Genomic DNA, 72,089 nt, shown 5'->3' on the forward strand with positions numbered 1-72,089 from the left:
ATTCAAGGAGAAAATGAATAACAGATATAGGATTCCAAGAAAACTAGTTGAGGATTATAAAGATGATATTTGTTTCTGCATGGTAGATAGTGATAAAGTGTACATTTAGGTGGTTAGGTCAAGAATTGCATGGGTAAAACCTCTAGGATATGAAGTCAATATAGATGAAACAAAGAATATAATTGAGGCATTAACAAATGAGCTAGTTGATCCTAAATTAGCCTATTTTTGCACATATGATGAGGCTAAGGTTAGGATACAACTAGAGATTAAGCTCCCTTAGGAAGTTAACAAAGGCAAGAAGAGGATTGCCAAGATGAAAACCAGTTCCACTTTCTTGTTAATTGAGGGCAAAGGTGAATGAAGAACCAGAGGATGAAGAAAAGTCAAAGGAAGAAGAGCCATTAAAAAAGAAGGGTAAGGTTATCATTACCAAACCTGCCAAGCCATCCATTGCAATATTCACTAGAAGGGATTCAAGGAAGAAAATAGACAAAGAAGGAGGAGACATAATTTTTAGAAAACCTCCACCCACCTTCCAAGACAAATTGAAAGATTTGGAGTTAGAGGTCGACATAACAAATTTAAAAGCACTAAAATATGATACTAGTACTGAAGAAGAGAAAAAGAAAATTGAAGACTTGGTGATAGACAAGATGGGTAAGTGGAAATACTCGACTGATTAGCTTGCACTTCATATTTGAGTGTTTTGATGGATAAGATTAAGCCAAGATGAGAATTTTCTAAGAAAAATAAAAAAGATATCTATGAGAAAACCCTAAGGCAACTTTTTCCAAGCTTAATTGAGAAAGAGGTTAAGCAATCTTTAAAGAAGAATAAAGAGAAATTAACCTTGAGATCTAGCACTTGTCTGGTGTTGTTGAAGGAAATAGAGTGTATTGTGAAGAATGCTGCAAACACATGGAAGAATGTATATCTTCTTCACAAACTAAGTAAATTTTCTATTGATGTAAATGATGATGATGATGATGATGATCAGGAAGAGAAAGATGAAGAAAAATATGGTGAAGAGGTAACTCATTTTGATAACATAGATTATGAGGAGGAACATAGGCATGAGGCTACTGAGGAAGATACTCAAGATATAGAGGAGGTTGACCTAGTAAAGATTACTGTAGTGGTCATAGCTTCACTTCCTTATTCTCCTAGAAAAATTTTGATTACATCAAGCTTGGAGATAGCCTTAGTAGGATTGATTATGACCACCACTAAAAACACAAGCACTCAATAAATCTTTACACTAGTCTAGCTTAGCACTACATTGATTGAAGTGTCAACCATTTCATCTACTAAGTTGCAGGCTCTTCCCTCTACATCAATTTTGAATACATTAGTTTTGGATAGATCAAGTATTCATACTATTAGTATTTCAATGAGTACAATATCTATTTTTGTGGAAAGTCCTCCAAATTCAATAATTGTTTCCATTCCTAGTATGCAAATAGTAAGTGCAAAGACAGTTGAGACCAAGCCCCAACTAAGCACAAAATTTTTGGGAAAATGTAAAGAAAAGGAGGAGGATGTAGATCTTGATGAGGAAATTGTGATTTCCAATTGGGATATTTCAAAACTCAATCCTAATCAAATGCAAACCTTTAGAGAGTTACTCCAAAAGAAATCCAAGTAGCAAAGGCTAAGAGAGGAAAGAGACGATGAATTTAAGATCATTGAGGATGCCAAGAATATTATAGTACAGGCTTTAGGCATAGAGGTTGATACTTCTCAACCAATTTTGTATCAATTGGAAGAGGCAGTCCAGAAGTATAATGAAGATTTAGATAGAAAAGAAAAAATATTGCAGAAAGCTGAGAAAAAGTTTCAAAATAAAGTGTTAGAGCTCATTACTCAAGAAACTATAATTACCAAGTAGAATTATCTACTATTTTGGGCTCTCTAGAAACCTCTTGCATAAGTGTATCATTAATTTTTGGTAAGTTATGTGATATTTCAAATTTTACAAAGGAAATAAAAGACAAATTATCTAAGATTGATGAGGATTTGAAGGCAAGTGCATAGCAATTACAGCTTTTCCCTAGTTCAAGCTCTATCCATTTCAATAAGATCAAATTTTTGGTAGATATGTAGGTAGAATTGCTCAGAGAGAAGACAAGAATCAGATCTACATTAATAGACATTCAAAACATGATTCTTCCAAACATGGATGCACTATAGAAGCATTTTTTACATTAAAAAATGCTCATCCATGATAATAACTTCTCCATTACAGACCATATGATTGAATTGTCAGCAGAAGTGCAGGTTGCATTGCATACATGCAAGGTCTTGCAAGAGGAATGGGACAAGACATCGGTGATTATCCTTAAGGTACATTTAGATTTCCTATCTCATTTTGACATTACTATGTAAATATATAGAATAAATCTTTGGCATTAATGTCAAAAAGGGGGAGAAGATGTAAAATGTTGTAAAGAAAATGGGGGAGAAAGAAGTAAAAGGATAGGAGGTGAAGAATCAATAAGGAGAAGATTGAACAAGGAGAAGAGTGTACAAAAAATGTATATTGTATATGAAGAGAAGATGTATTTAGATGTACATATCAGATGTAAAGTATACTATATATTATACTATGGAGGAGCATTACCATGTATAGAAATATATCTCTTACAAAACCAATTTTGAAAAATCTCAAAAATAGTATACTCTACCGAGTTGAAATCACAAGGTGATGGATAAAGGTATTGAGGAACTTTTTGAATTCAGTTTTGACTAATAAGTGTTTTTGTCACTAATGCCAAAGGGGGATATTGTTGACATTATAGTCAAGTTTTTTATTAGTGACATAAACTTATTCAAATTTTAAGTATCTATCGATCATATTGTACAATTAACAATGTTAACCAAGCATTTCACTTGTTACCAAGTTCTACAATTGCTACTAAGTCCTTTGGACAAATTTCCATTGGAGCTGAGAAATTACTACTATGATAAAGATCAGTAGTGTAAACTGAGCATCTCAGTGTATGCTGAGTTTATCAATGTAAACCAAGTTGTGTAGTGCTTACCGAGTTCATAGTTGATGTGATGTGAATATAGTGTTAATCAAGCCACTCAGTGTTAACCAAGTGATTCAATTTATACCAAGCTCATAGTGAAAGCATTGACTATGCTATGTAATATGAATCAAGTGATTCAATTTATATGTCCAGTTTTACAATATTCACTAAGTCACCAGTGTAGACCAAGTTCAAGACTACTTGGAAGTGATTAGTATGGACCAAAATTCTACGTCTATTGAGTGCATGATGATGCCAAGCATTGATAGTGAATTCCAAGTATCAAAACCTCACTGAGTCAGTCCTCAAAACTAAGTTCCTGCAGTTTGAGTTGACTTTTTAATATCTATGTAAGCTTGCATTGTGGCCAACTTTGTAATTTTTTAATTGGATTGGTATATATGTAATGTATTGTATCACATCCAAAGTGTGAATATATGTGAATAATGTGAAATGCAATCAAAGAAAATTAGACAAGAAAATTAGAAAGGCTACAATAGTATAAGGAGTAGAAAATATTCATCTACCATAGTAAGGTGATTTGTACACTTAGAGGAATCTCATTCAAAAAACATAGTTTTAGATCAGAGATTAGCTACTACTTCATCCTAATAGGTGGATCAATTAAATCTTTTAACAAGGTAGACCTAATAGTCTTGTGTAAATCTCTTTATCGAGTGCATACTTCATTGTATGTTTGTAAATCCTTTAACAAGGTAGACCTAGCAGTACTTATTGGTCCTAATAGGGAAAATCATCAGAAGTGATCAATGTAAGCCTTAACCATCCAACTTTATACTGCAGTACTAAAGCTTGTGGGTATCATCCCCACCCTAGTTTTACTTTCTATTTGGAAGGTTTCTGGGTCACCAAATCATGTGTGTTAAAGTGTTATATTTGCTTTTATATTTTCAATTTCTCATGTGTGTAATTAGATCAAAATATATATGAAGGATTAATTGGTAATTGAAGTTCAAAGTTTTATCAGTTACTGATTCACCCCTCCCCTCTTAGTAACTTATCCTTTCATAATATTTCCAACACCAACACCTTCCCTAGGTACTTCTAAGCTCTACAACTATTAGGTGAGTGTAGATATAATGATTTTTCATTATGAATCTTGCATTCATTTCCTAAGTATGATGTATCTTCCCTACACTAGTGATAGCCATGCCCAGACTGTGATCATCCATTGAAATTTTTCAAGCTTTAATCAATTAGTATTATGATCCCTAATTTTTGTCACCTCCAAGATCATCAACAGGTCAACCTCCATGTTGAATGTGACTTCTATAAATGAAACATCAAGTGTGTTTACTAGTTTTCAAATCTTTCAAATGCACACAAGAAGTGCATCCACAAGGGGTGGATATTCTTCCTATGCTCATACAGATGCATCTCACCTTTGAATCTATGCCTAAAGCCATCTGCATTTGGAGATAGTGGATCGATGTACAAATTTGGTGTCTAACCTAACGTTTGTTGCTGTCAACTAATTATAATTCCAAAACCTATTAAGACTCTTCATGGCCTTATTCACATTGTTTTTCTTTTTGAAATGATAATAGCTTGAATAAGAATATTGCAATGTCTATGATTGTGAGGTTTCTAGTCTTTGACACTATTACATGATGCATAGTGAATAGTGTTCTCATTTAAGTTATGTTTTGTTTGGAGCTTCTTTTTTATTATTTCTCAAATAAATGCTTATTAAAAGAGCTAGACCATGCCCATATTTTTGAAATTTAAATATTTGACTTTGAATCTAGATTTTATTTGGTCTAATTATTTTAACAATTTTATTCATTTTTGTTACTATTTTCATTGAGCAATTAATTTCTATGCAATATTTTGCATGATGCATTTGCAATTTTGCACTTGTGTATTTCATATTATTCATTGAAGATATTTTGGTTTGCATTTTATTATGATTATATATGATTTCAGGAGTATGGGCATCACCTTTCATCAATTGGAATAATTGCAATAGAGATCTCTGCTTATACCTAACTATGGTAGTGTGTGGCTCCTCTAGATAGACAATCATTGATACAGCTTTGATATGGTTTTCTATCCCAATCCATGTTTTTCTAGAAAAGTGTTTGAAATTTATTCATGTTGTAATGGAACTACAGGATTCAAGCTATCTAAGGTGAGAACAAACTGCATATGAGAATTCAACATAAAAGCCAAACAGATCTGACACCATGCCAACAATATAATGTGATAACCATGTAATAAAAATATGATTTAATATATATTTGGGATGGAGACATTTTGACTTAGTTAACATAAATTAGTGATAATAGGAATAATGAACTTGTTCAATCACTACAAAACTAATCAATTTTTAGTATCCTTTCAAATTTGAAAGGAGATATTAGGGTGGGAGAAGGTCAAGTTCTATTACATCAAAATGCTACTACGGGTAAATTATTTATAAGTAAAGGTAATGAATCTATCTCATATTTTATTATTTAAAATTTCAACATGTAGAAATTGGATTGCAAATTTTGGGACTTTATTAGGATGATAGATATATTTCATTGAGCAAAATCTTTCAAAAAAATGTGTAAGGAACCAAGGATCTAAATCATTGCCTACTATTTTAAGAGACATAAATTTGGTGCATATTTTAATAAACTATAAATTAAATTTTCTATTAATATAAGATTAAAAAATAAGTATATTTCCTTTTTCTTATGCAACCTTATTAAAAGAATATTCCAAAGACTATCTCATCTATGGTATACCGAAAGATCAAGAAGAGTCATCATCAATCTTGCACTTTGATATTTTCCAATATTTTGTACCAAGAGAATTGAACATATTTATAAATATATTTATATATTTCAAAAATTATGCAGATCTTAAGAAAATCCACATGCCCCTCATAAGGTAAATATTGAGATGCTTTTGGAATTACCAATTTAAGATGCAAGCAAGAATATACATATCATATGTATTGTCATAATATGTATTGTTATCATACGCTTTGTTACTGAAGTTTGTTCTTTGATGCAAACATGTCATATGTATTGTTTTCCCTTATTGGAATCGTTGTTTTAAATCTTAAGACTTTAATATTTTTTATCCTTGGCATCTCAAAAACTAATCAAGTGTTATCTTGGCAATTAAAACCTTTAGTGGGTTCTTGCTGCATTATCTTGTGACTTAAAGTAGTTTTGTTGCATTCATGATAGTCCTACCTTATATTGATCAAATGAAATTATGTACATTAATATCAAATTTAATTACATTAAAATTAGAAAAGCTCCTAGATTCAAACAAGAGCCTAATGAACTAGTTGACATTTTTTTACATTATTTTTTAAAGGGTACTAGCTCAATGGAAGAGCACCTACTATACAAGTAGGAGGATGGTGGTTCGATTCCATTGTACCCTAATATGATTAAATTCATGATTAAATAAACTACTAAATCAAACACCAAATATACTACCAAATCAACTACCAGATCTATGACCAAATATACTATCAAATCAACTACCAATTATACCACCAAATATACCACCAAATAAACTACTATTTAATAACAATCAACTACCAAATAAATTACCAAATACACCACCAAATAAACCATCAAATAAACTAGTATTTAATAACAATCAATGACCAAATCAATGATCACATCAATGACCAAATTAATGATTAAAATAGTTTAGTCACAAATTTGGTTGTGATATTAATGACTGGCAATAAACTACCAATGGTAACATGATCAAAATTGGTCATATATCTACAATTTTTAGTAGTTTATTTAATCATATATTGTTGTTTTTGTACTAGTGATTATAGCAAACTATATGAAACATTACATGAGGAAAAGAGATACCACTAAAAGATGTTTCATTTGTATAAAACTTGGGAATCTTGCCAAGAACTATATAAACATGGGAAGGATTGGAGATGAAAATAAAGCCAAGATTGACAATATTAGAAAGCAGATGAAGCAGCAATGGATACCAAAATCTCCTAAGAATGAAAGCTTAAGTCATGAAGTAAATGTCACTCAAGAGTTGGGTGACTCAAGCATTTCAACTTGAATCCCTATGGGAATAACTAGAATTGAGATTCTAAAGTAGAAATCCCTCATTAGTTCTAGCCATCAACAAGAAGAGATTCATATCAGCATTCAAGATGCACATGGATCACTAAGTGGTTGTAAAAATTCAAATCCTTACCAAGCTAGAGGTCTTGCTGAGCAAGGTCATGATACACTAAAGTATTTTAGGTGGACACTAAGTTGTTGAAGACTCTACTAAGTGATAATGATTCTTCTAAGCTATGAATGTCTATCAAGCATTAAAGGTTGAACCCAGTGGAAGACATCCTATCACTGAGTGAGTAAATGTACCAAGCATTAATGGTGATTATAAAGAGGAAATTCATTAAAAAGGAAGAAATTGAATGCATTATTTCACCATGAATCTCAAGAGTTATTTTACGAAGAGCAATTTTAGAGATTAAGAATGATTTGAGTTTTTGTTGTTGAAGAAATTTTGAGTTTTCAAAAACCCCACATAGCATGGCATCTTCTAGCAACAAAATCAAGAAAGGGTCTAAAATGTTGGTTTGAGGAGTCAATTGCAAGGCACCAAACTTCAAGTTGAGTCCATCAATTATAGAAGTGCTTGACCTAATTGATGCACAATCAAAAATTCCACCCAACGTATTGCTCATCCATGATATCCATTCATATTATCATTGTTCTATTCAAGAGCTAGGAACTCATGAGATGAATGAAACATTGAACGAGTTATGTTTGAATGGCATTCTAAAACCTGAGCATCAACATTTGGAAGCCAAGGACTTGACACACATATCACAAATGCCAAGAGAATTCCAGTTCAAATGGATGAGACATGTTCTGAGTCATTTGCATAATGGACAACTATGGTTGGGGTAACCTATTCAGATATTGAAGAAAATGATTCATGTAGACACCTAAAAACCTTTAGAAAATAAAGTATTTTTATTTTCTGAAAAATTTCTGATGACATCATCATTAATTAATTAATTTATTTATTTATTTATTTTATGCCATTAAATCCCTTTATCTTAATTAAAAATATTTAATTAAGGAATCCCTCCCAAAAATGTTTAAATCTTATTTAAACATTATTTCCTTATTTATTAATTATTTAATTAATAAATTGACCAAAAAACCCAAAATAAATAAAAAAATTATTTTTTGCCCAAAACTTGGCCAATTTCCTTAAGACCACTAACCTCTTCCAAAATCTTCTAATCCTTCTTTAATTTTGATTAAAAGTTAATCCCATCATTTCTTACCCCTAATCCCAACTCAAAATATTTAATTAAGATTAAATATTAATCCTCATGTTTATTAAAAAAAGTTTTAATAAATATCTCCTCAACCCAAACCCTTGAAATAAATAAAACTTTATTTATTTCCTAAAAATCTAATTTATCCTCATCCTAAGAAGTTCTAGACCCTTCTAGAAAGTCTTCATCCTCATCCTAGGAAATTCTAGACTATTCTAGAAAGTCTTTATCCTCATCCAAAGTCTAGACTCTTCTAGAAGATGTCTTTAAACCTAATCCTAATCCCCTCCTAACCTTGTCACATTCTCTAAACATGGGTTAAGACTTACTAACCCAAGCCAAAGTTAACAAATATCTCCTCCTTCACCCACCCTCATTAAATGCCATCCACTTGCCTATCCCTAAGCTAATCCTAAACCATCCTAATCCATCCTCTAATCATTTGTATAAGCCTAAGCAAGATTAAAACCTTCCTAATCAAGTCCAAGTCGAAATTTCTCTCATCTCCCTCAAAATATCTCAACCATAAAACTTTATGAAGCCCACTAGGTCATAAATGACTCTTCCAAGCCCTTTTATTGCTCTTACAAGTCATTATGAGGGTCTTTATGAGGATTTTATCCCTTGAGCCTCCTTTGTTGACTCATCCTTCCCCTTTCCTCCATCCTCTCACCCTGTGACATGTGTCACTCTCTGATTGACTGTAAGGAAGCACAATCCATGTGCTCTCCTCTCATGCAATCTGAGCCCTCATGAGCTTTTCCCCATCCTTGCATCTTAGCCCTCAATCCCTCAAGCCTCTTGCCTATAAATTGGATCCTTCCCATTTGCAAAATAACACAATCCATGAAGTAAAGTCATAATGCCATTTTAACAAGCCATTTTACATCAAAACCATACACTCACACCCAAATTCCAACTCCATTTGAAGCCCTTTTTGAAGCATAAGCTTGAGCATACATCCTATCTATTTAGACAAAGCCACTCAACAAGAGAGCTTCTTATTGAGAGAGTCCATTAATGGCTCATATTCTCAATTGAGAGCTCATCTTAGTCTATCTTGAAGTTATGAATTTTGTTTAGTTTGTAGAAGCTTTATTTAAATTTGGTTTCTATTAGCATACTAACATTGCTCATATACAATTCATAGAATCGCTAGTCTTCTAATGTTGAACAAAGACAAAGCAACCAAAACCATAGGTTGGATTGAACTAGAAAAGTGAACTCTTATCGAGTGGGATGGCAAAGGAATGAAGATATGTGGAATCACAGACATGGAACTAAAGTTTGAAATTCATATGATCACTCATAAGATCTATAGCTCCAATCATCTCAACAGTGTGTTATGTGAGGCAGTTGATCTGGCTCTCAAAGTAGTGAAGAATAACATTGCATTTGACTTTGTTGAGTTGTTATTGAATTAGTTCAATAAGAACATGGAGAGCATCAAAGATTCCAAGAATAATCTATATATGCTTGGTTCACTCTTGACTTGTTTATTCTTCTTTGTACAAAACAATCTTCTCTTCTAAAGGTTCAATAGTATGGTGAAAACACGTCCCCATTTTATATCAAATAAATGAGTATATAGTAGAAATGGGTGAAAACTTTGATAGCATCATGGACAACTACTTTTAATCCTTCAAAGAGAAGATTCAAAATAGATATAGGATACCTAAGAAGCTTGTAGAAGACTACAAGGATGGTATATATTTCATGGTGGACTATGACAAAGTTTACATTCAATAGTCAGGCATAGAGTGGCATGGATTAAGGCTCTCAAGTATGAGGTTAACACTGATGACACCAAAGATACCATTGAGGCAATGTTGAATGAGCCTGTGGATCCTAAAGCACCTTATTTTGGGACTTATGGAGAAGCCAAGGAAAGAATAGAACTTTAAATTAAGCTTCCTCAAGAAGTTGACAAAGGAAGAAAGGGGATAGAAAAACTAAGACAAAAAAGTTCTACTCTCCTACTGATAGAAGGAAAAGGTGATGAAGTGGATGAAGATAATATAAAGGATAAAGATGAGGAAACCAAATCTGAGGAAGAAGATCATATAAGGAAGGAAGATAAGATTATCATAACTAGACCTACTAAGTCATCCACTATTGTATTCAAAAGAAGGGCTCAAAAGTCTAGGAAGAAATTGAAGTTAGGTGAAGAGGATGCCGAGTAGATTATCTTCAAAAATCCTGCACCTACACTTCAAGAAAAGTTAAAGGAATTGGAAAAGGAAATAGTATGGAATGTTTAAATTTCCTCAAATATTAATCAAGGAATGCAAATGAGAAATTACATATTAAAGATGTTAGTATGACCAATCTAGGCAAATGGAAGTATTCTCTTGATGAGCTTACTCAAAAAATTCTTAATGAGCTTATGCAAGCAATCAAGCCTAGATAGGAGCATGCAAAGAAGACTAAAAAAGACATATTTGAATAGACTCTGAGGCAACTCATGTTGAGTCTTATTGAAAAGGAGGTGAAAGAATCATTGAAGAAAAATGAGAAAAAGTTCACTCACAAGATGAACAATGCATGATATTGTTAAAAGGCATTGAATATGTGGTGAAGGTAGCTAAAAACACATGGAAGAACATCTAAAAACATCAACCTAGTGATTTTATTGTTCATCTTAATGACAAAGATGATGATGATAATGAGGAAGAGGATGTGGAAACAAAAGATGACAGTTAAGAACAAATCTCAGCTGAGTACTAAAGTTTCAGATAAGGGTAAGGGTAAAGAAGAAGAAATTGATCTATATGAGGATATAATTATTCCAAATTGGGATATCTCCACCCTCACTCCTGATCAAATGAATACCCTAGGAGACTTATTGCAAAAGAGAGCTAAGAAATAGAAGCTTAGAGAAGAGAAGAGAAAGAAAACCCAAGTGCTTGAAGATATAAAGGACATATTTGTAAATGCACTAAGTATAGAGATTGATAGTACTTAGCCTATTCTGGACTAGTAAGCAGAAGTTATTCATAAATTCAATCAAGACTTGAATGGATAGGATAAGTTGCTACAAAGAGTAGAAAGAAAATTTGAGAACAAGGTATTGGAACAAGTGGCACAAAAAATTGCAATAAACCAAGTAGAATTGTCTACTATTCTTGTTTCATAGGAGGCATCTATAAATAATGTGACTTCTTTATTTGTTAATTTTTGTGATACATCAATCTTCACACAAGGAATTAAAGATGAACTATCAAAGATAGATGAATACATGAAGGAAAGTGCACACCAGTTGTCACTTGACCCAAACTACAACTCTACTCATTATTCAAAGATTAGATTTCTAACAAATTTGCAGGCAGAATTATTAAAGGAAGAAGCCATGATCAGGGCCACACTTGCAAAAATCCAAGACATGATTCTTCCAAACATGGATGTATTGCAAAAACATATTTCACATCCTAAGACACTCATCCATGACAATAACTTTTCCATAGCTGATCACATGATGGAGTTATTAGCAGAATTTTAGATTGTATTACATGCAAGTAAGGTGTTATAGGAAAATTGGGACAAGACAATGACATTAATCTTGAAGGTACACTCTAAATTCTTGTCACATTTTGGTATTAACATATAGTATACACCTTTGGCATTTATGTCAAAAAGTCTGAGAAGTATAGATGAATGTATATATGTATAAAGAGGGAGAAGTATATGTAAAGACATACAAAATATATGTATGGGTGAGCAGTACTCCAGATATATAAGGTTTATGTATCAGGGAGTAGTATAGTATTATAGAGATACATGAACAGATAAGAAGAAAATATCTTTTCCAAAAGAAATTTTGAAAAATCTGAAAAACAAAGTATATTACCAAGTTGTAGACATGAAATGGTGATAAAAAAAATGTTTTGACTTGTAATTTTGAGTATTCAATTTTTTGGGATAATAAGTGTTTTTGTCACTAATGCCAAAGGGGGAGATTGTTGACATTTAGGTAAATTTTTCTATTAGTGACTCACAATTAGTCAATATAAAATTGCTACCAAGTTTCTTAGTTACTACCAAGCATCAGAACCTATATACAATTCATGTCAAGTGTAGCAGTGTATACTGATTTGTTCAATGCAAATGATGGAAACTCTAGTGTTAACTGAGATTCACAATGTCAACTGAGTTACATAGTGTTAACCAAGTTATTTAGTGTTAACCATGTTCTCCAATTTCTACCAAGCTCATAGTGTTAGCGATGTGAATCTAGTGTTGACCAAGCTATGAAGTGTCAACTAAATGATTCAATATATGTCGAGTTTCACAGTGTTCACCAAGTCACACAATGATGAATGAGTCCAAGCTACTTCTAAGTGATCAATATGATTCAAGCCCCTTCATCACTCAAGTGCCAATGTCATGTCCCCTTTTCAAATAATTAAAAAATAATAATCTTTGCTAAGGTAGGCAGGCCCAAGAAAGTGAAGTTTCGGAAAAAGGGGGTTAATCTTTGGAAACCGTTGGACTAATAAATGAAAATTATTATTAAAATATGTTTCATTAAACTCTCTTGGACGTGAGTTATGGTTATGCCCTCTTATAAGGGGTTTGGAGGCATTTTGGGGATTCCAAAACTTGATTTTTGCTCATTCTTTGTTATTCTTCAGAGGCTACCAAACCTATGGAGAAGGAGACCCAAGAATGGGAGTTTGTAGGTTTCTAGGGAGACCCAAGAATGAGATTTTGAAGGTTTCTAGGAAGGCTAAGGATGGGAGTTTTAATCCATTCCATTTGCATGCTCATACAGAGTTTGCCTTTGTGCTGAACAGTGCAGATTTGTGGGTTTTCGGGTGTGTTTTTTGTATGAGTTTGGTGTTTTCAGCTGAGTATTTCATATCAGTTTGGTTTGCTGCTGTATTTCAGACTTTAAGATGTTAAAATAGAGCTGAATATATTTATTGGGACGTTATTAAACTTATAAGATAGATTATTAGTATTTTGTGGTGTTTTCGGGCATTTTGGTGTTAATTTCGGGAGCCCGATGAGCATAGTTTTTGTCCTACATTTGTGAACTGTTGTGTAAAGGCCATATGGATCTGGAAATGTCATTTTGTAGGCTGTTATGCTGCTGAATTTTTTGTAAAAATATCCATTTTCAGATTTATTAATAATTTGTGAAGTTGTGAAGCTTTTGGCACTATTTTCAGCATACCCGATTTGGGGTTTCTTGAGAAATTTGGTGGATCTTTGTGATATTGGTTGTTTGACCTTGAAAATCTTATTAGAGGTGTGAAATATCATACAAAATCAGAAAAGGGAAATTTCAGTGGTATCAGAGCCATGATCTTGCCAGCCTGAGGGTTTGTAGAAGCTTGCATGTCAGTTTTGATAACTACCCAGATCTTGCATGTCAATTTTGACAACTACCCAGATCTTGCATGTCATAATCTATGATTGCATGTTTCATCTAATCAACTTCATGTCAAAATTTATGGTTTCATGCTACTTCTAATCATTTTCATGTTAGTTCTTAGTTAATTTGGTGGTTGTAGAAGTTTGCATGACAATTTTGACAACTACCCAGATCTTGCATGTCATAATTTATGATTGCATGTTGCTTCTAATCAGCTGCATGTCAAAATTTATGGTTGCATTCTACTTCTAATCATTTGCATGTTAGTTCTTGGTGAACTTGGTGGTTGCATGTTGCTTCTAATTAGTTGCATGTCAAAATATATGATTTCACGCTACTTCTAATCATTTGCATGTTAGTTCTTGGTGTTTGAAGAAGTTATATCCTATTGGGGTTACACTCTACTTTATCCAGAATGGACAGGTATAGTACAGAGTCTTAGAGGACACGATCTTGGACAATTAATATCCAGAGTCAAAATAGTAGAAAGGATGGTTATTTAGACATTCGAGATAAACTTATGAAAATAAGCCATGACATGTCTAAATAGTTGATTGAGCACCACCGTATAATGAATGACATGTTGTCCAACCCAGCTAAGGTGGATAAGTTGACTAGATTTCTATTTGGAAAATTTTTTCATAGGACAGATGACACAATTCCCAAGAACTTGCATGAGGAGTTTGAGAAACTAGCTGATAGCCAGGTAGATGTCTTAGATTCTACTCTGCCACAGGAGGTGGTGGGAAAGGATATTACAAAAATTGATAGTAATGGTCAACTTGATACTCAAATTGAGACAATTGTTTACAATTCATCAAAGGGTGATGCCACAGGTATTCAGGATGGTATAGTTACAATAGGCAGTGACTACAGTGTAGTGGGTTCAGATGATGATTATGAGGATGTTGTTGTGCAGGATGGTGAGATACCTAGTAGAGATGAGCAGACATTGAGCATTCATGACTTTTCTGAGAAAGAGTACTAGGCACAGTTAGATGCTTCATCACATGAGGTTGAGACTGGTAGTACTTCACATGATTTTTCCAGCCAGCTGAAGGTGAACAAAGATAGTATTGTGACTTCATTATCTCATCATGACAGGTATGTGGAGTTAGTTGGTATTGGTCATATTACTCAGGTGAGGATTTTTCTTGAGTTACCAGTTGATTCTAGTTTACAGATATGGACTCGAGATTGTTATATTGGTGTTTGGGATTCAGTTGACTGGAGATCTTTAACATTTTTTGGTAGCAGTTTTTGTTTGGGTGCTATCATGGATTTGATTAGTAGATTACACGGTGTTGTCTTTTCTTGTGCTAGTATCTTGTCTGATGTTGGTATTAGTTTTTATACACCAATGTTGGGCTTTGTTCATATATCCAGTCGACCATACTTGCTGGAATGTGTTGATGATATTTCATATTTGGCAGTGTGTATGGATGAGTCCCAGGATCATATTGACATTGATGACATCCAAGAGAATGCAATGGGCAGTTTTGAAGACTTAGTTTCCTTGGGTATAGAGGAGTTGGATAGTAGTACTAATGTTTTTGATACTCCATATGTTGATATGAGCTTTATATTTGATTCACAGGATATGGATGGTAATACTCTAGAGACTAGTAACTTTGACGATAGTCCTTTAGATAGTGCATCAGAGGAGGTTTGTAGGAGATAGTCAAGCCAGTGCCATCATGTGTCTAATCAGTTGAGAGTTAGTGATTGAGACATTGCTATCACTTGCCAGCATTTCGATGCTGCTCGTCAGTTGTTAGCAGTTTATGGATGGGGTTCTCCTACTAGTGATGAGCAGGGAGGTAGTTATCTTTCCTTGACAGAGTTCCACTCTTTATGGGAGGCTATTTGGATTTTGAGATAGAATTATATGCAGTTGGTAGCCGATAGAGATTATCTTATGGAGTGGGGCAGTAGAGCATATGATGCATTGTTGGCCAAGGAAGATGAGGTGAGTGAGCTTACTGAGCAGCTTGAGGTGACTTCTGAGATTCTTGAGAGTACACAGTTGGCTTTCAAGGAGTCACAGTTTCATTTGGCTAAGGTCACCATGGAGTTAGAGCAACTAAATTCTTTACCTAATTCTATACAGTCACAAGCTGTGGTGTTTGGTGATCCAAGGATGTCCATGGCCGAGATTGTCAAAGACAGTGGAGATGGGGATGCATCCATCCTTGATACTAACATTGGCATATCAGGTTCATTCCCATTAGAGTCAAGTTCAGTTGAGTTGGGTGTTGTAGCAGATTTTTGTGGTATGCCTGACATGGTGGTGACCTCTAGCACTAATGGCATGAAGACTAGAGATGTTGTATCAAAGACCATGTGTGATGTTGGTGAGCTGATAGTTGGCATGGTTCTTACTAGTAATAATACTCCCTTGGTGATGACTTCAGAGGTAGTAGTCAGTTACAACATGGTTAGTGATCGATTGCAGTTAGTTACATCTAGATTGCAGTCTAAGCCACTGACTGAGATTGGCGCATTCTATCAGCATTACATTGTGAGGTATGGTCATCAATTTACCTTTGATGACCATGTTGATGAGATGATGATACGGAGATGTACTTTGGTTCCTAGTGCTTATCATCAATTATGGGATAGTTTGACACCTCGGGATGAGAGTCATGATGGGCACAACATGGTGATAGGTTCTACAATTTATAGCTTGATAATACATGACTTAGAGCAGGAGTTTTGGAGTGATGCTTCAATGGGTGTTGTTATTGATTCTACTCCTTTGGCTATGACATCTCCTGACTTAGCTGGTGATCAATCACAGTGGGTTGTATCACTTGTTCATGGTGATTTTTTGACTGAGGTTGGTTTTCTTTATCAACATTATATTGCAGGGTATGTACATCAGTTAGCATTTGATCATTGTGTTGAGAAGTTGATGGCAGGCAAATTTGGTTTGGGTTCCAATTCTTGTTTTTTATCTTATGATGGCTTTTCACCATCAGGGGTGCATGGTAGTTATGTTTATGAGATAGTGGTCAGTGATCTACAGAGTTGTGTTGACTGCAGGCATTGTATAGTGTGTGGATTCTCCATACTTGGTACAATTTCATTCAGGAGCATTCACCATTGTTGCAGAGTTGGATTGTGCATTCTGTGTAGGCCAGTGGAATGCATTGATGGTATTTACTGTGTTGGTAGTCCACTTTAATTGGGTTTTGATGTTCTAAGAGTTTGTGTCTCATGGGTTTCTGACTGTGGAAGTTGTGATTTTGGAGTTTGGTTGAGCTGTAATTGTTAGTTTGATTATGGATTCCTCTTGGTCATATTGCAGAGGATATTGTAGGAGCTTGTGTTAATTGGTAGTAGTATAGTTCATGACTACATTTGGGATCTAGGTGGATTGATTGGCTTATTTTTCAGCCATTTCTTGAGGACAAGAAATGTTTGGGAGGGGAGGACTTGTCATGTCCCCTTTTCAAATAATTAAAAAATAATAATCTTTGCTAAGGCAGGCAGGCCCAAGAAAGTGAAGTTTCGGAAAAAGGGGGTTAATCTTTGGAAACCGTTGGACTAATAAATAAAAATTATTATTAAAATATGTTTCATTAACCTCTCTTGGACGTGAGTTACAGTTATGCCCTCTTTTAAGGGGTTTGGAGGCATTTTGGGGATTCTAGAACTTGATTTTTGCTCATTCTTTGTTATTCTTCAGAGGCTGCCAAACCTGTGGAGAAGGAGACCCAAGAACGAGAGTTTGTAGGTTTCTAGGGAGACCCAAGAATGGGATTTTTCAGGTTTCTAGGAAGGCTAAGGATGGGAGTTTGAAGCCATTCCATGTGCATGCTCATACAGAGTTTGCCTTTGTGCTGAACAGTGCAGATTTGTGGGTTTTCGGGTGTGTTTTTTGTATGAGTTTGGTGTTTTCAGTTGAGTATTTCATATCAGTTTGGGTTTCTGCTGTATTTCAGAATTTAAGATATTAAAATAGAGCTGAATATATGTATTGGGATGTGATTAAACTTCTAAGATAGATTATTAGTGTTTTGTGGTGTTTCTGGGCATTTCGGTGTTAATTTCAAGAGCCCGATGAGCTTAGTTTTTGTCCTACATTTGTGAACTGTTGTGTAAAGGCTATACAGATCTAGAAATTTCATTTTGTAGGCTGTTATGCTGCTGAAATTTCTATAAAAATTTCCATTTTCAGATTTATTAATAATTTGTGAAGTTGAGAAGCTTTTGGCACTATTTTCAGCATACCCGATTTGGGGTTTCTTGAGAAATTTGGTGGATCTTTGTGATATTGGTTGTTTGACTTTGAAAATCTGATTAGAGGTGTGAAATATCATACAAAATAAAAAAAGGGACATTTTAGCCAAATAATGCTAAGTGTTGATAGTGGTTTTTGAGTATCAAAACATCACCAAATTTGTCTTCAAAACCTGAGTTATAGTAGTTGGACTGACTTTGTGGATTTTGATGAAACTTGTATTGTAGTCGACTTCAATAAGTTATGATTTGGATTGGTATATATTTAAATAATTATATCATATCCAAATGAGTATCACATGAGAATAGAAGAAGAAAATGTGTGAATTAAGAAGGCTACAAGAAATATAAGGGACAAAAAAGATTTATCTATCAGATCAAAGTGATCATTACAATTCAAGGAATCTCAACAAGTAAATCAGAGTTGCAGATCAGAGATCAGCCATTGGTTCCTCCTAATAGGTGTATAAACTAAATCCTTTAACAAGATGGACTTAATAGTCTTATGTAAAATCTCTTTATCGAGTGCATACTTCATTGTCTTAAGGTGGACCTCATAGTCTTTATTGCTCCTAATAGGGAAGATCATCAGAAGTGATCAATTGTAAGCCTTAACAAGCCAACTTTATACTATAGTACTAAAGCTTTTGGGTATCATCCCTACCCCAATTTTACTTTCTATTTAGAAGGTTTCTAGGTGACCATATCTTGTGTTAAGTGTTATGAATGTTTTACTACTTTAATTATTTCATGCATGCAATTAGATCAGAATATTATATGAAGGATTAATTGGTGAAATAGGATTAAGTTTTCCTAATTCACACCCCCCCCCCCCCTCTCAGTAACCTTTCCTACCTCATATTTCCAACATTGGGGTTCTATCTACATAGAGGAGTGGTTGTTCCATAATTATTTTGAAGCACATTAGAAAGCACTTCCTCTTCCTCCCACTTTTCAATGAATGATGCTCTTATAATTATCATCAAAATGGTAATAGAGTTGAGCTCCTCTTCTTCATATTCACCCAACTCAAGCCGCACTACCTCCTAATTCAAGTAGAGTTTTATCTAATGCATAGAAATTTAGCTTCTTATTATTTTATCCTTATGAGATTATAATTTTACTAGGCATACAACATATGTAAGCATCTATTGTAGCCAACCTATGTCTTCCTAGAATTATTGGATACTCCCCCCACTAAAGGTAGCTTTAGGTGACAAGATGATAAAATTAATAGGATACCCCCATGAATCTAGGTTAAAAATAAGATCTTCAACCATATCATAAAGATTTACACTAGAGCTATGAGCTAATTGTGAGACTATAGGTATAGTTCTCGGCTCAAGAACTACCTAGCTAGGTCACAAGATCCTTGGTAATGACATTTATGGTTACATCAAGATCTACCAATGCTTTACTAATATTGACCCCCTTTATTGTTATATATTCTATAGGATTGTTAGGGTCACAATATTTTGGGATGTTTAACTTTCTAAGAAAATAATCACATAATTAACCCAGGAAATGTACAATCAGTGGGTCCTTTTTCCTCCCTAGCCTCTTCAAATATGTTTCCTTAATGAATGTTATAAATGAGAACTTCTTTTATGGATTGAAACAAAGGTATCTTCATGCTCATTTTTTTTATATGGTCTAGGAGGTCCGTAGTAAAGTCATTAGACTATTGCACAACTTCTCATACCAATCTTTGTAGGAAGGGTGGTGAAGTTGCATTGGATATAGTGGGGATAGGAGGAATTTTGATAGATTGTGGAGTTAAGGTTGGATTACTATTATTGCTTGTTTTAGTTTCTTCAACTAGCATCTTAGTGGTTGTAGGTCAAGTAGGTGCGAGTAGTACTATTCAAGACCTTAGGTTGATATAACTCAAGTTAATAGCATAGACTAGTCATTGGTTGGGATCCATAGAATAGGCTTTTTGTTGGGGTTGATTAATTGGATTAGGAGTTGAGTAAACAACTAAGTTTTCTTTGGATTTTTTCCCTATTGAGCTATAGGAGAAGCAATTATTCTCTATTACTAAGGCTTTTGCAGTGCCTATCAGATGGGTTATTCCATTATTGGTTTCTCTCCACTGTTTAGTTAATTAATAATTTCCCTATGGAGGTTGCCACTGAATTTTTTGTTGGTGCTAGCATTGGTTGGAAGAAGATCATTGTCAAAAAAAATTATTAGTCCAAGGTCACTAAAATTGGTTAGGCTAATTATTATTCCATTTTTGTTGATTAGACCAAGGGTTATTCCAATTTGGTGCTTGGGGACCAAAATTATAGGGATGTTGATTTTTCCATTGACTATTATTATTAAGAACCAAAATTTTGAAGTGGGTCTTGAGGTGTACCTTAATGTTAGAATCATACTCTATGTGTAGTAGTGTAGAAAACCTCATCATTCTCATCAATGTCTTTAAAAATTTTGGGCATTAGTTGAGTTCTATGTTAGCCATTTTCATAGACCAAAAATTCTTCTTCTTTTATATATAGTGTGAGCAATATTCTACTAACATTGCCTCAACATCCTCTTGTTTCTTCTTGGCATGCATTTTATCAATCTAAGTAGCAACATTATTGATGATGTCTTGCTTGAAATCTAACAAGATATTTTAAATCTCCATTTTTAGACTTTAGAACTATTTGCCTTTCCAAGAGAAGACCTAAATCTTCTTCCCTTCTTCGTCACTTCTATTAAGTAGTTCAAACAAATATTATCAATATCATCTTAAATATTTTGAGAAATGTCACCTCCCACTATAAGGTCTATAGCTTTGTCATAGGTATATTTAAGGTCTTTTGAGAAATACTATTTTTGTGATTCTTCATTCAATGCATATTGAGTATTCTTCTAGAGATTGAAAAAAAATTGTGATACATAGTCTTCCAGAGTTTTATCCTCTCATTAAGACATGTTAAATATATCATCTTCTCTCATATCACTTCCCTAATTATATTATTTATATTTTTTTGAGAATAAGTCCTTCATAACATCCTATGTTGCAACAACATTGGCTCCTAATCCCATGAACCACCTAAGAGATGACTCTTTTAGAGTTGAGGGAAACAACTTAAATTTATGAGAATCTATTGTATAATCATAGTTCCCATGGAGAATATCAAACTCAAAGAGGAAGGTATCAGGGTCTTCAGTAATGAGGCCATAAAAATTTAGAAGTGCAAAAGTAGGGATATTGTTCAAATTGTTATTGTCATGCAGGTCAGGAATAGGAAAGGGAAATGCAGGGTGTATCATCCTTGGTTGTGGAGGTGGTGGTCCTCTATTTTTTTTCCTAACTAATGCATAACAAGAGATAATTTATCTTGATATCTTGGTTTGTGAAAGAGGTCATTCAAATAAAGTGATGCTAATGTGGATGGAGGTGAATACAATCCAACTTGAGCATCAACAAATGGATGTTCCAATGGTTTTTCTTTTTCTTGGGTAATTTCTAGCTCATGTTTAAGAATATTTTCTATTTCAAAGGGTTTGTTATGTGGAATCAATTTCCCAAGCAGACCCTTCTTCAATGCATGCATTAAAAATAATTCTATACTAGTCACATGAATTTCAAAATATGGAAATTTAAAAATTTGACTATTATGTTTGAGTAGGCTCTTAGTTTGACACCATCACTTATAATAGTGCCAAAAATATAGTTTCCTATATATAAATTATAGTTGGGAATGGGAATTCCTTTACTCTCAGATTGGACATCTTTACTAGTAGTCAAGTTACAACCTAAGACATCATTTAATCATCAACACATGGGCATTAGACTTGAAATGGGTCAGCATGGTATATGCACTAAGTTCCCTTTACAAACATAGAATCTACCTAGATTTATCATATTGAAATGTAAACTTTGATCAAACTTCTTATCACAAAAAATAAACCTACACTCAACTTTTAGAACTGTAAGAATTTGCCTTAGGGAAAAATTCACCCAAGAACTAAGAACTCAAAAATAAGAACAACTATAGATCATAAAGTAGTATGATCATAATAATAATGTATTCAATTCAATATGGATTAAGAGTACACTAGGAGTGCCTGTATATAAAGGCCTCTGAGATGCATCTAGAATTCCTCATAATTAGCATCATGATTTAAGTCATACAACTAGACACATGTCCACTAGATATGGGTTATCCTCCATTAAGCACGAAAGTAAATGCAATGATGAGAGGATAAGCCTACAAGGGTGTAACATGCAAATCAGTGTTGTACACAACATGTGCTAAAAAGGGAGTGTGAATAATTGTGTTGTCTACATGACAACTCAATGAATGATGCAAACTCTAGTGTTCTAGACACCATGTGCTAAATTAGAGTTGTGTACTTTTTTGTTGCCAACATGACAACTCAAAAAGGTGCACAAACTCCTAAGTGTCTCACAAAATAAAATAATAAAATAATGCATTAACCTAAGTAAACTTAAGTAAGTGTAAATAGTAAATATGTATTTACACCAACAAGATAAATGTGACTTTGTTCCTACTAGCTACAAGAACAATCACCCTAAGTTGCTTATGAAAATAATAGAGAAAGCATAACCAAAACTATTGATGGTTAACATACTTACTAAAAATGGAAGAAGACAACTACCTAAGTGGACACCTTTAGGTAGTGTCTAGATTAACACAATAGATTTAGGTGAAAAGCTTCATAACTTTATTGATGAGAGATTCAACAATATATGAACTTACTTTACAACTTAATTGCAAATCCAATTCATATCAATCTATTGTTGATGTCCTTCTAAGAGTGAATAGGACCATTTTACTCAATAAGTTTTATCTAACTAATCATTCCCCAAAAATAAAAGAATGTTTATTATAGTTTTATCTTTTTACAATGAAGAAGGATTGTAATATGAAAGAGGAAAAAATCATAAAAGTTCAAGCAATTAATGAACCACTACCCTAGATTGATAGATCATAAAGGAGCACTATTATTGGATTGATGGTGAATTATATATCGCTGTTGGAATCTTTTAATACATTCCACTAAGTGACGTCTAGTCCATAAGAGTCTTCATTATCCATTGATGAAGAGTCCTTCTTTGACACAGTCTTGCAACATTCTTTAAGTGGAAACTACACCTCCTCAATTTTTTGTACTTGCATGATCTAGCTAGTAGTCCTACAATCTTGAGTTAGATGAATCATAAAACATCACATATAATTTGTCATCTCATCCACATATTCATTCCACATTAAATAGATTTAGAGAAGTAATTATTGTAGTAGTTGCCAGACTCATAATATTAATAGTTATATGAAGTACTTAGGAATGTGATTTTAGAACACATTCCACACTATCATAAAAATAAAAAATTATTTGACCATGGCATTATATAAAGACATATTCACATGAGCATATAATACTAATTATAGAAGTCCATATATTGTTCATAATCAATACTTAAATTTTGTGTACAATAGCATAAAAAGGTCTTTAAAAGGTTCTTGAAATTATATGAAAATCATTATATCTATTTACCTAACTATGCCAAAATTGGGACTCATCATATCTAAACCCAAATTATATCAAGGAAGTATGCAAGAAAATCCTCTTTCTTGCAATGTTAATTGATTTAGATGCTCAATATGAATGTGAAATTGAAATAATTGATTTAATGACAAGAGTGGGATAGACATATGCACTAAATATATATAAACTATCATAGCAATGTCAGATAGCTAGGAGCAACATAATAGGGTTGTAGATGTATCAAGTAGAGTGATCATAAAAAATATATCATTCACCATTATAATTCATTGAAAATATACTATAAACAATTTATTCTTTGGATTGAAAGTAATGAGGTTGACTAGTCTTATATATGCAAGAAAGCATAAAACACATTATATTGAAATGTAAAGAGAAATATGAATCAATATGCATACATTCATAAAATAAAGGTATTTGATTCTCAAGGTCAAAGATGTCTATTTTGGTATATAATGTTGGTGTAAAATCTATTTCCCCAATATTGAAGAGTTGAGAATCGATCCATAAGGTCAATGTGATTAATATACTTAGGGTATAAATTTTAATTCTTGAAAAGGAGATCATAATGATCAACAAGACACAAGTTGATTTGAGATGTATCTTGAAAGAAAAAAAGAAAAAGCACCAAGGATGTTGTCTTTTATAGATAAGGAACTCTTAAGAGGAGGAGAAATATATCTCATCAATGCTTCACCTATAGAAGGAATCAAATGCATATAAAGTGGTTGATCATTAGGAGTAATAACCATGTCATCATTCAAATATTCCTAGTGAAGAAGGTAGTAATTCATGTCCTTATCTAAGCTTTCATCCCAAATGGTAGGATTATCCATGTTAGTAACATTGTGAATCACTATATCTTGATCACCATCATCTTTGAAAAGATGAGCATCAATGAACAAACACATTGAAGCCTCATCATATGCATTAAATGGAATGTATCGCAGATCATGAAGATAGTTTGAAAATAAATATAGCCACCCCATTGAAAGGAAATATAATGTATATGAAATAAATGCAATCTAAGAATGAACTAGATGCAATTTGTTTTGTATTTTCATAAAACAAATCTATGAAATAAAATATATATTGAAATAATGTAAATACAAAAAGAGATCTACATATCTCTAATGTAAAAAAAATGAAAAGTAGATCTAGATACACCAAAAATAAATATAACTCCAAGAAATAAAATGTCACAAGTTGGGTTCACCAAAAGAAGGTAAACAACTAATGCAAAAAAGAAAAGAAAAAAGATCAAAGGATCCAAAATTAGAAAAATGAGATATTTCAAAAGATTGAGATCTAACTACAAGATGGAAGAAAGAGATGTAAGATATCTAGTTTTCCAAATTTTTTATTGGTGAAATGAAGCACTAAATAGGATAAGACCTTCATTTTATGCTAACATCAAATACAAGAGAAATAAGGTCTTCTAAACACAACTCTCAATATAACACAAGTTAGATTATCAAAATCCAAGGAGATAAAGGGATGCCAATGTTAAACTCAAATTATATCAAGGAAGGATGCAAGCAAGTTATCTTTCATGAAATTTAAATAAGATTAAATATGTGTAAGTGTAAATGTAAAATTGAGATAATTGATTAAATAATAAGAGTAAGTAGATCTAGGTGCTAAATATGTGCAATTAGCCCAACTGAGATATGGAAATAGGTATAGACTAAAATGTAAAATAAATGATCAAGTACTCACCTTGAAATTTGTAGAGTAATATACCTTTTTACTTTGAAAATCATGGATCTGAACTTGTGAGGGAACTTTTGACTATGAATTTATGATCACAACAAAAAACCCAAAAAATGGTATTTTACTTGGGGCCTCAGGAAGACATCGACCTAGTGCAACTAGATTCAAATATTTTATGAAAAACTCTCTATGTTTCTAGGGCACAATAGAAAATTTGATCCAAACTCTTCAAGAATGTTTTGGCAAGTTATTTTTATATCGGTGGTCGCAATTTAGGTATCTTGATCCTACACATAGTAAAAATTATTTTTGTTTGGTTTTATGAGGACTTTTCTTAGTCAAGCCCTAGATGAGGAATCAATATTGAAATTGAGATGTAAATATACTGATAAAAGAAATGATAATATGTAGTAGGATTAAATTTATTAAATGAAATATATATAAGTACCTTTTTAGTTGCAATTAAATTTGATATGTGATCAAGTATGCAAATATAATAGCATTGACTTAAAGAAACCAAAAGAACTCAAAGAAGTCAAAAAGCTCATGAATATGAATGTATTTGACACATGTTGTGATGAAGGATGAAAGGACTTGAATGATTTGGAATGGTGGATCTCCTCCTTAGAATCCAAAGTACACTATCATCTTGAAGGAAGAATCTTGATGCAAGAAAGAAAATCTTGCCTTATGAATGTTGTTGTGGTTCCACAATGCATACCCCATCTTCAACTTAAAAAATGAGGACTCCCTTCTTTTTTGTTTGCCTTACATATTTTAGCTCCTTGATCTATTAGATCAAAGTCTCTTGTGATTGACCTTGACGATGAAGAGGCTCTGGGTCATGTGGGGCAGGTTTCTGAGTTAGTGTTATTGTTAATTTCATTTTGTGTTGAGTTCCTGATTTTTGTCTAAGTTTTTCTTGTTGCATCTTTCACTTTTCAATCCTAGAGCATGATGATGACCCTTGGAATCCCCTAGACCTAACATGGATTCATGATTTAGATCATAACTAGGTTAATTTTTTTTCTTTATTTTTTATATTCATTAAAATATTGTTTATTATTACATTGAATGTATAGATTCAACACACACATATTCAAAAATTGACGTTAAAGAAGTAGACGGAGTTCAAGTCCATGCCAATGTTGGACTATAAGAATGGCATAAATTATCAAAAAGACCATATATACATACATACATACATAAATCTACATATATATATATATATAAATATACATGTGTGTGTGTGTGTGTGTGTGTGTGTGTGTGTGTGTGTGTGTGTGTTTGTGTGTGTATGTATACATATACATACATATATATATATACATATATATACATATATATATATATATACATATATATATATACATACATATATATATATATATATATGTATGTATATGTATACACACACACACACACACACACACATATATATATATGTATACATATGTATATATATATATATATATATATGTATACATATGTATATATATATGTATATATATGTATATATGTATATATACATATGTATACATATATATATATACATATGTATACATATACATATATATATGTATATGTATACATATATATATAAGTTCTCCCAAACCTCATTTAAGGAAACCCCATAAACCATTTCAAATCTAGGAACTTCTATTTTTTAGGCCTTGGACAAGGTGCATAGGTGCACAAGGTGTGCAAGGTGCACAAAAAGGCCTAAATAATTAGAAATAATAGAAATAAGTACACAACAATGATTAAAGTCCTCATTTGAGTGAAAGCTAGAAATCATTTTCAAATCTGGGAACTTTGATTTTTTGGGACTTGATCACCTTACGTAGGTCCCCAAGGTGTGAAGGCATAGGTGAGCAATTTTGCAAGTTTTAAAGATACATAAGTGTAAGGTTCCCAAGGGTGTATACATGTGCAAATTTGCAACTTTGAAGTCCTAGAGATGTGCACATCCAAAGGTATATATGTATATGTGTACATATAGATATATGTATATGTATATATACATACATATATATATGTGTATATGTGTGTGTGTGTATGTATACATACATATAGATATATGTATATATACATACATACATGCATACATATATATATATATATATATGTATGTATGTATGTATGTATGTATGTATGTATGTATGTAGGTATATATATATATACGTATATATATATATATGTATATATATATATATATATATATATATATGTATGTATATGTATACATATATGTATATGTGTACATATATGTGTGTGTGTGTGTGTATACATACATATAGATATATGTATATGTATATATATACATATATGTATACATATACATAGATATAGATGTGTGTGTGTGTGTGTGTGTACATATGCATATACATATACATATACATATACATATACAAGTGCTCCCAAACCTCATTTAAGGAAACCCCATAAATCATTTCAAATCTAGGAACTTTTATTTTTTAGGCCTTGGACAAGGTGCATAGGTGCACAAAAAGGCCTAAATAATTAGAAATAATAGAAATAAGTACACAACAATGATTAAAGTCCCCATTTGAGTGAAACTTAGAAATCATTTTCAAATCTGAGAACTTTGATTTTTTGGGACTTGATCACCTTATGTAGGTCCCCAAGGTGCGAAGGCACAGGTGAGCAATTTTGCAAGTTTTAAAGATACATAAGTGTAAGGTCCCCAAGGGTGTATACATGTGAAAGTTTACAATTTTGAAGTCCTAGAGATGTTCACATCCAAAGGTCCCCAAGATTACAATGACTTCCTTGACTTTTTTAGTAGCTAAGATCACACCCAAATCCACAAATTTTAAGTTCAAAGGATTAGTGAAGAAATCACACTTCATAGATTTTCACTTAGAATTCAAATATACCTAATGTTGCTAGATGTTATACAAGAGAAGAATTGAATAAGATCAATGATTGGATTGATAATATACAGGTCAGTAATAAGGTCATGATATCTATGTATGAAGATATCTAGGATATGTAGGGAAGAACACACACCCAAGTATTAGAAGTCGATAAGTTCTATAGTGTGGCTAGCTTGGAGATTTTGGGTGATGACTCCAGAAAATAACTATGCTTAGTAGAAAAAAAATTTACAATAATTTTGAGAATCATTTGAGGTAGTGTCCTTTGAGGAAGATGCTAGACATATTTTCAAAACCAAGGAGACACTGAGGGAGTTGGGCATTAAGTTGGATGATTTTATAGAAGGCAAGAAGTTCATGATTTCCATAAGAAAGGGAAAAGTATGGAGCTTTAGACTTGTCAAATCCTCAAGGAATCACTTCTATCATCCAAAACTTTAAAGAAGCACATCCAGACATCATTTTGGTTGAAGGTCTGTTAGAAATTTATTCAGTGCTCCCCTTAGGATTTGTGACAAGGGCTTAACTGCCTCCTATGTACTATAAGTTGAGTGGTTGTATTGGGCATTGATAGATTGATTTTCTGGTGCAACAACAACCCCACTCTAACAAGTGGTATCAGAGCTTGGTCACAAGTTCAAATCCTTAGACCCTTGGGTAATGCTAAGGGGGAGATTGTTGGAAATGTATTCAGTGCTCCCCTCGGGATTCATGACAAGGGCTTAATCGTCTCTTGTGTACTATAAGCTAAGTGGTTATATCAAGCATTAATAGATTGATCTTTTGGTGCAATGGCAACCCCAATCTAACAAGATCAACATGACTTAGATGTTAGAAATTGAATCCTACCAATTTTGATCATGTCACCTCCAAAGGTGCAAAGGTGCACTAGGTGTGCAAGTCCTAAGGTGTGCAGGTGCATTATAAAACACTTACACTTGCATCAATTGTTAATTTCCATGTCTATTTTTTGAGTGTTTCATGTACCAAAAATGTATTTTTTTGGTAATTTAACTAGTAAAGACACATGGAGAAGGTCAAGTTTGCATTTTTTAGAAGTTCTCGAGACTTACTGATCATATAAAGTCTTCTCTCTTCTTATCTCTTTCTTCTAGTTTATTTTTAAGTCATTATAAAGGCCCATACACAATTTAATAAAGAAAAAAAAGTGCATGCCTACTTAGCACCTAGTTAGGAGTCTGTTTGTACATAATTTGCTTAAAATTAGTGTTTTTAGGATGCTTTTTGCAAGGAAAAGGCCCTAGATCTGAACATTGCATCAAGGATGAGGTTTCCTATAAATGAAAAGATGTAATATGAGTTCAAGGTCGATATTTTGATGCAATAAAGTACATTATTGGTGTTATCATTCTGTGTCTACTGTGTCTTGAGAGAATGTGCACTTCATTTGTGAATTTATGTTCATGAATAGCGATGGAGCCAATGGCTTTATTGTGTTTTTGACATAGGAGCATTTTGCATTAGAAAATAAAGAGGGACATAGTTTCAGAAGAGAATTATATATATATATATATATATATATATATACTTTTTAAATTTTTTAAAGAAAAAAAATTGTGGAGGAGAGAGAAAGTAACAAAAAAATAGAAGAAAACAAATTGGAAATGAAGAAAAGAGGGGAAAAGGAATTTAATAGGTGGCATTATTAAATGTAACTTGTAGCTTGATGGTTTATTTAATGTAAGGGTTTAGATATGTGCAAGATCATGGTCAACCAAACTATGGCCTTAACTGGCAGTGAAAAACCAACAAATCAGGGTTATGTCAACTTGAAACATAATTTTAAAGTGGTTATGGAATTTATATCAAAAATTTTTAAGAAAATAATCTATAGGAAATTGAATGTAGTTTCTAAACTACTAGGTGTTATTAAGGGAAAAAAAATTGATTGATCAAAAGTTTGAATTTTAATGCAGTACTACGAAAATTTCAGGGCAAAAATAAAAGCTAAGTGTATGTCTGACCACCTTAATCAAAATCAAATGATAATATTTTTTAAATATAATTATAGATATGAAAAGTAGACTCATGCTCAGATGTGACGCATATTTTTTGCTATTTTTATTTCAAATAAATAATTAAATATGAATTTTCTACCAAAACATTTTTGCAAAAAAAAAGTCTCATGTCTGACCACCTTAACTAATAGAAAATTTTACCAAATTTTATTTTATTTTATTTTCCTTATACTAGGCGAAGCATAGAATGTGACGCAACTTTTAGATTTAAAAAATGTTATACCACTTGAAAGTTATAGCTATTTTTCAATCAGTATGTCAATCAACACTTTACAATAATCTTCATTGATAATTAACTAATAAATACTTATCGAACCTAGAATTTGACAGAAACTATATTGATGGAATCTCGAGAGCAATATTAAATAACCCTTTTCATTTCATTCAATTTCAATCAAAATAACATTGTCAGATGCCTATCTGAAGTCTGAGTATCACTAAAAGCCTCTTCAAACACGTCTTTTGGGTTTACCGGGAAGGGTTGGTAAATACAAAGCCCAATCAGATATCCAATTTCAAATTGGATATCCGATATGGCTTAGTGAATTTTGCTAGAAAATTTGAAATCCCAACCCATTTTGGAGAGAAAATCGGGTTTAAAAGTTATAGCTTATTATTTATAAATTATTTATAAATTATTAGTATTGTAATATATTATATATATATACTAACGTAATGTAAAGATATAAGATATAATCTATTAATATATAATAATATATTATGTTATTCTTATTATAATCTATAAATATAATTTATATTATTATTATTTTTACTAAATATAATAATGTAATGTAATATATATATATATAATGTATTATATATTATTATATTAATATGTATGTTATTAATATATATATATAATAAAGTAATATTTTTATTAAATATAATATATGTATAATAACGTAACATATTATATAATAATATATTTTAATAACATATATATATTACGTTATTATATATATTAATAACATACATATTAATATAATAATATATAATACATATTATATATATATATATATAATATGTTAGGTTATTATACATATACTATATTATTATACATATTAATGTAATAATATATAATACATATTATATTTAATGAAAATATTACATTATTATATATATTAATAACATACCTATTAACATGTATAATAAGAGTGATTCTCATATGTCTCTAGGGGTCCTAGGGACATATGTCATCATGTAATGGGTCAAAGGGTGTGATAGGTCAACCTATGACCCCCTTTGACCCATATAAATAATTCTAATATGTCTCTAGGGGTCTTAGGACCCCTAGGAACATATGTCATCATTTTATGGGTCGTGGGGCATCATAGGTCACTCTATGACCCCCTTTGACCCATATTAACAATTATAATATGTCCCTAAGGGTCTTAGGACCCTTAGGGACATATGTCATCATTTAATGGGTTGAATCCCTTTGACTCATAAGAACAAAATATGTCCCTAGGGGTCCTAGGACTCCTAGGGACATATATCATCATGTAATGTGTCGAAGGGGGTCATAGGTCAACCTATGACCTCCTATTACCCATAAGAGTGATTCTCGTATGTCCTTAGAAGTCCTAGGGACATATGTCATCATGTAAGGGGTCAAAGGGAGTGATAGGTCAACCTATGACCCCCTTTGACCCATATGAAAAATTATAACATATGTCATCATTTAATGAGTCGAAGGGGGTCATAGGTCAACCTATGACCCACTTTGACCCATATGAAAAATTTTAATATGTCCCTAAGGGTTCTAGGACCCCTAGGGACATATCTCATCATTTAATAGATCAAAGGGAGCTATGACTCCCTTTAATTCATTTAAGACCCCTAGGGACATATTAAAATTGTTCATATGGTCAAAGGGGGTCATACATTCACCTTATGACCTCTTTTGAACTATTAAATGAAGACATATGTCCCTAAGGGTCCTAAGACCCCTAAAAACATATTAGAATTGTTCATATGGATCAAAGGGGGTCATACGGTGACCTATGACCCCCTTTGACCCATTAAATGATGACATATGTCCCTAGGGGTTCTAGGACCCCTAGGGACATATTAGAATTGTTCATATGGTCAAAGGGGGTCATAGGTTCACCCTATCACCCACTTTAACTCATTAAATGATGACATATGTCCCTAAGGGTCCTAGGACCCCTACAGACATATTAGAATTGTGCATATGGGTCAAAGGGGGTCATAGGGTGACCTATTACCCCTTTTAACCGATTAAATGATGACATATGTCCCTAGGGGTCCTACGACCCCTAAGGACATATTAGAATGGTTAATATGGATCAAAAGGGGTTATAGGGTGACCTATGACCCCCTTTGTCCCATTAAATGACAACATACATCCCTAGAGGTCCAAAGACCCTTAAGAACATATTAGAATTGTTCATATCGGTCATAAGGTGACCCTCTTTGACCCATTAAATAACAACATATGGTCCTAGGGGTCCCTAGACCCCTAGGGACATATTAGAATTGTTCATATGGGTCAAAGGGGGTCATAGGGTGACCTATGACCCCATTTGACCCATTAAATGACGACATATGTTCCTAGGGGTCTAAGGACCCCTAGGGACATATTACAATTGTTCATATGGGTCAAAGGGGGTCACAGGGTGACCTATGATGCCCTTTGAGCCATTAAATGATGACATATGTCCCTAGGGGTCCAAGGGCCCCTAGGGACATATTAGAATTGTACATATGGGACCAATGGGGTCATAGACTGAACTATGACCCCTTTTGACACATTAAATGATGACATATGTCCTTAAGGTTCCTAGGACCCCTAAAGACATATTAGAATTGTTCAAATGGTCAAACGAGGTCATATGTTTACCCTATGATCCCCTTTGATCGATTAAATGATGATATATGTCCCTAGGAGTCTTATGACCCCTAAAGACATATTAGAATTGTTCATATGGGTCAAAGAGAGTTATAGGATGACTTATGATCCCCTTTGACACATTAAATGATGACATATATCCCAAGGGGTCCTAGGACCCCTAAGGACATAATAGAATGGTTAATATGGGTCAAAGGGGGTCATAGGATGACCTATGACCCCCTTTGACCCATTAAATGACAAAATATGTTTCTAGGGGTCCAAGGACCCCTAGGGACATTTTAGAATTGTTCATATGGGTCAAAGTGGTTCATAGGGTGACCTATGAACCCCTTTGACCCATTTAATAATGGCATATGTCCCTAGGGATTGTACGACCCCTGGGGACATCTTAGAATTGTTCATATGGTCAAAGGGGGTCATAGATTCACCCTATGACCACCTTTGACCCATTAAATGATGACATATGTCCTTAGGCATCCTAAGACCCCTAAGGTCATATTAGAATTGTTCATATGGGTCAAAAGGGGTCATAGGGTGACCTATGACCTACTTTCACCCATTAAATGATGACATATATCCCTAGGGGTCCTAGAACCCCTAAGGATACAGTACAATGGTTAATATGGGTCAAAGAAGGTGATAGGTTGACCTATGACCCCCTTTGACCCATTAAATGATGACATATGTCCCTAGGAGTCCAAAGACCCCTAGGGACATATTAGAATTGTTCATATATGTCAAAGGGGGTCATAGGGTGACCTATGAACTCTTTTGACCAGAACTCTAGGGACATATTAGAATTGTTCATATAGTTCAAAGGGGGTCATAGGTTCACCTTTTGACCTCCTTTGACTCATTAAATAATGACATATGTCCCTATGGGTCCTAAGACCCATAGGGACATATTAAAATGGTTAATATGGGTGAAAGGGGGTCATAGTGTGACTATGACCCCCTTTGATCTCATTAACTGACGAAATATGTCCTTAGGGGTCCCAGGGCCCCTAGGGACATATTAAAATTGTTCATATGGGTCAAAGGGGGTCATAGGGTGACCTATGACCCCCTTTGACTCATTAAATGATGACATATGTCCCTAGGGGTCGAAGGACCCCTAGGGACATATTAGAATTGTTCATATGGCTCAAAAGAGATCATAGGGTGGTCTATGACCCCTTTTGACCCATTAAATGATGACATATGTCCCTAGGGGTCCTAAGACCCCTAGGGACATATTAGAATTGTTCATATGGTGAAAGTAGGTCATAGGTTCACCCTTTGACCCCCTTTGACCATTAAATGATGACATATGTCTGTAGGGGTCCTAAGACCCCTAGAGACATATTAGAATGGTTAATATGGGTCAAAGGGGGTTATAAAGTGAGTTATGATGCCCTTTGATCCATTAAATGATGACATATGTCGCTAGAGGTCTGAGGACCCCTAGGGACATATTAGAATTGTTCATATGGTCAAAGGGGGTCATAGGTTCACCCTATGACCCCCTTTGACCCATTAAATGACGACATATGTCCCTAGGGGTCCTAGGACCCCTAACAACATATTAGAATGGTTAATATGGGTCAAAGGGGGTGATAGGGTGACCTATGACCCACTTTGACCCATTAAATGATGACATACGTCCGTAGGGGTCCAAGGACCCCTAGGGACCTATTAGAATTGTTCATATAGGTCAAAAGGGGTCATAGGGTGACCTATGACACCCTTTGACCCATTACATGATGACATATGTCTCTAGGGGTCCTAGGACTCCTAGGGACATATTAGAATAGTTAATATGAGTCAAAGGGGGTCATAGTGTGACTAATGACCTCCTTTGACTTATTAAATGACAAAATCTGTCTCTAGGGGTCTAGGTACCCCTAAGGAAATATTAAAATTGTTCATATGGGTCAACGGGGGTCATAAGGTGACCTATGATCCCTTTTGACCCATTAAATGATGACATATGTCCCTAACGGTCGAAGGACCCTTAAGGACATATTAGAATTGTTCATATAGCTCAAAGGAGATCATAGGGTGACCTATGACCTCCTTTGACCCATTAAATGATGACATATGTCCGTAGGGGTCATAGGACCCCTAGGGACATATTAGAATTGTTCATATGGTCAAAGGGGGTCATAAGTTCATCTTTTGACCTCTTTTGACTATTAAATGATGACATGTGTCCCTGAGTGTCCTAGGACCCCTACGGACATATTAGAATTGTTCATATATGTCAAAGGGGGTCATAGGTGACCTATGACCCCTTTTCACAATTTAAAAAATGACATATGTCTCTAGGGGTCTTAGGACCCTTAAGGACATATTAGAATGGTTAATATGGGTCCAAGGGGGTGATAGGACCCTTTGACCCATTAAATGATGACATATGTCCCTAGGGTTCCAAGGACCCCTAAGGACATATTAGAATCATTCATATGGGTCAAAAGGGGTCGTAGGGTGACCTATGACCCCCTTTGACCTATTGAATGATGTCATATGTCCCTAAGGGTCCAAGGAACCCTAGAGACATATTGAAAATTTTACTATGGGTCAAAGCGGGTCATAGGTCACCCTATGACCCCCTTTAACCTATTAAATAATGATATATATCCCTAGGGGTCTTAGGGACATATTAGAATTGTTCATATGATCAAAAGGGGTCATAGGGTCAGCTATGACCTCCTTTGACCCGTTAAATGATGACATATGTCCCTAGGGGTCCTAGTACCCCTAGGGACATATTGCAATTATTCATATGGGTCAAATGGGCACCCTATGACCCCGTTTGATCCATTAAATGACAACATATGTGCCTAGGGGTCCTAGGACCCCTACGAACATTAGAAATCTTCATATGGTCAAAGGGGGTCATACGTTTGCCCTTTAATCCCCTTTGATCCTTTAAATGATGACACATGTCTCTAGGGGTCCTAAGACCCCTAGATACATATTAGAATTGTTCATATGAGTCAAAGGCCTTTTACCCATTAAATGACGACATTAGAATTGTTCATATGGTCGAAGGGGGTCATAGGTTCACCCTTTGACCCCCTTAGACCCATTAAATGACAACATATGTCTCTAGGGGTCTTAGGACCACTAGGGACATATTAAAATTGTTCATATGGATCAAAGGGGGTCATAGGGTGACATATGACCCTCTTTGATCCATTAAATGATGACATATGTCCCTAGGGGTCCTAGGACCCCTAGGGACATATTAGAATTGTTCATATAGTCAAATGGGGTCATAGGGTGACCTATGACCCCTTTTGACCTATTAAATGATGACATATGTCCCTAGTGATTCTGGGACCCCTAAGGACATATTAGAATGGTTAATATGGATCAAAGGGGGTCATAGTGTGACCTATGACCCCCTTTGACCTATTAAATGATGAAATATGTCCCTAGGGGTCCATTAAAATTATTCATATTGGTACCATTAAATGATGACATATGTCCCTAGTGGTCAAAAGACCCTTAGGGACATATTAGAATTGTTCATATGGGTCAAAGGGGGTTATAGGTTCACCTTATGAGCCCTTTTGACTTATTAAAAAATGACAGGATGTCCCTAGGGGTCCTAAGACACCTAGAGACATATTAGAATTTTTTATATGAGTCAAAGGGAGTCATAACGTGACCTATGACCCCCATTGACCCATTAAATTATGACATATGTCCCTAGGGGTCCAAGGACCACTAGGTACATATTAAAATTGTTCATATGGGTCAAAGTGGGTCATAGGGTGACCTATGACCCTTTTTGATCTATTAAATGATGACATATGTCCCTAGGGGTCGAAGGACCCCTAGACACATATTAGAATTGTTCATATGGGTCAAACGGGGTTATAGGGTGACCTATGACCCCTTTTCACCTATTAAATGATGACATATTAGTATTGTTCATATGGTCGAAGGGGGTCATAGGTTCACCCTTTGACCCCCTTTCACCCATTAAATGACAACATATGTCTCTAGGGGTCCTAGGACCCCTTAGGGACATATTAAAATTGTTCATCTAGATCAAAGCGGGTCATAGGGTGATGTATGACCCCTTTTGACCCATTAAATGATAACATATGTTTTTAGGGGTCCTAGGACCCTTAATGACATATTAGAATTATTCATATGGCCAAATGGGATCATAGGTCACTACTTAAATGATGACATATGTCCCTACAGATACTAAGACTCCTAGGGACATACTAGAATTGTTCATATGGTCAAAATGCGTCATAGATTCACCTCATGATCCCCTTTGACCCATTAAATGATGACATATGTCCCTAGGGGTCATAGGACCCTTAGAAACATATTAAAATAGTTAATATGGGTTAAAGGGGGTTATAAGGTGACCTATGACGCCCTTTGACCCATTAAAAAATGACATATGTTGCTAGAAGTTCGAAGACCCCTAGAGATATATTAGAATTTTTCATGTGGTCAAAGGAGGTCATAGGTTCACCCTATGACCTCTTTTAACCCATTAAATGATGACATATGTCCCTAGGGGTCTTAGGACCTCTAGCGACATATTAGAATGGTTAATATGGGTCAAAAGGGGTGATAGGGTGACCTATGACTCCCTTTGACCCATTAAATGATGACATATGTCCCTAGGGGTCCAAGGACACTTAGGGACATATTAGAATTGTTCATATGGGTCTTTGACCCATTAAATGACGATATAAGTCCCTAAGGGTCCTAACACCCCTAAGAACATAATAGAAATGTTCATATGGGTCAAAAGGGGTCATAGGTTCACCCTTTGACATCCTTTGACCCATTAAATAATGACATATGTCCAAAAGGGTCCTAGGACCCTAAGCAACATATTATAATTGTTCATATGGGTCAAAATGGGTCATAGGGTGACCTATGACCCCCTTTGAACCATTAAATGATGACATATGTCCCTAGTGGTCTTAGGATCACTAGGGATATATTAGAATGGTTAATATGGGTCAAAGGGGGTCATAGTGTGACCTATGACCCCCTTTGACCTATTAAATGACAAAATATGTCCCTAGGGGTCCAAAGACAACTAGGGACATATTAAAATTGTTCATATTGGTCAAAGGGGTGACCCATTAAATGACGATATATGTCCTTAGTAGTCGAAGGACCCTTAGGGACATATTAGAATTGTTCATATGGGTCAAAGGGTGTCATAGATTCACCCTATGAGCCCCTTTGACTCATTAAAAGATGACACGATGTCCTTAGGGGTTGATAAGGTGACTTATGACCCCCTTTGACCCATTAAATGACGACATATGTCCCTAGGGGTCCAAGGACCACTAGGGACATATTAGAATTGTTCGTATGGGTCAAAATGGGTCATAGGGTTATGTATGAACCCATTTGAACCCATTAAATGATGACATATGTCCGTAGTGGTCCTAAGACCCCTAAGGACATATTAGAATTGTTCATATAGGTCAAAGGGGGTCATAGGTTCACTCTATGACCCCCTTAGATCCATTAAATGATGACATATGTCCCTAAGATTTTTAGGACCTCTAGGGACATATTAGAATTGTTCATATGCATCAAATGGGGTTATAGAGTGACCTATGACCCCCTTTAATCTATTAAATGATGACGTATGTCGCTAGGGGTCTTAGGACACCTAGGAACATATTAGAATGGTTAATATGGGCCAAAGGGGTTGATAGGGTGACATGTGACCCCTTTTGACCCATTAAATGATGACATATGTCCCTAGGGGTCCTATGACCCCTAGGGACATATTAGAATTGTTCATATGGATCAAAAGGAGTCATATGGTGACCTATGACCCCCTTTGACCCATTAAATAACGACATATGTCCCTAGGGATCCAAGGACCCCTAGGGACATATTAGAATTGTTCATATGGGTCAAAGGAGGTCATAGGGTGACATATGACCCCCTTTGACCCATTAAATGATGTCATATGTCCTTAAGGGTCTTAGGACCCTTAGAGACATATTAGAATTGTTCATTTGAGTCAAAGGGTGTCATGGGGTGACCTTTGACCCCTTTTGACCCATTAAATGATGACATATCTCTCTAAGGGTCCTAAGACCCCTAAGAACATATTAGAATTGTTCATATGGGTCAAATGGGGTCATAGGTCACCTTTGACCTATTAAAAGACGACATATTTTCCTAGGGGTCATATGACTCTTAGGCACATATTAGAATTGTTCATATGGTGAAGGGGGTCATATTTTCACCTTATGACCCCCTTTAACCCAATAAATGATGACATATGTTTTTAGATGTCTTAAGACCCCTTGGGACATATTAGAATTGTTCATATGATCAAAGGGGATCATTGACCCATTAAATAACGACATATGTCCCTAAGGGTCCTAGGACCCTAAGGGACATTTTAGAATTGTTCATATGGGTCAAAGGGAGTCATAGGATGACCTATGACCCCTTTTGACCTATTAAATGATGACATATGTCCCTAAGGGTCCTAGGACCCTTAGGGACATATTAAAATGGTTCATATGGGTCAAAGGGGCTCATAGAGTGATCTATGACTTGCTTTGACCCATTAAATGATGACATATGAACATATTAGAATTGTTCATATGGTCAAAGAAGGTCATAGATTCACCCTATGACTCCTTTTGACCCATTAAATGATGGCATATGTCCCTAGGGATTCTAAGACTTTTAGGAACATCTTAGAATTATTCATATGGGTTAAAGGGGGTCATAGGTCCCTTTAACCTATTAAATGATGACACATGTCCCTAGGGGTCCTAGGAGCGCCAGGGACATATTAGCATTTTTCATATGGGTCAAAGGGGGTCATATGGTGACCTATGACCAAACTTGACCCATTAATTGAAGACATATGCCCCTAAAGGTCCAAGGACCCCTAGGGACATATTAGAATTGTTCATATAGGTCAAAATGAGTCATAGGATAACCTATGACCCCCTTTGACCTATTAAATGATGACATATGTCTTTAGGAGTCTTAGATCCGCTAAGGACATATTAAAATTGGTCATATGGGTCAAAGTGGGTCATAGAGTGATCTATGACCACCTTTGACCCATTAAATGATAACATATGTTCATAAGGGTCCTATGACCCCTAGGGACATATTAGAATTGTTCATATGGTCAAAGGGGGTCATAGGTTCACCCTATGACCCATTTTGACCCATTAAATGATGACATATGTCCCTATGGGTCCTTGGACCCCTAGAGACATATTAGAATTGGTCATATGAGTCAAAGTGAGTCATAGGGTGACCTATTATGCCCTTGAACTCATTAAATTATGACATATGTCTCTTGTGCTCCAAAGAGCTCTAGGGACATATTAGAATTGTTCATATGGGTCAAAGAGGGTCATAAGGTGACTTATGACCTCTTTTGACACATTAAATGATGACATATGTCCTTAGAGATCCTATGACCTCTAAGGACATATTAGAATTGTTCATATGAGTCAAAGGGGGTCATAGGGTGATCTATGACCCTCTTTAACCCATTAAATGATGACACATGTCCCTAGGGGTCCTATTGCCCCTAAGGAAATTAGAATAGCTAATATAGGTCAAAAGGGGTGATAGGGTGACCTATGACACCCGTTGAGCTATTAATTGACGACATATGTCCCTAACGGACATAGGACCTCTAGGGACATTAGAATTGTTCATATGGTCAAAGGGGATCATATATTCACCCTATGACCCCCTTTGATCCATTAAATGATGACATATGTCCCTAGGGGTCTCAAGACCCCTCAAAACATATTAGAATTGTTCATATGGGTCAAAGGGGGTCATAGAGTGACATATGACCTCTTTTGACGCATTAAATGATGACATATGTCCTTAAGAATTCTACGACCCTTAGTGACATATTAGAATTGTTGATATGGGTCAAAGGGGGTCATAAGGTGACTTATGACCCCCTTTGACCTATTAAATGATGACATATGTCTCTAGGGGTCCTAGGACCCCTAGGGACATATTAGAATTGTTCATATGGTCAAAGGGGGTCATAGGTTCACCCTATGACCCCCTTTCACCCATTAAATGATGACATATGCGTCTAAAGGTGGTAGGACCCATAGGGACATATTATAATTGTTCATATGGGTCAAAAGTTGTCATAGGGTGACCTATGACCCTCTTTGACACATTCAATGATGACACATGTCACTAAGAGTCTTAAAATCTATGACCCCCTTCGACCCATTAATTGATGACATATGTCCCTAGGAGTCCAATGACCCCTAGGGACATATTATAATTGTACATATGGTCAAAGGGAGTCATAGATTCACCCTATGACCCTATTTGACTCATTAAATGATGACATATGTCTTTGGGGGTCCTACGACCCCAAGAGACATATTAGAATTGTTCATATAAGTCAAAGTGAGTCATAAGGTGACCTATGACCCCCTTTGACCTATTAAATGATGACATATGTCTATAGGGGTCCAAAGACCTCTAAGGACATATTAAAATTGTTCATATGGATCAAAGGGGTCATAGGGTGACCTATGACCCTATTTAACCTATTAAATGATGACATATGTTCCTAAGGGTCCAAGGACCCCTAGGGACATATTAGAATTGTTCTTATGTGTCAAAGGGAGTCATAGGGTGACCTATGAACCCATTTGATCTAATAAATGATGACATATGTCCCTAGGGGTCTTAGGACCCCTAGGGACAAAGAATTGTTCATATGGGTCAAAAAGGGTCATAGGGTGATCTCTTACTTGCTTTGACCCATTAAATAATGACATATGTTCTTAGGGGTCCTAGGACCTTTAGGGACATATTAGAGTTGTTCATATGGTCAAATGGGGTCATAGGTTCACCGTATGACCCCCTTTGATCTATTAAATGATGACATATGTCCCTAGGGGTCCTAGGACCTCTAAGAATATATTAGAATTGTTCATATGAGTTAAAGGGGGTCATAGCTCACCCTTTGACCCCATTTTCCATATTAAATGATGACATATGCCTGTAGGGGTCCTAGGACCCTTAGGGATATATTAGAATGGTTAATATGGGTCAAAGGGTGTGATAGGGTGACCTATGACCCCCTTTGACCCATTAAATGATGACATTTGTCCCTAGGGGTGGAACATATTATAATTGTTCATATGGGTTAAAGGGGTTCATTGGGTCGCCTATGACCTCTTTTGACCAATTAAATTATGACATGTCCCTATGGGTCAAAGGGGGTCAGAGGGTGAACTATAACCGCCTTTGACTCATTAAATGACAACATATGCCCCTAGGACCCCTAGGGATATATTAAAATTGTTCATATGGCCCCCTTTAACCCATTAAATGATGACATATGTCCCTAGGGGTCTTAGGACCCTTAAGGACAAATCAGAATTGTTCATATGAAGCAAAAGGGGTCAAAAGTTTACTCTATGACTCTCTTTGACCCATTAAATGACATATGTCTCTAGGGGTCGTAGGACATATAAGAATTATTCATATGTATGAAAAGGGGTCATGGGGTGCCCTATGACCCCCTTTAACCCATTAAATGATGACATATGTTCTTAGGGGTCTTCGGACCCCTACGGACATATTAGAAAGGTTAACATGGATCAAATGGGGTGATAGGGTGACCTGTGGACTTTTTTAACCAATAAAATGATGAAATATGTTCCTAAAAGTTCAAGGACCCCTAGGAACATACTAGAATTGTTTATATATGTCAAAGGGGGTCATAGGTCACCCTATGACCCCCTTTGACCCATTAAATGATGACATATATTCCTAAGAGTTGAAAGATGCATAAGGACATATTAGAATTTTTCATATGGCTTAAAGGGGGTCATAGGGTGACCTATGACCCCCTTTAACTCATTAAATAATGACATATTTTCCTAGGGACATATTAGAACTATTCATATGGTGAAAGGGGTTCATAAGTTCACCCTTTGACCCCCTTTGACCCATTAAATGATGATAGGTCTCCCTAGGGGTCTTAGGACCCCTAGGGACATATTAGAATTGTTCATATGATTCAAAGGCGCTCATAGGTCCCTTTGACCCATTAAATGATGACATATATCCCTAGAGGTCCAAAGAAACTTAGGGACATCTATGAACCCCTTTGACCTATTAAATGATGACATATATCCGTAGGGGTGGAAGGACCCCTAGGGACATATTAAAAATTTTCATATGGTCAAAAGGGGTCATAGGTTCACCTTTTGACCCCTTTTGATCGATTAAATAACAAAAAATGTTCATAGGGGTCTTCGGACCCATAGGGACATATTAGAATTGTTCATATGAGTCAAAGGGGGTCATTGGGTGACCTATGACCTTCTTTGACCCATTAAATGACATGTGGTTTTAGAGGTCCAAGGACCCTTAGGGACATATTAGAATTGTTCATATGGGTCAAAGGGGGTCATAGGGTGACCTATGACCCCCTTTGACATATTAAACGATGACATATGTCCTTAGGGGTATTAGGACACCTAAGAACATATTAGAATTGCTCATATGAGTCAAATGGAGTCATAGGGTGACCTATTACCCCCTTTGACTCATTAAATGACGACATATGTCCTTAGGTTCCTAGAACCCCTAAGGATATTAAATTTTTTTAATATGGATCAAAAGGGGTCATAGGGTGACATATGACCCCTTTTGACCCATTATATTATGACATATGTCCATAGTGGACCAAGGACTCCTAAAGACATATTAGAATTGTTCATACAGGTCAAAAGGGGTCATAAATTGACCTATTACCCCCTTCGACAAATTAAATGATGACATATGTCCCTAGGGGTCCTAGGACCCCTAAGGACATAATATAAATTGTTCATATGGGTCAAAAGGGGTCATAGGGTGACCTATGACACTCTTTGACCCATTAAATAATGACATATGTCCCTAGGCGTTCTAGAACCCCTAAGGACATATTAGAATTGTTCATATGAACAAAAAGCGTCATAGGTTCACCTTATGACCTTTTTTGACCCATTAAATAACGCGTTATGTCCCTAGGTGTCCTATGACCCCTAGTGACACATTTGAATTATTCATATGGATCACAGGCCATTAAATGATGACATATATCCCTAGGGGTCCTAGGACCCCTAGGGAGATATTAGAATGCTTAATATGGGTCGAGGGGGTCATAGTGTGACCTATGACTCGCTTTGACTTATTAAATTATGAAATATGTCCCTAGAGGTTCAAGGAACCCTAAAGACATATTAGAATTGTTCATATGTGTCAAAGGAGGTCATAGGGTGACCTATGACCCCTTTTTACCCATTAAATGATGACATATATCCCTAAGAGTCGAAGGACCTGTAAGGACATATTAAAATTGTTCATATGGCTTAAAAGAGGTCATAAGGTGACCTATGACCCCTTTGACCCATTAAATGATGACATATTTTTTTTAAAATATATTAAAAGTGTTCATATGGTGAAAGTGGGTCATAGGTTCACCCTTTGACCTCCTTTAACACATTAAATAACGACAGATGTCCTTAAGGGTCTTAGGAATCCTAGAGACATATTAGAATTGTTCATATGGGTCAAAGGGGGTCATAGGGTGACCTATGACCCCCTTTGACCTATTAAATGATAACATATGTCTCTAGGGGTCCAAGGATGCTTAGGGACATATTAGAATTGTTCATATGGATCAAAGTGGGTCATAAGGTGACCTATGTACACCTTTGACCTATTAAATGATGACATATGTCCCTAAGGGTCCTAGGACCCCTAGGGACATATTAGAATTATTTATATGGGTCAAAGGGGATCATAGGTTCACTCTATGACCCTCTTTGATCCATTAAATGATGACATATGTCCCTAGAGATCCTAAGACCCCTAGGGACATATTAGAATTGTTCATATAGGTCAAAAGGGGTCATAGGGTGACCTATGACCCCTTTTAACCCATTAAATGATGACACATTTCTTTAGGGGTCCTAGGACCCCTAGTAATATATTAGAATGGTTAATATGGGTCAAAGAGAGTGAGAGTGTGACCTGTGACCCCCTTTGACAAATTAAATGATGACATATGTCTTGAGGGGTCCTAAAACCTTGGGGGACATATTAGAATTGTTCATATGTGTCAAAGGGAGTCAAAGGGTAACATATGTCCCTATTTGACCCATTAAATGATGACATATGTCTTTAAGGGTCCAAGGACTCTTAGAGAAATATTAGAATTGTTCATACGGGTCAAAGGGGGTCATAGGGTGACCATTGACCTTGTTCGACTCATTAAATGGTGACATATGTCCCTAAGGGTCCTGGGACCCCTAAGGACACATTAGAATTGTTAATATGGGTCAAAAGGGGTCATAGGGTGATCTATGATGCCCTTTGACTTATTAAATGATGATATATGTCCCTATGTGTCCTAGGACCTCTAAAGACATATTAGAATTGTTCATATAGTTAAAGGGGGTCATTGGTTCATCCTATGACCCCCTTTGACCCATTAAATGACAAGTTATGTCCCTAGGTGTCCTAGGACCCCTAAAGACGTATTAGAATTGTTCATATGGATCAAAGGCAGTCATAGGGTGACCTATGACCCCTTTTAACCCATTAAATGATGACATATGTCCCTAGGGGTCCTAGGACCCCTAAGGATATATTAGAATGGTTAATATGAGTCAAAGGGGGTCATAGTGTGACCCATGATCCACTTTGACCCATTAAATGATGAAATATGTCCCTAGGGGTCCAATGACCTCTAGAGACATATTAAAATTGTTCATATGGATCAAAGGGGGTCATATGGTGACCTATGACTCCCTTTGACCCAATAAATGACAACATATATCCCTAATGGTCGAATTACCCATAGGTACATATTAAAATTATTCATATGGCTCGAAGGGGGTCATAGGGTGACCTATGACCCCTTTTGACCCATTAAAAGATGACATATTTTTCTAAAGGTACTAGGACCCCTAGGGACATATTAGAATTGTTCATATGCTTAAAGGGGATCATAGATTCACCCTTTGACCCCTTTTGACCTTTTAAATCATGAAAGATGTGCCTAGGGGGTCAAAGGGGATTAAAGGTTCACCCTATGACCTCCTTTCACCCATTAAATGATGACATATGTCCCTAGGGGTCGTAGGACCTCTAGGGACATAGTAGAATTGTTTATATGGATGAAAAGGGGTATTAGGGTGACCTATGAACCCCTTTAACCCACTAAATGATGACATATGTTCCTAGGGGTCCAATGAGCCCTACAGACATATTAGAATGGTTAATATGTGTCAAAAGGGGTGAAAGGGTGACCTGTGGACTCCTTTGACCCATTAAATGAAAACATATGTCCCTAGGAGTCCTAGGACCCTTAGGGACATATTAGAATTGTTCATATGGGTCAAAGGGGGTCACAAGGTGACCTATGACCCTCTTTCACCCATTAAATGACGACATATATCCCTAAGAGTCGAAGGATGCATAGGGACATATTAAAATTATTCATATGGCTTAAAGAGGGTCATAAGTCATAGGGTGACCTATGACTCCGTTTGACCCATTAAATGACAATATATGTTTTTAGGGGTCCTAGGACCTCTAGGTACATATTAGAATTGTTCATATGGGTCAAATGGGGTCATAGGGTGACCTATGACCCCCTTTGATCCATTAAATGATGACATATGTTTCTAGGGGTCTTAGGAGCCTTAGGGACATATTAGAATTGTTCATATGGGTTAAAGTGGATCATAGGGTGACCTATGACCGCCTTTGACCTATTAAATGATGATATATGTCCCTAGGGGTCCAAGGACGCCTAGGGATATATTAGAATAGTTCATATGAATCAAAGTGGGTCATAGGGTGACCTATGAACCCCTTCGACCTATTAAATAATGACATATGTCCCTAAGAGTCCTACAACCCTTAGAGACATATTAGCATTATTCATATGGGTCAAAGAGGGTCATAGGGTGACCCATTAAATGATGACATATGTCCCTAGGGATCCTAGGACCCTTAAGAATATCTGAAAATTGTTCACATGGGTTAAAGGGGGTCATAGGTCCCTTTAACCCATTAAATGATGACACATTTCCTTAGAGGTCCTAAGACCCCTAGGGACATATTAGAATGGTTAATATGGGTCAAAGGGGGTAATAAGGTGACCTGTGACCCCCTTTGACCCATTAAATGATGACATATGTCCATAGGGGTCTTAGAACTGCTAGGGAGATATTAGAATTGTTCATATGGGTCAAAGAGGGTCATAGGGTGACCTATGACCCCCTTTGACCCATTAAATGAAAACATATGTCCCTTGGGATCTTTGACATATTAAATTTTTTAATATGGGTTAAATGGGGTCATAAAGTGTCCTATTACCTCCTTTGACACATTAAATGATGACATATGTCCCTATGGATCTTAGGACCCCTAAGGACATATTAGAATTGTACATATGGTCAAAGGGTGTCATAGGTTCACCTTATGACCCTTTTTGACCTATTAAATGATGACATATGTCTCTGAGGGTCCTAGTATCCCTAAGGACATATTAGAATTATTCATATGGTTCATAGGGGGTCATAAGTTTACCTATGACCCCCTTTGATCCATTAAATGACAACATATGTCCCTAGGGATCCTAGGACCCTTAGGAACATATTAGAGTTGTTCATATGGTCAAACAGGGTCATAGATTCACCTTATGATCCCCTTTGACTCATTAAATGATGACATATGTCTCTAGGGGTCTTAGGACCCCTAGGGACATATTAGAATTGTTCATGTGGGTCAAAGGGGTTCATAGGGTGACCTATGACCTCATTTAACTTATTAAATGACAACACATGTCCCTAGACATCTTAGAACCCCTAGGGACATATTAGAATGGTTAACATGGATGAAAGGGGGTGACAGGGTGACTTATGACCCCATTTGACCCATTAAATGATGACATATGTCCTTAGAGCTCTAAGGACCTTTAAGGACATATTAGAATTGTTCATATGAGTCAAAAGGGGTCATTGGGTGACTTATGACTCTTTTTGACCTATTGAATTATGACATATGTCCCTATGGGTCCTAGTACCTCTAGGGACATATTAAATTTTTTCATATGGATACTCTTTGACCTATTAAATAATGACATATGTCTTTAGGGTTCGTAAGAGCCCTAGGGACATATTATAATTGTTCGTATGGGTCAAATGAGGTCGTAGGGTGACTTATGACCCTTTTTGACCTGTTAAACGATGACATATGTCCCTAGGGGTCTTAGAACCCCTAAGGACATATTACAATTGTTTATATAGGTCAAATGGGGTCATAGGGTGAGCTATGACCCCCTTTGACCCATTAAATGACGACATATTTTTCTAAGGGTCCTAAGACCCTTAGGGACATATTAGAACTGTTCATATGGTTAAAAGCGGTTATAGGTTCACCCTTTGACCCCCTTTCACCTATTAAATGATGACATATGTCCCTATGGGTTCTAGGACCTCTAGGGACATATTAGAATTGTTCATACGGGTCAAAGGAGGTCATTGGGTCACCTATGACCCCCTTTAACCCATTAAATGATGACACATGTCCTTAGGGGTCCTAGGACCCCAAAGGACATATTAAAATGGTTAATATGGGTCAAAGGGGATGAAAGGGTGACCTGTGACCCTCTTTGATTAATTAAATGACAACATATGTCCCCTAGGGACATATTAGAATTGTTCATGTGGGTCAAAGGGTGTCATAAGGTGACCTATGACCCCCTTTGACACATTAAATGACGACATATGTTTCTAGGGATCTAAGGTCCTCTAGGAACATTAGAATTGTTTATACGGGTCAAAGGGGGTCATAGGGTGACATATGACCGCTTTTGACTCATTAAATGATGACATATGTCTCTAGGGGTCCAAGGACCCCTAGGGACATATTACAATTGTTCATATGGGTCAAAGGGTGTCATAAGGTTACCTATAACCCCCTTCGACCTATTAAATGATAACATATGTCCCTAGGGGTCCTAGGGACATATTAGAATTGTTCATATGGGTCAAAGGGGGTCACAGGGTGACCTATGAAGCCCTTTGACCCATTAAATGATGACATGTCCCTAGGGGTCCTAGGACCCCTAGGGACATATTAGAATGGTCAATATGGGTCAAAGGGGGTCATAGGGTGATCGATGGCCCCCTTTTACCCATTAAATGAAGACATATGTCCCTAGGGGTCCAAGGACCCCTAGGGACATATTAGAATTGTTCATATAGGTCAACGTGGGTCATTGGGTGACTTATGACTCCTTTTCACCCATTAAATTATGACATATGTCCTTATGGGTCCTAGGACCCCTAGGGACATATTAGAATTGTTCATATAGAGAAAAGGGGGTCATAGTGTGACCTATGATCCCCTTTGACCCATCAAATGATGACATATGTCCCTAGGGGTTCTAGGACCCCTAGGGACATATTAGAATTGTTCATATGAGTCAAAGGGGGTCATAGTGTGACCTATGACCCTCTTTGACCCAATAAATGATGACATATGTCCCTAGGGGTCCTAGGACCCCTAGGGACATATTAAAAATTTTTGTATGGTCAAAAGGGGTCATAGGTTCACCCTATGACCTCCTTTGACCCATTAAATGATGATTTATGTCTCTAGGAGTCTTAGGAACCCTAGGGACATATTAGAATTGTTCATATGAGTCAAACGGGATCATAGGGTGACCTATGACCCCATTTGACCCATTAAATGACTACATATGTCCCTAGGGGTCTAAGGACCCCTGGGGACATATTAGAATTGTTCATATGGGTCAAAGAGATTCATAGGTTGACCTATGACCCTCTATGATCCATTAAATGATGACATATGTTCCTAAGGGTCCTATGACCCTTAGGGACATATTATAATTGTTCATATGGGTCAAAAGCGGTCATAGGGCACCCTATGACCCCTTTTGACCCATTAAATGATGACATATGTCCCTAGGGGTCGTAGGACCCCTAGGGGCATATTAGAATTGTTCATATGGTCAAAGGGGTTATTAAGTTCATCCTATGACCCCCTTTGACTCATTAAATGATGACATGTGTCCCTAGGGGTCCTAAGACCCCTAGGGACATATTAGAATTGTTCTTATGAGTCAAAGGTTGTGATAGGGTGACCTATGACCCACTTTAACCCATTAAATAACAACATATGTCCCTAGGGGTCCTAGGACCCCTAAGGACATATTAGAATAGTTAATATGGGTCAAAAGGGGTGATAGGGTGACCTATGACCTCCTTTGACTCATTAAATGACAACATATGTCCCTAGGGGTCCAAGGACCCCTAAGGATATATTAGAGTTTTCACATGGGACAAAGGGGGTCATAGGGTGACCTATGACCCTCTTTGACTCATTAAATGATGACATATGTGCTTAGGATTCTTAGGACTCATAGGGACATTTTAGAATTGTTCATATGGGTCAAAGGGGTCATAGGGTGACATATGACCCCCTTTAACTTATTAAATGATGACATATGTCCCTAATATTAGAATTGTTTATATGGGTCAAAGGGGGTCATAGGGTGACTTATGACTCCCTTTGGCCCATTAAATGACGACATATGTCTCTAGGGGTCTTAGGACCCCTAGGGACATTAGAATTGTTCATATGGTCAAAGGGGGTCCTATGTTCACCCTATGACCACCTTTGACTCATTAAATAATGACATATGTCGCTAGGGGTCCTAGGATCCCTAGAGACATATTATAATGGTCATATGCGTAAAAGGGGTTCATAGGGTGACTTATGATCCCCTTTGACCCATTAAATGAAGACATTTGTCCCGAGGGGTCCAAGGACCCCTAAGGATATATTAGAATTGTTTATATGGGTCAAGGAGGGTCATATGGTGACCTATGACCCCCTTTGACCCATTAAATGATGACATATGTCGCTAGAGGTCCTAGGACTCCTAGGGACATATTAGAATTGTTCATATGGTCAAAGAGGTTCATAGGTTCACCCTATGACCCCCTTTGACCCATAAAATAACAACATATGTCCCTAGGGGTCCAAGAGCCCCTAGAGACATATTAAAATTGTTCATATGGGTCAAAAGAGTTCATAGGTCACTTTGAACCATTAAATGTGACATATGTCCCTAGGAGTGTTAAGACCACTAGCGACATATTAGAATTGTTCATATTGGTGAAGGGGGGTCATAGGTTCACCCTATGACCCCATTTGACCAATTAAATGATGACATATTTATATACTATTAGTACTATTGTAGCATAATAATAATATAAATAAATACTAAATATTAATACTATTATATCTATAGTAATAATAATAATACTATTATAGGTATAATAATAATATTGATACTATATATTAATACTAATAAACCAAAGTTGGTTTTTCTTTAATAATTATTCTAATATCAATACTATTATAGCAAAGGTTGTTTTCCCTCCAAATGTCATTGGAGAAAATCTGATATTTGATTTTGAATCGGATATCTGATCTGAAATCGGATATCCAATTTTTGCCGGCACCAATTTCCAATATATCCCTGTACCTGCAGACACGACAACATCACTTTTTCAATTCTTTTTTTACGGGTTTTGCAAAAAAGTGCATTTTGGGGCTCAACCAATTAAAAAAATTTCAAAAATATAACCTTAGGTGTTCAAATTAGTCATCTCAATGGGGAGTAGCAGTCGTCAAAAGGATAAATGCAAAAGGAAGATATTTAATGAAGACATTGCGGCATATAGGGAAAGAGACAAAATGGAACACTGCAGAAAAAGACAAGGTATGCTAAATATTAGTCGAAGGTTAAATCATAGAGTTAGATAATGAATATGTATAGTTGAGGAATGGAAATTTACCTATTGAAAATGATAATGCCGAAATTGAAAATTTAGAGAATGAAAATTTTGAAGATGAAATGCTACCAAGTCATAATCCAAATTTCATAATTGATCATGTCGAAAATGACAATGCACAGGAACCTAATGCACAAGAATGTTATATATCTCCTAATTATAATCGACATGAAGGTTCTAAAACACCAAAATGGATAATTGAAATTGATGAAATGATTATTACTAGTTTGGAAGGGAAAAAAATAGAAAGAACCATTCGGTTATGGGCTTCAAGACTATATCAGATGTTTTTCGGCAACAAGACAGTGGTAGAGCAATGTCATCTTTTCATGCACTTATTAAAGATGCAAAAGATGAGACCTATGCTTTTCAAATTGAAGATTCGTGTCAGTAAAAAGTTGGAAAGAAATGCCATTATTGTGAAGAATCTTTTCAGTGCTCTTAATAGCATTGGAAAAAATAATAGAGAGAAGGATAACAGAGCTACTCGAAGGGTTATTACAACCTCTTTGGTAAGTCATCATTTGAGAAAGGGTAGATATACAAGACAAAATTGTATTGATTTGAATCTAAATCATACTACTTTGAGAAGAGCACCTAGTCGACGAGAGAAAATTGATGATCCTCTTCAAAATGAAACATGGGCATTTGGTGGGAGACTTCTATGTTTTGATAAGAAGCTATCCAATGATGTGAAGGAAGAGATTACACAATTTTGGCACTCTAACTCACAAGTATCACCCAATGCTAAACATGTGTTAAAGTTGAGAATTGGCATCAGAGACCGCACGCCACATCCTAAGCACTGTTTGGAGGTAAGTAAACTATGTTGCTCAAAAAATTTAGAGAGAATCATCTAAGTCTTCATATATCACAAAGGGCTTTTGAATCTTTGAAGTCATTTTATTGTATGCCATTCAAAATTTGAAATACATGTTGCAAATATCATGTTAATTTTTCTATGCACTATGAACTATTACGCTCCATCTGTTCTACTTTGCATAGTAAAGAAATGTTGGAGGATTATGGTGCTAGTGAGTTTACAAAATCATCAAGAGACTTGCTAGATCAACTTTTATGTCATAGAGTTGATGGTTGTTTCTTTTATAGAAATGCTTGCTTAAATGAGAAGTGTTTAGAATGTGGTGGCTTATCCAAGTTTGAAACATGTTTCCATGAGGGATGCGAACAAGATCTTGGAAAGACAAAGTGAAAAAAAGGTATATGAAATGGTGAAATACACATTGAAGAATGGAGGTGAGAACTCTAGATGTGAATTGGTTGGAAAAGATATTAGTGTGGCTAGTTTTATTTTAGATTTCAAGGCAAATATTTTTTACAAGTATGCAAGACATAGTCATAGGTCTTAGTGGTTGGATGAACAATTTAGAATATGCAAGGAGACATTTTCCATTGGCACTATTATATCAGTTGTTGATTTTGCTGAGAACTACACATTGCAACCTCAAAATGAAACACAATCTTAGTATTGCAACTCTATTTAGATTGTTATTTTTGTTCACATAACATATAGACATGCCCCTGATAGTGTGGAAGATAATCGAAAGATTATTAGAGAGTATCATTTTTATATGAGTGATGATAGATCTCACTCTCACGAGTTTGTACAACATTGTTTTGAGAATTATTTTGATTTCTTACATGAGCATGTAGTTGCTATGGATAGACATATCATTTGGTCAGATAACTGTACAGGTTAATTCAAGAATGCTCGCATGTTTTATTGGTTTTTAGGATGCACATAGAGAGAGGGGTGCCTCATATTTGGAGTTTTTTTGAGTTTGGCCATGGAAAAGGGGAACTTGATGGAGCGGGGGCATGTGTGAAGAGAGCTCTAGTCAAGGAGCAATTGAAGATTTCAGTCGTAGAGCTTCTTGATGCTCATAGCATTGTTGATTGGTGTAGTTTAGCATTATCACAGGGGGGGGCTCTTGATTCAGTGGTACGCAGGTTCTTTTGGTTGGTTGAGAAAGGGTCCATAGCTAATAGATTAGATTGTGCTACAGTGAGAGACTCATCAAAAATGTATTCATTCCAGAGCTTTGATTCTAGTACATGGATCATTTGGACACGACAACTAGCTTGCTTTTGTCCTAGTTATTTTCAGTGTGATTGGGATCACTGTGAGTCAAGTGAGTGGGTGGACACATGGGCTCCACATTATCTTACTCCATTGTCTATCATATCCTCTATCAGAAATGATGACATAGAAAGTTCACTTGAGCATAACCATCTATTAGATCTACTTCAGCCAGGACATGTTTTTGCATTGGTTGCACCACAAGGAAATGATGAAAAATCTGATTATTGGTTAGCATGTTGTGTAAGAGGTAAACAAAAACTTGCACAACAAATCATAGATGATGATGGATTCACATATCCTACTGGTTTAGTGGTTGTCATTGGAACATGGCTGCAGAAATACATGCTTAGAAGGAACATAATTCCTACATTCGAAGACTATCAGAAGCACAAAATAATTCTCATATATTCGCATCTTATTATAGCAACAAATGTAAAGTTGTTGAAGCATCAAGGAAGACCAAAAGTAAAAGAACTTTTTACTATTGCTAATGTTGATCATGAAGCCCTGTTGGAGACCCTAAAATAGAGAGAGGACCCTATTGGAACACTCGACTAGGTATATTTACTTCTTATGTTATTTTCTTCATAATGATTCAATGAACTGATGATTATCTTGTTTAATACAATAAGTTACTAATTTTTTTATGATATTGGAATGTAGGTACATCATGAAGATTTGGGGTGGTATTGGGGAGAATTCTTAAGATTTATGATGTATTATGATGTAAAATGTGAACTTTTTTTGTATATGATTTTTGTAGTAATGAAAAAGATAGGTTAAATTAGTTGCACATTCTAATTTTTATTTTGGTAGGTTCTTTGTAAGGAATTATAAGAGGAAGATATTGAACAAGTTCTTGCAAATCATATTTGCATGTGATACAAGGCTATAAGGACAATTTTAAGAGCATTTATAACTATATGAAAGATAATTGCTTGCGGATATCATATTACAAATTTGGTTTTTTCCTTATTTGACATAAAGCTGACATTATGATTATTAAAACTATGTTTATCAAACTAATCAAATAAGAAAAATCTAGGAAGTATGGATGTACAATTAGAATACTTGATTTCTTCCATTTTGCAACCAATCATGGCATTTGAAAGCATAAAGAGTCATAATATTGTATAATGTTTTGAAAGACTTTCATAATGAAAATTTGTAAAGGACCATGAGGTTTGAACTTTAGTAATGTCTAGGTTTGCATAGGATAAGTGAGTCATTACATAGGTCCTAATAAGGTCTCATAATAATCTCAAGTCATTTCATAAGTTGAAACATTCAATAAGTCACTTAAAATTTAGCTTATTGCTTTAGAAAATTCAAATCTTGAATGTAACAACTACATGAGCATTTTGGAAGGAAACTCTATAGTTTAATTTTATGAAATACAGGGAACACTAGTGCAAAGCACCTAATAATTTTTCTTTTTTTGATGTAATAAGGTCTAGGGATAGATCTAATGATCTCCCTGTGACCATCCACATTTTTAATGGACACAAGACCCCATGGTGCAACTATAAGCCTTGGCCATCAATTGGTCCAATAAAGTGGATTTTTGGTAAATTCCATGTTTTTAAGGTAAGTCTAGATTTTTAGAACATTATTAGGGTCCCTAGGAGTTTGTAGAGTCTATTTGCAATCAAATTTGCAATAAAACTTGTCTTAGCGCAAAAATTGCAAAAAGTTGCTTAGCAACTTTTGCAATTTTCTTGACAACTTTTCAAAATCTAACTCCTAATGGCTAGAACTATTTGAATCGTTAGTTCCATTAGCTTTGAGTGGGTGAGTGAACCCTAGTGACACCCTTGTTCCAACTACGGAGACCATCTATCGTCCGTGGCCACCCCATACCGAGGAGTCCCCAAGGTTCTCTAAGTGCGATTTGAGGTTGATCTTCTGAGGGTCATAACTCAGAGCTCATGAGGGCTATCAATAAAATATCAAATGCTCATGAGGGCTATCAATAAACTATCAAATGTTATAGAGTAGTGATGTTGAGGCCTAAAATAACCTATCTCATTTTTGAGAGATCACATTCTATTTGAATTCAGCACAGTGATCTCGCTCGATGCCAAAGCTCGCAGTGTGCCTAAGTTCATAGGTGCACCACAACGTAACTTTGAAACCACTGATCATGGCATCGAATCTTCAGTTCCATTAGCTCTAGATGGGCAGGTGAACTCTAGTCACACCCTTGTTCCAGCCATGGAGACCATCCATCATTTGCGGCCACCCCGTACCGAGGAGTCTCCAAGGTGCTCTAAGTGCATTTCGAGGTCAATCTTTCAAGGGTCATAACTCAAAGCTCGTGAGGGCTATCAATGAAATGTCAAATGCTATAGGACATTGATACTGAGGCCTAAAATAACCTATTTCATTTTTGAGATATCACATTCCGTTTGGATTCGGCATAGCGATCTCGCCCGATGCCAAAACTTGCAGTGTGCCTCAATTCATAGGTGCACCACAGCATAACTTTGAAACTGTTGATCTTGGCATCAAATCGTCAATGCCATTAGCTCTGGATGAGCGAGTGAACCCTAGTCACACCCTTGTTCTGGCCATGGAGACTATCCATCATTTGCGGCCACCTCGTACCAAGGAGTCTCCAAGGTGCTCTAAGTGCATTTCGAGGCTAATCTTTCGAGGGTCATAACTCAAAGCTCGTGAGGGCTATCGATGAACTGTCAAATGTTACAGGACAGTGATTCTGAGGCCTAAAATAAATTATCTCATTTTTGAGAGATCAAATTCCATTTGGATTCGGCACAATGATCTCGCTCAATGCCAAAACTCGCAGTGTGCCTCAGTTCATAGGTGCACCACAGCATAACTTTGAAACCACTAATCTTGGCATTGAATTGTCAGTACCATTAGCTCTGAATGGGTAGGTGAACCCTAGTCACACCCTTGTTCCATCCATGGAAACCATCCATCATTTGTGGCCAACCCGTACCGAGGAATCTCCAAGGTGCTCTAAGTGCATTTCGAGGTCGATCTTTTGATGATCATAACTCAGACCTCGTGAGGGCTATCAATGAACTATCAAATGCTATAGGATAGTGATGCTGAGACCTAAAATAATTTATCTCATTTTTGAGAGATCACATTGCATTTGGATTCAGCACAGCGATCTTGCTTGATGCTAAAACTCATAGTGTGCCTCAGTTCATAGGTGCACCACAACGTAACTTTGAAACTGCTGATCTTGGCATCAAATTGTTAGTGTCATTAGCTCCGGGTGGGTGGGTGAACCTTAGTGACACCCTTGTTTTGGCCATGAAGACCATGCATCTTCCATGACCACCCCATACCGAGGAGTCTCCAAGGTGCTCTAAGTGCATTTTGAGGTTGATATTTTGACAGTCATAACTCAGAGCTCATGAGGGCTATAAATGAATCGTTAGAGGAGACAAGTTTGTAAGAAGTAGTGGCTTAGTGTTTTTGCTAAAATAAGTTAGTAGGAAGGCTTTATTAGAGGGTCTTGGCCAAACTAGTAGGGTGTCTACCCACTCTCTAATTTTAGAGATAGTTAAGTTTTGGAGGGAGATTAGGGGAGCTCTACTAAAACTATCCTTACCTTAGCTTGGACCAAGGTTGGTATCTCAAACTTGCTTCTTTTCCATTTCTTTCTTTTAGCATGGTTAAGCAAATATGCAAGTGTGGAGTTTATCAATGGAGTATGCATTGCATTGCATTGTGGAGTAGCATTCATGTGAGTTCTTGAATGGTGTTCATTCCATGTAGATTAGTGTGATACCATTGTGCATCTTGTTGTATTGTGTGGAGTATTGTGAGTATGAGGTTTGGATTTCCCCTATTTCATTGTTGTATTATGGGTGTTGACATTGTGTTGTGAAAATGTGATGTGCTCTTGAAAATTTATTGTTTTATTTCTACTTGGTTTTGTTTTCTTGTTTTGTGCTTGAGTGTTGTTATGGGCGTGGGACTTACACTCACCCTTGTGGGAAGGGAAGAGAATTCCAAGGTGAAGGGCTTAAGTTGGGTTCAAAAAATGTATTGAGAACCTTGGAGTATGGGCTCCATTGTATGCCATAAGCATTCATATCTTTCTTGGGGTAATAAGGAAAGTATGGTGTAGAAAGGAAGTTTGAGGAATTATAGCTGATGGTAGTGGGTTTGGAGGAGGAAATGTGGAGGCCCCAAGAGGGCATTAAATTGTTGATTTATGATAGCCCTGAGAGGGCATGAAATTTTCTGAATTATGATAGCCCCGAGAGGGCATGAAAATTGTTTATTGCAGATATGGTTTGGTATGGAAAGTCTCCATTTTAGAACACACCTTCACCCTATGTTTATGGTTCCATCTGTGAAGCCATTGTGAAATAGCCTTGGGGGAAATTGTTCAAGTTTGAAATGTAATGTTTATGAATTGAAAAATTGTATGTGTATCCCAGTTTGAGCCTTGTTCCCTAGCGCGGGGGTGGTCTCTTTGAGGCCTATGGTTGGGTGGAAAGCACCCATGGTCCTTGTTATTTTGTTGTGTTGCATATACATATTTGTGTCCAACGGAGCAATGGAAATGGATTGAAATGATCATCTTGCAGATTGATGTTGGATGAGAAAACTTGACATTATGCCCTCATTTGTGAAGAAGGATTCACCAACTTGTTCATGTTCTCAATGATCATGTTGGACAATGTTCATGCTACTCATTGTCCATATATTTCAATGTTCACATTCCTTATGATTTTGAAAAGTCCCTTATGTTGCCCCATTGTGATGGTAGGAGATTGTATCATTGTTACCTAATGTACATGTAGAGGAAATAATTGATAAGGTTGTATATGCATGTTTCATTTGGACTTTATATTGTTATGAAAGCATTGGTATGAGTCACAGATTTACTTTGACATCATTGTTATCATTTGAAAATGTGAAAGAAAGTTTTCTCCTGTGGTATTGTAAATGACTAGTTGATAATAACAATCCATAGATGTTATGTGATACCATTGATTGTATAAATTTAAAACTTAGTAGATTGCTTACAATCTTGTTGTGCACTCAATAATTTGGAAGAAAATTTTTATGTTCATATCACATGCATGGATAACATTGATTTTAATTACCAAGCTTAATGCAATTCTAAGCAAGGAAATCATCAAATTAATTTCATGATATAACAAAATGAAGTTTGTTGTAAGAGAAGACATAATAAAATCTATGAGATACATTGCTGTAGGCATGCATTTTCCTCTCTGGAAAATGTATGGTAAAGGAAAATAAATCCCTTCCTTAATACAGAGCAATAAAATATTAAAGAATATTCCTAGATTCTAGACTGCTATCCAATAAAAATAAAAATAATAATAGCATATAGAGACTAATGAGTGTCCTAGACTAATATATTTCCTAAGTGACATAATGGTACACATTACAATCTTGTGACCTCTAAGTCACATCCAACACTCAAATAATAAATTAGTAATTAAATAAATAAAGGCATATTAGTGTGCATGTTAGAGAATATGACAAATTTAAATATTTAACTCAAAAATAAAATAAAAGCCAAGATTGATATTGAGCGCCCTTCTAGAGTAACCCCCAACATTTCCTAAGCCATCATAATGCAAAAAAATTTCTCCACTCCCTAAGGTGTATTGTAAAATCTGACATTCATTCTGACATGTCATGTCAAAACTTTTATCCTTGAGCTTGCCTCCTTGAAAAGGGGTTTCATCCCCATTAATATACTTGGGTGCATAGGAGAAAGGGTTTATGTCACATCCTTTTCTTATGCACTAGTCATCCCCTCCTTACAATAGTGGTCACGTGTTCCCAAGCATAGGTAGTCGACTTGAAATTAAGGACGAGTGGGATAGCAATCCCAAGGGATTTGTACTTAGGAGAATGTCAAGTTGACATTTAATATGACTTGTTCACATTAGGATTGTTGATTGGAGGGATGGGAAAAAGATGTCGTAAGGCTTGAATTAGTCAAAATTATGCACATGACCCATGTGGGACCTTGTGGGGACCACGTGTAGGAAGAAATGTGGCCTTGGTAAGAGTTAGGGAATGATGAGGATTTAAGATAGATAGGAGATTCACCCTTTAGATTTATTTTTATTTTTATCAGATAATTATTTAATCATTTCAAGTCTTGAGTAGAGGATAATGACACTTAGTGTATTTGAGCTTAGTTTAAGGGTAATGTTTATATCAAGGGGCTCATTTAGAAACATGTAACAATTAAACCATATGGTAATGGAAAAGCTCAATATAGGAAAATAAATTAAATGAAATAAATAAGTTTACAAGAATGCATATATAATTGAACATAATGTTAAGTATGGAGGATTTAATTAAATTAGTGTTAAGACTGTAAATTAAGATAGTTGGATGTAGATATAATAGGGTTAATATGAAGTAAGTTTTTGGGATCACGGGATTGGAGAATCAAGGATGAGGATGGATGGTGGATTAAAATAATAACTCAAATGTAGTTTTATCTAGTCAATAAAGAACATTGATAGATAAGAGTTACTAGATAGAATTGAATGCATGACAAACCTATGTAGATGTTGGATTTAATGTCAAGTGAATTTTATATTTGGCTTGGGGGAATGTTAGTTAGATAATGAATGTTGTGGATTCGATTGAAGACAATAGTAGAATATCAAATTCGATAGAATATATATACCAATTTGAAAATGTAGTGTAGGAATAAAGCATTAGTTAGCTAGTATGTAATAAGGGTCAATAGGCATGTCATTAGAGGTAGCTCGTCAGCTCATGTACCCTATGTATAATTAATGATAATATGATTCATGTACACCATATTTTACTATGTTAGTTGCATGAAATGATGAATACATATATGTCAGAATGACAAGGTATGTTATATGCAAACCTTATTTATACGCTTGCACCTAATCCTTCCATAAACAATTCATCTAACAAATTTAAATTGACATAATCAATACGATGATGTAGTAGGATGTGTTTAAATACTGATCGTGAATTATTATTGAGTTAAGTACTTTGAATTGGCCCTTAGACTTACTAAGAGTTCCTCATTTTATGTGCTTACTAATTCGTACTATGAAACTACTTTGAATCTTAACATGCTTTGATAATAATAATATTGATAGTGAGAAAGTAAGCTTATGTTGAATAATTAGATGTAATAATGTAAAAAGTAAATGTAATAGTATAGTAATTATAGTAATTAAAATAGTAAATGTAAAAGCATGGCAATTTAGCTAGATTAATTAGTAGTTGATGAGCTAGATAGTTAGTAATTGTCTTTTGTTAGAGTGAGTTTAATTTATGTATTGAAATAGTAATTTTTGTGTTTAGGAAACTATAGTTAGTGCTAGTTTGGTGAGGAAGCAATGTTGATAGAATGCATAAGGATGACAAAATAGAGTAAAGAGGGAGAAAATGACTCAGTATTGGTCCAATCTTCGAGAGGACTTATAACCAATAAGATATGGATGCAAGCACATGATACACATTTGGCACATAAAACAAATTGTTTATTCCATAAGTTTTGTATAGTATGTGTTGAATGATGGATACTATAATACAAGTGGCCCCTTCTCCATCATGTAGACTTCGAAGCTACCTTTGGGGCATATCTTTTCTAATTTCCAATGGTTAGATCCAATATAGTGTGGTAGATAAGTGTACATTTTCTTATTTGACTAAGGGTGTTCATGTGATGAGTACTAAATCTAAATTCTCTAGATACGCATGTTTAATCAATTAAGATATACTACACTTCCACACCATATAGTAATTGTCACATTAATATATATTGTAATGATTAATGAATGTGTGTACATTGGTAATGAGGATAATAAGCAATTCTAATCCCCTTCCCTTACATGCTAGAATCACGACCTAGTCCATATGATACAACCGACAGACCCTAATAGAATATTAGTATCAGAGGCTTTTTAGGATATGAATTACCTCACTAATTTATGAATTTTGTATCTTGAACTTGCTCTTTTGACTCGTGATGCTAACTTGAACTAGACTGTCATCCAGTCTATTTGAAAACCACGTGTGATTAAAATGTTACAATCGGATGACACTATCCACATGAGTCTTGAACTCCTATTCAATGATAACCTTGTTTTACAATATGTAATTTCTTATGTGACTTCATAAGCTACAAAAAAATTTAAAATTTTTTAAAAAAAATTGTTGTGTTTTTACTAGTAAAATTTAGGGCATGACACATGATCCACGATAAATTGAACTATACTAGATACTAAATTAATATGTATATCATTGTGTACATAAATGACAAAAATATATATCAAAATACATGTATCCATAGACAAAATTTCACACACACACACACACACACACACACACACACACACACACACACACACACATATCAAAGATCATGTATCCATAGATAAAGTACTCAAATATATATCAAAATACATAGATCCATATACAAAATGTGGTTGATCATGCCATCAGAATGTGTATAATATCAATGTTTCTGTATACAATGTGGCATATGCCATCTCAAAATGTCTCATGATGCATCCTACGACAACTATACTATCCTAGGGTGCTGGTGGATGATCAAAATTCAGCCTCTTCATTGCACTAGGTGGATCGGATGCCTCCTACATAAAAAAAAAAGGAAAACCCAAAGTTAGACTACTAAATTTATATGATTCTACGTATCTAACATTGAATTACTCAAATGCATAATGATCTTGTTTGTAATGGAGATTAATTCTATCAAAATTTGATAATAAATACCTCTCTCATCGACCTCCTACACTGGTCAGGAGTCCTCTCGTATGCCCTCGACAATGCTGGTATCTCTCTGATTGTGGGCTATATATGTTCAAATACCTTTGTTAGATAAATCTACAATTTAAACTATAACATTATAATTCATAGCATGCTAAATTTATAACATATTTAATCATGAATTGAAACTACAACTTACTATTGTAGGCTCCTCCTTAGGAGTGAGTGGTCACATCATCAAATCTACATAACTCTCTTGTTAGACCTCATGTGCACTAGGAGTCTCCTATGAGATACAAAATAGTAGTTGTTAATATCATGGAAATCAATTTTGAATTTATTTATGAAGATAAGGATAATAAAAAATAAATGATACTTATACATACAATGGGGCTCTCAGTGCGAACAAAAATCCTTGATGGTCTACGATGCAGAATCTGTACAAGCTCATCACTAGTAGCGACGCCCTATATACAATAAAGAATGTAATTAAATAGGATTACCACAAACATTTTACAAGAATGCATCGATATTTAATCAAATAGAAAGTGCCTAATTACCTTTCCTTTGTTAATGCGTGCTGGCTCACCCTCCACACTTTGTCCCTCTGGGACAGGTGCTACCTGCAAGATAAAAGAAAGATTAGCAACCATATATGCTACAATATCAAACAGAAAAAAAAAATGCGAACACAACATAATGTACCGTAGATGTCTCAAGGCCAAATGAAATGGCCGAGAGTGTGGCATCATCAATCTGCCTAAGCTCCTCCTCGGTCATCAACTAAATGTGAATGAAGATCACATACATATAAAAGTCAATATAGCTTAAAATTAAAATTACTCTATTATAAAAATTAACTTTAAATCACATATGTCATAACAAAAAAATATATACACGTACCGATACCGAAGGAGTCCATACCTCTGCATTCCCCTCCTCTCTCGCATCAGGGTCTGTAGCCTCTGCATGTGTGTCTGGTGTATCCTCGTCTAATAAAAAATGATACTCAGGAAGATCACCTATGGGACCTAGGCAAATATTCTTGCATGTAATGCAAGTGTGAGGCACACAAACATGTGATGAGCTAGCCGATGATGAGCTGGCACCAACATCATCAACATGAGGAGGAAGGATTGACCTAGCCTGAGATATCATTAGGCTACTTAGCCTATGAATAGCTCTAATAGTTTGAGAGCTAGCCTCTATCATAATATCTAGATGATGCACTCGAGGAGGAGGGGAGATATCAGTTGGGGGGAAAAAAGTGCTAACTTTCTTCCATTGGAAAGAGGGTCTATCCTGAGGAGCTCCTAGTCCTAAGCCCATGCTGGGCTTCATGCTCCAATAGTTCACTTTAAGTTTCAACACAAATTCAGCATATAATTTTCTAAGGAAATAAAATGGTATGTCTAAATTGCCATGTGGAGGGATATCAAAGACCATCCACCAACGATCCCAAAAGTTTGCATGTATGGCGTCATTTGTGCACCATTTAATTGATAGTTTGGATTTTTTTGGGTCAACTGGTAAACCCGTTTTTAGGTTCGCCAAAAGGCTGGCCAAATTGTCTTTGCTTATATTGAGGGCCGCAACCTCATCATAATCCAAACCATCATCAAACATCTTGTGCATTTGATCATGCCAATGAAGAGCGGCATTTTGTTGGTTTGTAAGGGTTTCAATGTTATCCACTATGGTGTTTAACGTGGATAACATAGGAGCCAATGCGAGTAGATTATTATATGTTCTATGCAAACCTCTCAACTCGGTGAGATTTTCATTTATCAAATCCTCAATTCGAGGAGGGTTTTGAGGGGGTAGAGGATCGTTTGGTGGACGATTTTGTGGGGGTACTGGATTGTTTGATGGGGGGTTACGAGGAATATTATTCCCTACCTCAGTGTCATCATTCTGATCAACCATTCCTATTGAATTGCAAAATGTAATATATATTTAAAAAAAACCTTAATTTTAACCTTTTTTTTCAAAAAAAACCCTAGATTCAACTAAAACAAACAAAATCTTGCTAAAATCTATCGAATTTAGATTTAAAATTAGTTTATAAAATTAAAAAAAAAAACCTTAATATCCGATATTTGATCGTGCGCTAATACTAGCCCCCAAAATGTGAGAAATAAGGGCCCGTGGGTCTGGTCTTTTTTTCTAATGTAATGCTACAGATATCAGATATCCGATATTGAATCGAATATCTGATATTGAATCGGATATCCGATCGCCCACATATCTTATATTTTATATATAAGATATATAACATATAACATATAGCTTTGAAATGTTATATTATATTATATTTTATATATTTTTATATTATATTATATATATTATAATATAAAATATTATTATATTATATTATATTATATTATTATAGTTTATAATATATTATACTTTTTTATTATTATATTATATTATATATATATTATATTATATTATTATAATATAATATTATTATAATATAATAATATTATTATAGTATAATATTATATGATTATAATATAATAATAATATTATAGTATAATAATTATTATAATAATAATATAATATAATATATTTAATAATAATATTATATTATAATATTATAATAATATTATATTTAATAATATTATATTATAATGTATTATACTGTTATAATATAATGTTTTTATATTATTATAATATTATAATAATAATGTCATATGATTATCAAATATCTGATCTAATATCAAATATTCGATATTAGATCGGATATCCGATAAGGCTCGACCTTTCCTTCCAGGCTTGGTACCTGGATAGGTGGAAAAAAGTCAAAGCGGATTTTGAAGTGCTTTTAGACGTGTTCAAACTCTATTTTTTTCACATCGCCACTTTTTGGCACACCATGATCCTACACATACCTGTTTATTTTAACTTGTATTGAGCTAGGCTGACTTGTTGCTTAGTTGGATATAAGTAAGGGAGTCTTGTCTTGTCATTATTCATTAAGTGGAGTGAGTCATGAGGCAAAGTGGGATCCAACATAGAAGATGGAGTAGTTGAGTGAGCACAATTCTATTGAGTGAGCACAATTCTAATAAGTGTGTGTATAGAGTGCCAAATGTGAGGTAGTTTACACCTAGGTCTTGGTAAAGTTTGAGAAGGGCTAGTAGCCGAGGCTTGGGAAACAAGGAATTTTCTCGGTGGGCTTGCAAGCACAATTTCAAATCTTCTTTGGAGGTTTCTACTAGAGTGTGGATCTAGACTAGCTAATTATTTGGGTTGGATCTTGTAGAATTGTCATTGTAATTGGTCATAACCAGGAAGGCCTTACAGCCTGACACATTTCATGTAATGAGTTATTTTATGAATAAATAGTTATGGTTTGGTATTAGATCTTGCATTGTTGTTGTGTTTTCATTTTTTGGTTATTTCTTGGAGCTAGGACATCTCCTTTAGGTATTCTCTTGCCTTGCACTGCATCAACTTTACTACTTGTGTGATCAATTAGTTCTAGTGTTTTCCATTTCTTAACAAATTTCTTTTTTGTGGCAAATTGGATAAAGGATCACCTTTGAGTTCTTGCATAGCAATTTGTCTTGTGTACATGCACTTTCTCTAGCTATATGATTTGATGAGTTGTGAAACATCCTACAATTTTCATCGTTCCCTTTGAAGATTACATTGGTGTTGTTGAGGATGCACTGCTCCTAATTTCATTACTTTAATTTCTTACTAGATCCTTTCAAAGATTTAATTCATAGAAGCATTGTTTCTTTGATTTGTGTCCAATAGGAATTTCATTTTGAGTAATTTTCTTTAATTTCTTGTTACTTTAACTCTATTATTTCATTTTGAACACATGGTTGTAACAATAGGAATTCATATAGTTGCATGGTTAGAGCTTGCACTCATTAATAAATCTAAAAAAAACATTGGTTTGTGGTTGCATTTCTTCAGATTTTTTGCAGATTAAAAATACCAAGCAAGGCCTCCTTGGAACTTTCACATTTACAATTGAGATGCCATGTGGGTTGAAAACTAACCATCTAGAACCTTGGAGTTGGTTAATTTGATTAGTTTTTCAAGAGAGAAATTTGTAAGGATTTATGACATTAACATTATGCAAAATGATTGCTCAATAAACATGTGTATGCTTTCTCTTGATGGGTGAAAATGAAATGCCCAAGCCTCCTTTTACACTAGTTTTTGAGATAAAAAAACAAAGCATATCAACTTGGGAGCAAGAGTAAACAATTGGTAAACTGAGGCACTTCAGACCTCGTAATCAAAATTCTTAAGTAGAGAAGAGGTTGATTGACCTCTTCCAAAATAGGTGGACCTATTCTTGAGGAGGGTCCCAGAAAGGGGTCTTGGAGGCCTTAGAGAAGGCACGAAAAGAATTGGTAAAAATTAAAACTATAGGGATATATGGCCAAAAAGGTGATAAAATAGCACTTAAAGGACCATGTCAAAAAATATGAGATGAGAGAGAGAGAGAGAGAGAGAGAGAGAGAGAGAGAGAGAGAGAGACCACACTAAGGAGGGCTAAAAGGCCTCAAAATGAAGTGTGTCTATTTTAAGATGGCACATGCCTAATATACACACTTTTATTAAGGTGACTTATTAATTAGACCATTAAATCACTTAATAGTTGATTGGTCCCTTTCCCAAATCAAATAAGATAATTTCGAATATTTAGAATTCAATTATGGAAAATTAGTCAATAAATAAAATAATAAATTAAAATTTTCTAATAATCAGCTAAATTAATATTCTAATCAACTTTTTTCATGATAATAACATGACCCTAAATGTGCACACACACTCATGGGTATAATCACTAATGCATTATGAATTTGGATTTACTAATTATTAGAGGGTTGATAATAACAATAATACAAAAATGTCATCCAAACAAAGACAACATTGACTCAACATGAATGGTCAAGGTATCTCTTGGTGTCACTGGTAAGGATATAGGTATATACTCAATTTTTTTAACAAGCATGAATGTACATGGTACTTGTTGAGTAAATATGGAAACATCAAGGGAAGATGCTCAATTTACAAATTGCCAAAGCACAAACACATAAATAGTCACATGAAGGAGGATGTGACACTTTGCATATCTCACAAGCAAGTGACTATGATTTCATTCCCACTTCGTACTAGAGCTAATGAGTAACAATGCATAGCAGTGGTGCAATATAACATAGCAATATAATAATCATATGGTAAAGCATTTAAATAATCATTTTTAATCATTTGAGCATATATTTACTAAAGGTAAAAGATGTATATCAACTATATAGAAGCACACCATAAATGAATCCAGCAACATCCATCTGATAAGGTATAAATCATAGTCTAAGTCTGAATATAAAATAATCTAGGCATAATCATATTAAAGAATCATATCACATCACTAGCATCATCATGCATATATGATCAAACTAAATAGAAATATCATCTAACATCTAGCATCTATGATATTGGTAATCAAAACAATGAATAGGCTACATCAAATTATCTCAATTTGCAAATAAACATGTAATAGCAATCAAAGTGTGTCTCAGGTCAAAATAACCATATAATAGAATGTAAACATGCGAGGAAGTACACACGACACACATCAAACTGTGAATTATCTAAAATCTCAATCATATGCACAACTATAGTTCTTATAAATGCAACATTATTCTTTTGCAACTTAAATTTCCTTATTCTCTTCTATGCGATGTTCTAATTCTAGTATGTAGGATCTCAAACTAAAGAGGTTCTAAAATCACCCTCAAACATATGTTGAAAGTGCAATTCAAGTTCATTAGGAACACAACAATAAGGGGTTAATTACAACCACAAGACGTAGCACACACAAGGTTGAAACATAAAACAAGAGGCTCAATCACACATAAGTAATTTTCTAAAAGCAAGCATTTAACAATATAAAATTGAAAGAAAAGAGTATATGTTAGATTTATGTAGTAAATTGAGGGTTTGCTATAATGGACACTTTAATCTCATTCATAATTGTGCTATCAAATTTACATCTGAAAAACCTTGATAAATACAAACATGAATTGTGTTCTATGTAAGGTTAAAATCACCATTATAAGATGAATCATCATATTCATAACTACAGTAATAAAATTTAAGATCTAAACTTTATATGACTTTTTCAAGATTATAACATAAATTCTTATAAGGATTTAATTTTAAATTTTATAATCTATATTTCATAATTTAATTATTAAATGACCTATATTTATACAATTTTTAAAATATAATTTAAAACAAAAATATAAAGTAATGTTAATTTTAAATAATTTATAAAAAATATTAATGAAAACTAGAAAACAATAAACTTAAATTCAATTAAAATATAGACAAATTACACACTACACTCACATTGGAAAAATACCTCAAAGTAATTCAAAACCAATCAAAAAGTTGTAGCATTTCATGTTTCCTACCATTTATGTTATTCAAATATTTTGGGGAAAGCTTTCCATAGAAGAGACTCCAATGTAACACTGATGAGTTTTAAAATTCCATAGTGTGTGAAATTTGGTTGCAGATGTGACGACTTTTGGATGGAATAATTAAATTTGATATGATAGCGTTCAATATGAAATCGAAACACCATGTGCAATGCTAATGTGCATTATTTCCTACTCATTAATTATTCCCATTCCCATGTTCAAATGGGATCTCTCAAGCAATTTTTAGTAAGTGAAAAGTATTACTGTGTTCACATTTCAATTATTAATTATTTTTATTTTTATTTAATCTTTTAATTTTTTAATTATTGATTTCAAAGAAACCATAAAATAATAATTAAAGGTCTATTAATTAATATATCATGTATGATAGTTGTTCATTTGTATTTTCATTAGTTAGATTTTTTGATTTTTTTGATAAGCTATTAGGACATTATTATAAGTATTGATAATTTTTTAGATAGTTGTAGCACACAAGTTATGAGACATCTTTAAGGAGGTATTGTATGGAAATTTGAAATTACAATTTTTTAACCCTTGTGTGCTTAATAGATACACACCATGCGTCATTACTACTTAGAAGCCAGAACAATAACCTTAAGCAATTAAGGTGCATAGAGAGGCAACAAGAAAAATTGTCGAAATCTAATGTATCATTTAATTTATGTGGGTACACAAAGTTAGCTATTGTGGTCATTAATACACTTCTCTTAAGAAAAGATATTTTTAGACTACCAATGCAAAATGATGATTTCCTCTATTATTGAACTACCTTTAAGAATACCATTTATATTCTTTACTAGATAGAGTGGTACTTATTTAAGCCAAACATATGAATACATACATAATATTTACAAATATTTTTTTTGCCAATCATAAGCATGGGTTAATCAACTCATAAAGGATGATTTTGTCTATTCAACAATAATAATTGTATAATTTGTGATTAGTTTTTTTATTAATGAGCTGAATGTAAATATAGTAAGAAGACCATTTCTTATTTTAGAGAGGTATAAACTAGTAACTCAAATATAATCAATATAAGAAAGTGGGTTGATTTGACTAAGTGTATAAGACAAACTATCAAGATAAGTTGAAGTATGACTATATGCATGTTAATGATATTTAAGCAATAGATTTCAAGAAATTGTCTAAAGGCAATTTTAAATAGACAAGAGACAATTATATAGGCCCTATTAGTTGTTGGTGTTTTTAAAATGAGCATCTATATGTTTATCTACATCTCAATTATACAAGATGGCTTATGTGTCCTCTTATCATAGAACAATGATCAAGGAAGAAAGAATGTCATCTATTACCCAAGCAAGACATTAGGGAGATGTAGCTTGAACAACTCATCCATGGAGAAAAATGTTGTGATAATATTATTTGGCCTAAAAATTATCTAGCATTGTATGCTTAATGCTACTACTCATCTTGTTGCCAAAATTGATCCATTCAAATGATTGTTGTCTAAGGAAACCCTTATTCATAGAAGGAAAAGTGGCTCATGCTCCATAGTGAGCTTTATTTGATTCATAATGTACTACTTAGTAACATATCCAATTCTCGACTAACATCTTTAACCACATAATTTATAAAGGAATATGTCCTGCACTGGATTAAAAATACACCAATAACTTATAATTTGATGGATCTTTTATCTACCATAATCATGTAATAGAATTATTTTCATGTCCCTTTAAGATGATTCCATTAAGAAGAAAAAATGCAACATTTTCTTCTCTTATACAAACAACATTAGGGATAAGTGGCATTAATATCCAACTTAAAATAGTAGCTAATGGAAAATTTAGGAGTTAAGGGCTTTAGTGACTCGCAATTAATTGTAAAATAGGTCATTTATTATTTCCTTCCAATGGATGAAATTTTAGTAGAGAGTTCACCAATTTACTTACTATAAATTAAAATTGGTCCCATGCTTAAATCTTTGAATGATTTTCTTAAGGAAATATTATGTTTTGTTAATTATTACATTTGACTTATGTGTGATTGGCTCTACATAAGAGAAAGTTGAAATCATGAAAGTTAATAAGAATTTATTATTGCGTGCCTTTTTATAGCTAAAAATAACTCTCAATTAAGGGAGATGACCTAGTACTTGGAACTCGTTCCAATGGTTGTGATAGCAATTTTCTGCACAACTATGGGGTTCCCTAATGCACTACGATTGATCTCCCTTTTTTTCAAGGGAGTGGGGGGCTTTGTTTTGGACACTTTGGCAAAAATCATGTTGTTGTGGCATAATTTTTTATGATGTGGCTTTAAAACCTTAGTTATAAATAAGGGAATTGTCAAGTAAGCTACTATAAAAAAATTTGTGATTTTTAATTTCCATATAGGATTTTGAGAAGTGCCAAGTTAGGGTGCTTAACTACTAGATCCTCTTTCCTTCTAGTGAAATCCCTCAAAGCTGGTAACTATGGGTCTTGTTCTAGATTTTATATTTTATTTTTTTTGTAGGATATTAGATGACAACATCATAGTCATATCAAATATTGGTATAGAAGAGAATGAGATTATTAATCATACAAAAATTATAGTATTAATTCATATAGAAATGCACATAGATTTTTTTTTATCAAGCATAGAGATTATGTACATAAAAGAGAAAAGGAAAAATTAGAGTCTCAATTCCTCTTCTAGCTTGATCAAGTTATTTTAAATTGTCCATTTACTTTTATTTATACAAACCACTTTTTCTAAAATTCTAGACCTTGAAACATTTTTTAAGATTAAAAAATATTTAAATTTAAATTCTAAACTCTAAAAAATGTGATTATCTCAATTTCATTT

This window comes from Cupressus sempervirens, chromosome 5 (genome assembly GCF_028749045.1).
Source record: "Cupressus sempervirens isolate cs-2001-9-10 chromosome 5, ASM2874904v1, whole genome shotgun sequence".
Classification (NCBI taxonomy): domain Eukaryota; kingdom Viridiplantae; phylum Streptophyta; class Pinopsida; order Cupressales; family Cupressaceae; genus Cupressus; species Cupressus sempervirens.